Source organism: Psammomys obesus, unplaced genomic scaffold, assembly GCF_907164565.1.
Source record: "Psammomys obesus unplaced genomic scaffold, mPsaObe1.curated_primary_1811, whole genome shotgun sequence".
NCBI lineage: Eukaryota > Metazoa > Chordata > Mammalia > Rodentia > Muridae > Psammomys > Psammomys obesus.
In genome coordinates, this window is record NW_026594462.1 from 101,602 (window position 1) to 173,690 (window position 72,089).

Here is a 72,089-nt window from a genome sequence, read left to right on the forward strand (position 1 = left end):
TTTATCTGTTTAAAACGTTCATGGTTTATATAATAATCATGGGAATGTTTACGTTTTTTATGCAGGATATAAAAATAGGCATTTTGTTAGATTTTTAAAAGAAAATTTATTATCTTTATAGTCTCATGAAAGAGTCTCCAACTATTCCCTGTCTTTGTTACAACGACTGGAGAAAGAAAATGCTAGGCAGGGGAAAGGAAAAGGAAGAGAAAGAAGAAGAAGAATAAGAAGAAGAGGAGGAAGAGGAGGAGAGATAGAGGAGGAGTAGAATAAGGAAGAGAAGGAGAGACAACAAGAAGAAAGCGGCAGAAGAGACAACGAAAGGATGATGTAGGAAGAAAAGAATGAGGATAAGAAGGGAAGGATAGAATAGGAGTGAGAGGAATGATATGGAGGTGGAGATAAAAAAGATTGAAGACAACAGGACAAGAGAGAATAAAAAGAAGAAAATAATAATAATATTTAAACAGCATGAAACCTACTCAAACAGTACAGAGAATGGGAGACAGAAGAGAGATTTACATAGGATAGTCTGCATCAAAGAGAAGGGAAGAGTAAGGAACTTTTTGCCTTTATTACATGGTTCTAGCCTGAAGAAAATAATAATAATGCCATCTAGAGTGACTAAATCTCTGTTAAAAATCTCAGCATCATTAGACATTGTTAACTGAAAGTCAAAGACAAGAATGAAAATAGACTGAGAGCAAGTGCCTTATAATAGGTGTGTATGTACAACGATTTCTGAATCCATTCCTCTGTTGAGGGGCATCTAAGTTGTTTCCAGATTCTGACTATTACAAATAAAGCTGCTACGAACATAGTTGAGCAAATACCCTTGTTGAATGGTAGAACATATTTAAGGTATATGTCCAGGAGTGTGTAGCTGGATCTGGTAGCACTATTCCTGATTGTCTGAGGAAATGCCAGATTGATTTCCAGAGTGGTTGTACAAGTTTACATTTCTATCAGCAATGGAGGAGGGTTTCCCTTTCTCCACAACCTCTCCAGTATGTGCTGTCACTTGAATTTTTGATCTTTGCCATTCTGATGGGTAAAAGGTGGAATCTCAGGGTTGTTTTGATTTGCAATTCCCTGATAATTAAGGAGGTTAAGCATTTTTTTAAGTGTTACTGCAAAATTTGATCTTCTTCTGTTGAGAATTCTCTCCTTAGCTCTGTACCACATTTCTTAATTGGATTACTTGGTTTGTTGCTTCTTAACTTCTTGAGTTCTTTATATACTCTGGATATTATCCCTCTGTCAGATGTAGGGTTGGTGAAGATCTTTTCTCAGGCTGTAGGCTGTTGTTTTGTTCTGTTGACAGTGTTTTTGCTTTGCAGAAGATTTTCATTTTCAGGAGGACCCATATTGATTGTTGATCTTAGAGCCTGTGCTGTTGGTGTCCTGTTCAGCAAGTTGTCTCCTGTGCCAATGAGTTCAAGGCTCTTCCCCACTTTTTCTTTTTTTTTTCCGTATTTTATTTTTTTCTTATCAGTTACATTTTATTAACTATGTACCCCAGCCGTGTCCCAATCCCTCATTCCCTCCCAGTCCCTCCCTCCCTCCCTCCTCTCCACCTTGCCCCTTGCCAAGTCCACTGATAGGGGGGACCTCCTCCCCATTCATCTGATCCTGTTTTATCAGGTATCCTCAGGTCTGGCTGCAAAGCTCTCCTCTGTGGCCTAACAAGACTGCTCCTCCCTTGGGGGGTGGGGAGGCCAAAGAACCAGTCATTGAGTTCCTGTTAGAAATAGTCCTTGTTCCCCTCACTATAGGAAACCAATTGGTTACTGAGCTACCACAGGCTACATCTGAGCTGAGGTTCTAGGTTACATTCATACATGGTCCTTGGTTGCATGTCAGTCTCAGAGAAGAGCCTGTGCCCAGATATCTTTGGTCCTTGTGGAGCTCCTCTCCTTTCCTCATCAGTCTAACTCCCCTTCTTTCTTATGATTCCCTGCACCCTGCCAAAGGTTTGGTCACGAGTCTTTGCTTTGAAAACATCGCTAGTTAGAGTCTTTCCAATGTGCTCAGTAGACTCCTGTCAAAGTTCAATGCGTATCCCATCTGTCTTTCTAAACGAGGATTGATAATCTTACCCCATGTTCTCTCTCTTGATTATCTTTTTTAGGTGTATAGATTTCATTATGTTTATCCTATCTTATAGGTCTATATAAGTGAGTATATTCCGTGTTTGTCTTTCTCCTTCTGGGATATTTCACTCAAGATGATCTTTTCTAGATTCCACCATTTGCCTGCAAATTTCATGATTTCCTCCTTTTTGATTGCTGAGTAGTATTCCATTGTGTAAAAATACCACAATTTCTGTACCCATTCCTCCGTTGATGGACATCTGGGTTGTTTCCAGGTTCTTGCTATTACAAATAAAGCTGCTTCTGACAGGTTTAGTGTGTCTGGTTTTATGTTGAGGTCTTTGACCCACTTGGAATTTAGTTTTCTGCATGGTGATAAGTATAGATCTATTTGGGATTTTCTACATGTAGACATCCAGTTAAACTCACACCATTTACCTCATGTGAGATATTCTCTCTCCCTCTCTCTTTCTCTCTCTCTCCCTTTCATTCTATCTTGGTCTCTGTCTCTCTGTCTGTCTGCCTTTCTGTATGCCTCCAGATCTTTCTTATTTGTCCTGTGGGTTTTCCATATTCTGTGAGAGTCTGTCAGTTTCTAGGAAATGGAAGGGTCTTCTAGTGCCTCCTGTGTAAGGGAACAGAGTGTGGGTGACCTTGAGCTCTAAACCAGGGCAGCCAGGGTTGGAGGTATACTTAGCAAATAAAAACAAGGAAACTATGAAAATTTCAGGCAAATGTATGGGACCTAGAAAAGATCATCCTTAGTGATGTAACCCAAAAGGAGAAAGATACAAAATACTTACTTATAAGTGGATAGTAGATATAGGATAAACATACTAAAATCTATAGTCATACAGAATCTAAGCAAGAAGGAGGACCCTAGGGAAGACACTTAATCTTCATTCAGAAGAGCAAACAGGATAGACATCAGAAGTGAAAGAAGACAAGGAACAGGACAGGAGCCTACCACAGAGGGCCTCTGAAAGACTCTGCCCAGCAGGATATCGAATCGATGATGAGACTCAAAGATAAACTTTGGCCAGAGTTCAGGGAATCTAATGAAAGAAGGTGGAGATAGAAAGATTTGGAGATTGAGCATTTTTAGTTAGGGTCCTCTCTTTTGCTTAGTTTGTTTAGATGTACAGATTTTAGTGGGTTTATTCTATGTTGTATGTTTATATGAGTGAGTATATACCATGTGTGTCTTTTTGCTTCTGGGACAACTCACTCAGGATGATCCTTTCCATGTCCCACCATTTACCTGCTAATTTCATGATTTTCTTATTTTTCATTGCTGAATAATACCCAATTGTATACATGTACCACAGTTTCTGCATCCATTCTTCAGTTGAGGGGAATCTGGGCTGTTTCCAGCTTCTGGCTATTACAAATAAAGGTGCTACAAACATGGTTGAGCAAATGTCCTTTTTGTGTACTTGAGCCTCTTTTGGGTATATGCCTAGGAGTGGTGTGGCTGGATCTTGAGGAAGCTCTATTCCTAGTTGTCTGAGAAAGTGCCAGATTGATTTCCAGAGAGGATGGACATCAAAAGAAAAAGAAAACAGGAAACAGCCTAGGAACCTGCTACAGAGAGCCTCTGAAAGCCAGAAGAAGAAAACAGGAAACAACCTTGGAACCTGCCACACAGGGCCTCTGAATGCCTCTGCCCTGCAGACTGTCAAAGCAGATGCTGAGCCTGATGGCCAACTGGCGGGCAGAGTGAATGGAATTTTATGTAAGAAGTGGGAAATAGCAAGAGCTGGATAGGACAGAACTCCACAAGGAGAGCAACAGAACAAGAAAATTTGAACAGAGGGAACTTCCCAGAGACTCCTACTCCAACCAAGGACTATTCATGGAGATAACCTAGAACCCTGACAATGCAGCCACTTCTGATGAGAACTGATAGACTAAGATCAGAAAGAAGGAGAGGAGGACCTCCCCTATCAGTGGACTTGGGGAAGGCATGCATGAAGAAAGGGGGGAAGGGGGGATCTGGAGGGGAGGAGGGAAGAGCTTATACAAAATGAATAATAAAAAAAAGAAAGATTTGGAGGAGAGAGAGCTCCACAAGGAGATCAAGCGAGCCAAAAATTCTGGGCCCAGGGGGCGCTGCAGAGACTCCAACCAAGGACCATCCATAGAGAGGATATAAACACCCTGTTAAGATGTAGCCCATAGGCAGCTCAGTCTCTGTGGGTTCCCTAGTCATGGAAACAGGGACTTTCTCTGACATCAATTCAGTGGCTGGCTCTTTGATTACCTTTCCCTTGTGGGATGCAGCCTTGCCAGGCAACTTAGAAAGACAATGCAGCCAGTCTTGATGAGACCTGATAGGCTAGGGTCAAATGGAAAGGGAGGAGAACCTCCCCCTAGTGGACTGGGGGAGGGGCATAGGGGAGGTAGAGGAAAGGGGGAGATAAGGGAGCTGGCTAGAGCCAGAATACAAAGTGGATAAATTACGGTAAATAAAAATAATATTAAAAAATAAAAAATATGTACATATATTTGGCTGAATTTTGAGCAAGAGTGAGTTATGAAACAGCAGGACCAAGGAAAATAAAACACATTTTATTTGAAAGGCTGAGAAGGGATGGGTTTAAGCCTTAGCACCTTATCTTCTTTAATCAGCAATTAGAGAAGCAAACAAACAGTATTCTTCAAGTACTGTAACAAAACCCAAATACAGTATATCACATATAATGTGAAAACAGCAACTCAATTAACTTACGTGTGGAAACATGAAGACTTTATTATTATTGGAAAAATGTCAGTTATCAAAAGCCAATCTCGAGATGATGCAGATATCAGAATGAAAACACAAGAATTTTATGATAAACAGATGTGAAGAGAAAATGGTCATGAAAACAGAAATCTGGAAAACAGGAATCTCAGCAGGAAAAAAAACAAAATGGGTAAAACTACAAGTGAAATTTCCAGAAAAATATAGTATCTATTTTTATTAATCATAATGGCTTAGCAAAAAAAGAAATGTGAAATAAAGTTATTGACATTGGGCATATAATAATAGAAAGTATCAATTGAGGAATAAGAATTAAATTGAGGAAAACTGAAAAAAGTCCCCAGAATCTATTAGTCAATAAAACCTAATTTCAGATGAATAGAACGTGAAAAAAAGTTTCAAACAAATAACAAAATTGTAAGCAAGTTGGTGAATATAAAAGTATATAGATGAAATTATGGTAATGAAACACAAGGAGTGAATTCAAAAAAAGATTGTATACAAGAAAGAGGATGGTACTACGGCTCAGAACAGGAAATCCCATGAAAACATCAAGGAAATCAATATATTTCACTCAGGAGAAACACAGTTAGTTGAACTCCTGAAGACTAAACTTAGAGAGAAAAGAGTAAGACACTGAAAATAAAAAAAAAAAAACATGAATTTTTAAAATACTGAAAATTAAAATATGTTATTTTTATATCAACAAAACTGGACATGGCTTCTCCTATAATACTAACATTTAGAAAGCTGTGAAAGGAAGACCATGACTAACCTGGATTCATGTAATGAAAATATATCTTACATGAAAGGAGAAAGAAAAATAGAAGAAAAAAAATTAGGGAGAAAGGAAGGATGGGAGGGAGAGAAAAAAAAGTGAAGAAAGGACAAAGAAGGAAGGAGGGAGGAAAGAAAGGAAAAGAAGGGATGTAAGGAGGGAAGGAAGGAAAAATATGTAAATACAAAGTGAAAACGTGAGAATTTTTTAAATAAGAGCATTTTCATGAACAAAACTTATAAATGAGTAACTATGAAAAAAGTAACATGAATCATGCTAAAGAAAATTCCATATGAACATAACATCAAATATAAACATGGCTATCCAAAAGGAAGAGGAAAATACTAGAAATAACAAATACTATTTTCCTTTTCACATTTTAAAAAAGAAAATAGCTGTTTAAAGCTCAAGTGTACATTATTTTGTCATTTGCATAACCTTTGTCCATATAATGTAAGACAGTAACAACACAAAGGATAAAAAGTCAGAGATCATTGTGTTTCCAAAGAGTCAATATATTTGATATAACATAGCATTAAGGCAGACTAGACTGAGAGAGTTATGAGTATGCATTTCAAATATTCTAGCAAGTACAAAAATCACAAGAGCTCAATCTGGTATAATAAATATCCCAATACAATGTCCATTATTTCAATTAAATCAAAGAAAACAGGTACATTTAGTGCCCACTAAATAAACATCCTCAGTACCCTCTTATCAAAATCTGTTTTGGAACTGTATCAATATAGCCAGCATGCATTGTCATTGTATAACAGAAACTCTGATAGTTCCAGGGAGATTATATAGCACAAAATCAATCACAACTTTTGGCAGACCTTCAATTTCAATTCTGTTCATAAGAAATTATTCTGCCATCCTTTTACATAGAAACACATGCAAAATATTTCTCAAAGTTTTTTTTTTTTTCATCATTTAAATGGTTGGGAAGTGCAATATCGGAGATTGGATAGATAGAGTGGGATTTGGAAACAGCAGACTAGGATAGCATGACCACATCCATCCAAAGATGCATATTTAGATCATATATGCATATATATATGTATATATGATAAAATTATCAAGGTAAAGTAAACCATATAAAACCATTACAAAAACACATCACATACAGTTACATGAAAATCCTCATAGTTTAATAGAATCATATGGTAACACAAAAAAGTAAAGGAAGAAATATTAAGAGCAGAAATATGACAGATTTTATATATATATATGATTAGAATTTGAAAGATAAGGCCATATGATATCCATATGAGGTGAAATACATGCTTGGTTATATAGATGATAGCTAGATGAATGGACATATTAAAGGTCTACGTGAAAGATAGGTAGATTAATGACAGATATATAAAATGGGTAAATATAGAAGTAGATGGATAGACACATGATGAGAGATAGAGCACTATATCTAAAATGTGTGAGAAGTTTGCACAGAAAAAATGACGTCAATATATTGTTTTGAAATATAAAGCATGGCTAGCACTACCCCTGGGTTCCAAAAGAGATGAGGAAAAGAGAAAATCATAAGTTGTATTTTTTAGACCATCCACCCTTATGCAGTGACTTATCTATACATTTATATAATTACACAGAAAACAGTAAATTACAATTTGTTCTGAAAAATAAGCTCTTTTCTTCATTCACCATCTTCATTTTCAAGCTTAAGCTTTAACTTATAATTTTGGACTGTAATAAAAGTAAAACAGTCTTAAGATCATTTCATGAACTGTGTTGAGATTTGTCTTTGCAAGCAAAAATAGATGCAACAAAGCCTTCCATAACAGTACAAAACACTGGACTATATGTTTAAGAGGATCAAATGTTTATGCTTGAAATGGCACTGAAATAATCCACAAGATTTGATTTCTTTTTCACAAGGTCAAAGCCATGACATTTTCACAAAGCCTTTGGTCTTAACCTTGGAAATCCAGATGCTCTGGACAGAGCAGAGAAAATGAACAGGAAATCTCTAAAGGTGCTTTTCCATTATTGAATGCAAATATATTCATTAAGGAAGTGGCTAAATATAAATGTATATTCTACTTTTAATGAATTTTTTTACCACACAAATAATCAGTAAGTGTGCATTTGAATATAACCCTTGGAAGCTGAAGTGATTAGTACAAATGGGATGGATAAAAAGGTCCTATCTGGATCTTTCTTTTTTATTAATTGATTTTTTTATTAATTACAGTTTATTCACTTTGTATCCCAGCTGTAGCCCCTTCTCTTGTCCCCTTCCAATCCCACTTTCCCTTCCTCTTCTCCTCCCATGCCCCTCTCCCAGTCCACTGATAGAGGAACTCAAACTTTCCTGGTGTTTTTCAGCAGATTATTTTGATAGTTATAAAGATAGGTAGCAGGCAACAGATAAACTGTGCAAAAGAAAGGTAATAATGACACTTATTGAAAATGACTGAAAATTTAAAAACAAAAAATACCCCTACAAAACTTCTATTTTGATAACTGAGATTGAAAATCTGTTTATATTAAATTAATTAAATTATTAAACTAAGCTACTAGCAAATCCCGTTCATAAAGAGAAAAACTTTCATGATATTGGTCTTGTGTGCTTCAAAAGCATTTTTATTTTAAAGCTTATTGCTCTAAAATATAACAAAAGTCTTTATCTATATCATCATTTGTATATATTCTACAAAGTAATGGAATTCATTTTGGCAATCTTGTATAACATGTAGCTTGACCAACCCACTATCTTTTCTCATTCTTAATGATCAAATAGGCTTTCCTGTATATTAAGTGTCACATTGATGAGTTTTTCTAAGAGTCAAATGGGAAAACAAGTCACAATCCCATTGCTGCTTCCATGTAACTAACCCATTACCCTCATTCTATAGCCTACATTATTGCAAAGGATGTTTTGTTTCTTTGTGTTTCTGGAGCTTACCAGGAACTAGAGCTTGTATCCACTCTCTTCACTGCAGCAAATCAATGCCCTTTTCAGGAAGAAACCCCAATTTCTCATCTATTCCACTGACTTACAAGACACTAGTACAAAATGGCCTGCCGAAGAGGGAACATTCAAATGCCAAGCCACCCATAATGGTATTAATAATACTGCCTCTCTCAAGTAGATGACAGGTAACCTTTTATCTTCTTTTTAATCTGCAAAGAAATCTGTGACTTTCATTCTACTAATGATATAGAAGTGACAAGTAGAAAAGTTAAATGAAGATTTTTATGGCATATGCAAGACAAGACTCTTATTAGTAAAGTAACTCCCAGAGACCAAAATGAAAGATAAATCCAACACCAATTTAAATTTAAAAAAATTAAGAGCTTTTCATCTTTTATTGAAATAGCATATTAAAAACTGAATTGTTTTTCAAGTATGATTTAGAATTGCACTCATATTCCCTTTGACAGGAGCAATGTTTTCTTGCAGGCCCTGCTTGCCTCTCCTTTCATGTTGCAAACCCATTCTTGAGGCAATGGTGTTCAGTATACCTTCAAGGACACATCTTCATCTCCTCATGGAGACCTCCTATCAGACACATACAACACTCTTCAACCTATAGATAGAAGGAAAGACATATCACTGTTGAAATGTGGTTCTAATGCCAGTTTTACCAGGAACAGTAAGTTTGCCCCGTTTTTCTATCTGTAAAATATGGCATTTGATCATATTTATTCTACTGCTTCTCTGACTCATTGAACACCAAACTCTAAACCAAGTAGGATGGCTCAGAAGTTGCTCTTGAGAATGATTAGTCTTTGTGATGAAGAAAGAGACTCAAACTGTATTGTTTGGAGGAATGGGAAAAGAAAGAAAGTCAACTATCAATATCCAGGTCGAGCTAATAAAGAGGATGTAAAGAGAATTTCATGGAGGTTTCAGGGCAAAATATTGTCCATGTGTCACCAGGATGAATGTGATGCAAGGGAGAGAAGAGGAAGCAAAGTCACAGGAACATTGAGGTGTCTGCTGGGGTGTTAATATTAGAAGCTGTGAACAAGAGAGAGAGAGACAAATGATTTTCAGTAATTTCCAGCATTTTACTGCATACTCTTGCCATATCTGTCAGATGTGGGAAACTCAGAACACACGAGAGGAGAAGACACAGATTTGGGGACATGTTCACAGATACAATGATCCTGATGCTGAATAGCTGACTAAGCATTGGGTTGCACAAAAGTTAATAAAGATAATAACCCAGGAGTTTGATTCTCTCCCTCTCTCTGTCACTCTCTCTCTCCTACCTCCCTCCCTCTCTTCCACCCTTCTGTCCTTCCTTTTTTCCTTTTATGTGTGTGTTCATGGATGAAAGCAAGCAACAATGCATGGCTAAATGCCAGAAGACAACTTGCAGGAGATTAGAATTTTTACCATGTGAGTTCTGGTGAGTTGTTTCAGGGAATGAGGCTTTGTGGCAAGTGCCTTTAACAGTGTTGTTTATATCTCACCAATTGAATGACCATTGCTGACTACTAAGAGAAATAAATTAAACATATTTGTTGGTAGGGGCGGAGCCAAGATGGTGACTAGCACGCAGTTTCTGAGATGTGGAAGAGCTGAATGCCTGAGTTGGTGAATGGAAGGACCTCTGAAGCCAGGAAAACAATGGTGAGTCTTTCTAAACAACAGGGAACATCACATAAGGTGAGAACTTTGGTCTCTGGTCACCCAGGGACTTGTTTGGGGAAGGAGAGAAACGATCCTTTGATCTCCCAGCACTCCCCTTTCTTGGACATCCCTCCTCTTTGGCACAGTGGACTCACTGAGATTCTCAGCTCAGACATAACTGCCTGGGGTCTACAGCGGCTGAGGCGGAGCTCCTAGCCCCTTAGCCGCAACTACTGGTCTGAGAGTTCCAGACCTGCTCGGCACCATCCTCGCAGCGTCCTGGGTCTGCTAGCCACCATACTGGCTCCACAGGGTTGCTCAGCCACTGACTGTACGGCCTGCCCAATCCCTCAGTGACAGATAATATGCTATATACTCACCAAAGCAAGGAAGAAATGCCATACAAGCTAGGCACACTAGGCACTGGAGATCTCAAGCTTGGAGAGCACAGTGGAGAACCCCCAGGACTTCCCAGAAAGCATCTGGACTGGCAACCCAGTCTCCAGCTACAGCAAGACTTCCTAACCTGGTGGCAGAGCAGCACTGAGCTGGTGGAGCCATCAGTCCTCCAGCATAAGACCAACCAGGGCCAAACCAGAGAGCAGAGAGCCCTGATACCCCAATCCCTGCCGAAGTGACCTGCTTGAGAGTGAGTGTGCCCTTGAGTATCTTCAGAGCCCCAGATCCAGGGTCCTTCAAAAACAGAAGCCAGGAATTGGACCCCTCCCACCCACATACCCACTTTGGGAAACAGAGGGTCACTTGAGACATTGAAGCCCCTGCTCTGTGGGTCTAATTGAGGAGTTAAGGCAGTTAATGACAGAAATTGCACCATGACCATCACTAGCTCATGCTACATATACAATGCAGAGCCTCTCCCACACATTAAAGGGTTCAATATTATCTATCACTCTGTCCCTCGAGACACACTTCCACACACATACATACACACACACACACACACACACACACACACACACACACACACACACGTATGCGCCTGCATTTGCCCCTTTTGTGCATGCATACTTTTCTCCCACAGGTACAGCTAGTCCTCAGCACATGCTGAGGACAAAGGACCTCTCTCAGCTTCCTGAAGAACTCTCCAGATGCCAGAGAGAGACAGTACCAGTCTGAACTGCAGAATCCAAAAACAAACACTGAAGGTTTCAGATAAGCCAATGGCCAGTGGTAGGCAAAAGAACACATCCAACATAAATCAGGACATCATGACTTCCCCAGCAACCACAAAAATTGATGGATACTACAATTCATCAGAAGCACAAGAAAATGACTTTAAAACTATGTTTACCCAATTATTTGAGGCTCATAAAGAGGAAACAAACAATTCTTTCAGAGCAATAACCATGCAAATTCAGACAGTTAAAGAGGAAATAAACAAATCTATCATAGATTTGGCCAGTCAATTGGAGGTAAAGAAAGAGGACATGGACAGAATTCTTAAAGAAACACAGGCAAGCATAGCCAAACAAATAGAGGCACAAGTAGAGATAAAATTAGTGGCATGTAGAGAGGAAATGAACAAAAAAATAGAGACCATCTTAGAGAGACAGGAATCCACATTCAAACAGATGAAGGAAATGGTGCAAGGCATGAAAACAGAATTAGAATCAATAAAGAAAACACAAACTGAGAAAACCCTTGCACTGAAGAACTTGGAGAAAAGATCAGGAACCACAAAGGTAAGCATCACCAACAGAATACAAGAGATGGAAGAGAGAATCTATGGAGCTGAAGATACACTCGCAAAAATTGATACTTCTCTCAAAGAAAGGGTAAAATCAGAAAAGTCCCGAGCACAAATTATCCAAGAAATCAAGGATGCCATGAAAAGATGAAATCTAATAATAGAAATTGATGAAAAAGAAGACTCCAGGCTCCAAGGTCCAGAAAATATTTTCAAGAAAATCATAGAAGAAAAATTTTCCCAACTTAAAGAAAGAAATGTCCATAAATATACAAGAGGCCTACAGAACACCAAATAGACTAGACCAGAAAAGAAACACATCACGTCACATCATAGTCAAAACACTAAATCTACAGAACAAAGAAAAGATATTAACAGCAGCATGGGAAAAAGGCCAAGTAACATAGGAAGGTAGACCTATCAGAATCACACTGGACTTCTCATCAGAAACTGTGAAAACCAGAAGAGCCTGGGCCGGTATCATGCAGGGTCTAAGAGACCACAAATGTCAACCCAGACTACTATACCCTGCAAAGCTTTGAATCAACATGGATGGAGAAAACAAAATATTCCATGATAAAACTAAATTTATGCAATATCTACACAGCAAACCAACCCTACAGAAGATACTAGAAGAAAAAATCCAATCCAATGAAAACAACTTCATCCAAGAAAACATAGCATACAGATAATATCCCAACAAAAATGAAAAGAAAGCAAGCAATGTAACACAGAAAGACCACCGACTCCAATGTAAAAGGAACTAACATTCATTGCTCACTATTATCTATCAACATCAATGGACTCAACTCTCCAATAAAAAGACACAGACTAACAGAAAGAGTGCGGAAACAGGATCCAACATTCTGCTGCATCCAAGAAACGCACCTCTGCAACAAAGATATACACTACCTCAGAGTAAAGGGCTGGAAAAAATGTCTTTCAAGCAAATGGACCCAGAAAACAAGCTGAGGTAGCTCTACTAATATCTAAGGAGAATTACCAGGCCACAAAAGAAAACAATGCAGCCACTCCTGATGAGACCTAATTGACTAGGCTCAGAAGGAAGGAAAAGAAGACCTTCCCTATCAGTGGACTTAGGGAGGAGCATGCATGCAGAGGGTGGAGGAAGGGAGGGATTGGGATGGGAGGAAGGAGGGAACCACAGGGGGGATACAAAGTGAATAAAGTGTAATTAATAAAGAATAAAAACAAAACAAAAAAGACAAAAAAATACCAAAACAGAGTTCACAAAACATATAAAGTATCTTTTGCTCTGATCTTATGTGTGTTGTCACAGTCTCTATGATTTGAGGTGTATGTCAGTCTCATTGTGCCATAGAGATGCTATTTTCTTGGAGCCATCAATGTCTTCTGGCTCTTATATTCTTTCTTCCTCCTCTTCTACATAGATTTCTAAGCTTTCAGAGCAAGGGTCTGATAAAGACATTCCATTTAGGCCAAGTGCTCCAACATCTTTCAGTCTCTGTGTATTTTCCAGTTGTGGTTCTTGTTGCAGATTATCACCTGCTGCAAGAAGAAACTTCTCTGGTGAGAGCTCAGAGATGCTCTGCTTTATGGAAATACCACCATTTCTTTAGAAGTCATTTTATTGCTTTGTTCCTTTGGTAGATTAAACTTTAAAGTTTCTTAGGTACTTCATTATTGATCAGGCTTTCTTAACAAAGTCTGACTAGACTTTAATAGTTTAACGTTGCTCTAAGGTTGTTACTATGTGTGACAGATGTATAGAATCACATCTGGCTTTTAAAGAATATTTAATTATCAAAAGGCAGGATTACAGTGATCAAAAATGTCCTTATCCATATACATGTGTCCCAACTGAAACAGAAATCATCCACTTGCTTCTTGTCTTTGGAAAACCAAAGTTCTACATCTAAACAACTCAGGATGTTACACACCCCAACCTCATATACATCAGCCTTTTGTCTAAAAGCACCTAGAAGCAGAGAAGCCTTGTCTCCAAACATTGTCTAAAGAAACAGCCCATAAAATAATTCCCAGACCTTTATATAAAGTCGATCACAAGATCTTCTGTTCCAGTGAGGCCTTCTCTGCACTTCATTTGACTTCATTTGTTCTCCAATGACAGAGATATAATGGACTGAATAAACAGACCTTGCTAAGTTCACTTATATTTATTACCATTTTCTCAGACTGCTTTCTCCCCAGTTATCCTTCCACACAGCTGTCTACCCATCCTTCTACTTAAGCATAAACACACACATTTCTAGGTTCCTTTGTTTTCCCATTTCTTAAGGATGTGTGACATGTAACATTTACATTAAGTGAAGTTGCATAGTTTTCTCTTATTTGTACTTTAAGAGTCTTGACCATAAAGGTAGAGTAGACAAGGGAAGTAATCTTTCTTTCCATAAAGTTTTGTTACTTGAATGCAAGCATGAATTTGGGGTTTTGCTATGTTTATTATCTCTCTTAATAAATAAATATATTCTATATAGTTGAGCTTCTAATTTTTTGTCTTTTTCTTTTATTTTTTTCTTTTTTTAACTTCTATTAATTACACTTTATTCACTTTGTATCCCCCCATAAACTCCTCTCTCCTCCCCTCCTAATTCCACATTCCCTCCCTCTTCTTCACGCATGCCCCTCTCCAAGTCCACTGATAGGGGAGGTCTTCCTCTCCTTCTGATCCTAGTCTATCAGATCTCATCAGGAGTGGCTACATTGTCATCTTCTGTGGCCTGGTAAGGCTTCTCCCCCCTCAGGGGAAGGTGATCAAAGAGCAGGCCAATCAGTTTATGTCAGAGGCAGTCCCTATTCCCATTACTATGGAACCAACTGGACACTGAACTGCCATGGGCTACATCTGTACAGGGGTTCTAGGTTATCTCCATGCATGGTCCCTGGTTGGAGTATGAATCTCTGGAAAGAGCAACAGAACCAAAAAAATTGAACACAGGGGTCTTTCCTTTTATTTTATTTTATTTTTTTATCTTTTGTTAAATGAACTGTTTCATATTTTTACAAGTAAACTTACAATTTCTTTAAAATTCTTCTAGCTATAACCATCATTTCATAGTATAATTTGAAAACTTTCTTTTTACAAAATCTCACTTTGATTGTATCATTTGATGTCTGTTTATTAATCATAAAATCAACACAATTGTACTTCTCTTCATTTTTAATCATAGATGTACTTATTAGTCTTTTAAAGCATGATGTCAAATATTTAAAATTAGATCCACCCACAGCCAAGCTTCTGTGGTCTTCCCTCCCTCAGATTTCCTCATTACCCTGAAACTTTACTTGTCCCTCGCCATTTAAAAGATGATTTTATATATATATTACTTTCTTTTAGTCAATAGAGCTTATTATCAAGGAATTGAATCATATCTATATTTGCATTTTCTCCCAAATAACAAGGAGTTAGCTAAACAATTATCACTTTAGTTGATATCTGAATATGAAATTACGTATTACACCAGAAAGATCTGTTTCAGTGAGTAGATAAACTAGTGAGGCTACGGGCCATAGAGAACCCACCATTGGTACTTTCTTTCTTGAACTAGTGAAATTTCTAACTTCATTCTAAATCCTTATGTTCATACCCACTGAAAAGTGCAGCTCTCCTCTTTCAATAAAGAAACTTTTTTTTGCAGCAAATGAAGAACATTACAAAAAGCTGCAACTGGTCAAAATGCAGAGAATAATTGAATGTGAGACACTCAGCTGATACATTTACAACACAACACATACACTGAAGGCACAGGAAACATTGTGAAAGAAAGAGAATATTTTAAGAGCTGAAGGACCAGGATATCAGATGTGAGACCCTGTCTTCTATGTGACAGGAAAGCTGCAACCCAGGAAGTCACAAAAATAGGATTGTCTAAACATGTCATGATGACAACACCAATTTACATGCTCGTGTGGATGGAGAAAAATCTCACAAAGAACCACTTCCAGATGAAGAGAGAGAGAGGAGAGAGAGAATGAGAGAGAGAGAGAGTATGAATCAGTCTTTTTCAGAAACAACCTCCCTCTTAAGTTATTCAATCCCAAGTGGTTAATCCTAAATTCATATATAAAAGAACACTAGAAGGACTCAGTGAGGTATGTATGCGTGTGTCTATAAATATAAAACAATGGAAATTAAAGACTTTGATAATTTCGTTAAGGGCTAGGAGAGACAGAGGAGATACAGAAGTAAATAGAATTTTGAATGGATTAGCACACAGTTCAATGGAAATGGAATAGAAGGTAGATCTGGGGAAAGTTGGAGGAGAGTGATGAATGCGATCAATGTATCCACATAAAATAAATTAAAGTATCAAAGAATTAATTAAGACATTTTAAATGAGAAAATGATAATGGACATAAAACAACAAAGGAACTAAAAACTAATTAAAAATCTCAGGATGAGTGATCAGTAGGCTGGATACCAGACATTTTGTTTCAAGGTCTTGTCTTTCTTCTCAGTATAAATTAGCAGTGAAGGGAGGCAAAGGAAAGGGGTCCATACATACACTGTCTTTGAGCTGTTATAATATTGAAAGCGTTCTTTTACAACAGTGTCTTGACTTCCCAGTTGTCCTGATTCTCTCACACTGCACCCTCCTCTACCTAGGACCCCTACAAATTTTCAGTGCAGCAACAGAAGTATTATTGCCTGTAATTCTGATCCCTTAAGGACCCCGATTTTTTGCTGTAGCTTTCTGTGGTAACTGGTGGCATTAGTGCTAATTACAATATTAAGTTATAAAAGTTATGCTTGGATCTAGACAGAGGTTAGAGTTATGTTTCTCATCACATTAATGATGATAGATGAATGAGTGGCTGGTTAGTTGACTGGCTGCATAGATTGAACAGCGAATTCATTGGTCAATGGAATTCAAACAATCTATGAGCAAATGGATGAATAGAAAGATAAGTACATTATACAGATAATAGATTTCATTGACGATGATAGATAACAGGTCAAATAGACATTGCATAGGTATGTAATTGGTAATAAATAATGGACTACTTTGAAAGAGATTGATATTTAGATGATACATTGATATCTACATAGATATAGCTACATGCCTAAATAATACATAAATGCATGATAGAGAATGACACCTGTAGGAAAGTAAACAGAGTGATGGTAGAAACACATTTTTAAAAATCTATTTCCCATTGGATCAGAAATGGATATGTACACTCTGTATTACAAGTGTATATATGTAATACTGAAGACTAAAAATTTATTAACCAAGAAAATTAGCAACTTCTTCACTTTTGTTAGCATACAACAAAGAATTTCATACTCTTAACTGAAAAAAAAATCATAAAATACCATAAATCTCCAAGTGTTTATTAAATCTCTGGGCTTATTATCATTGAATATGGCACTGTTATCTATTATGAGTTAATATTATGCAAAGATATAGCTTGTTTAGAAGAAGCCCACAAAGAGCTTATAGGAGAAGCTATCAGGGAAGTCAGGACAAAATAAAGACAGCAGACAAATAAGTGGAGGAAAAAAAATTCTACAAAGTACAAGGACATTTTTGAAATAATTCCAATTTGAAATAATTTTGTTGTTTTTTTTGGGGGGGTTAGTTTGTTTTGAAAATCAAATGCCCTCAAGACTGTCAATAGACTAAGGATTTAGGTGCTGCAATCACTCTGTGTTATGAAAAGTAAGCATTGAACATGGATACATAAAAAGAAAAAAAAGGTTTAAATATTTCTGAAGCTACCCTAAATAATGAGTTGTAATTTCATATTATATTTTGACTGCCTGGAAAGAGTTCCATTTAAGAAAGTGACAGTGGTCCTTTCTTTTAGACTTTCTTTATATTATCTGGACTATTATGCTGAAAACAATGATTATTTAACTTGAACATTTAAACTAGGGTTTTTTAAACATTTATTTATTTTTATTTTACATGCATTGGTGTTTTGCTTTCATGCACTTCTGTGTGAGGGTGTCTGATCTTGTAGTTACATTCAGTTGTGAGCTGCCATGTAGGTGCTGGGATTTGAACCCAGGTCCTTTGGAAGAACAGTCGGTGCTCCTAACTGCTGAGCCATCTCTCCAGCTTCCTAGACCAAGTTTTGAAAGACAGTTGCTTAACAATTTTAAATTAAACAATGTACCCTTAACTATCACTAAGTTTATTTTGTTATCAAGTAATTAATTACAAGTATAAATTAAAATACTTATTAGATACACTTATTAAGTTTATTACGAGAATTTTAAAACAACAATTTCTTCCCCTCCTCCAGATTTTCCTTTATATTTTATAATTCACTTTTTCAGGTCATGCTTTATAAGTATGTGTTATATCAAAAAGTGAAGAATAAAAACAAAAGTATTCCAAACTATAAAACAGACAAACAAAAGAAAACATGAAATATAAGGTCTAAAGCAAACTGATCTCTTTGATAGAAATTGCCAACCCAGTGGTAACAAGAGCCATCGAAATCCAAACTGCAAGCAAATGAACTTTGAAAAATGAAAGTACACATAAGTCCATGCTCTTTAATTCCTCTCATTTAATAGTACAATTTGATAGAGAAATATCTGTAAATAGCATATGCATACATTAAGTGGAAACCAGAAACATGTAAAGCACTTACAAAAATGGAAGGATTATAAATTCTCAAATTAAATATGAGTTTGAGTGATTTAGACCTTTCATTCACAGGAAATGTAAAGCTGAGAAGTAGCAGAAGGCACACTCTAAACTTTACAGATGAATATGCCATTTTGCAGTCCAGTGAATCAATCAATGGATATAATTCACTTTTTGTCTTTCTCTGGTATCCAATAAAGTTACAACACATTTATATTTCAAGATTATGTTGTCAGTGTCCATTTTATGGCAGATTTTCTTACGCTTTAGATTCTGGAAAAGGAGAGTGTTGCACAGAATTGTATATTTTTATGTCTTGAAAATTCAGACTGTTTTGTCTGAGAGGGTATCTGAAAGCATGTATGCAGGAAAAGCCACAACCTACACTTAGATGTATTTGCAAGGTGCAGCATTTGATTCTCTAGTTTGAAACCTGACATTGAATATGCCAAGGCATAATAGGAAGAAGATTCAGGAATTTGCCGAGAAAGCAGCTCTAGATGGTAATCTTTAGTAAGATGTCTAAGTTTCCATCATAGCACAGACTTGGACAATCACTAAGGCACACATATGTGGAACTGAAAGCAAGAACAGGCTGGAGAGATGGCCCAAAAGTAAATAGAACATGGACTGGCTCTTCAAAGGACCCAAGTACATTTCCAAGTATGGAGTCTTACTCCCACATGTAACTCTAGCTGCAGGACATGCAATACCTTCTTCTGTATATTTGAACTCATACACACAGTGATCAGTGCACCCATATACTCCTGCACATGCCATGTACACACACACACACACACACACAGAGAGAGAGAGAGAGAGAGAGAGAGAGAGAGAGAGAGGAGCAAAATATTTTTTTTAAATCTCTTTAAAAGAGAGAAGGCTATTACAAATAAAGCTGCTACAAACATGGTTGAGCAAATGTCCTTTTTGTGTACTTGAGCCTCTTTTGGGTATATGCCTAGGAGTGATATGGCTGGATCTTGAGGAAGCGCTATTCCTAGTTGTCTGAGAAAGCACCAGATTGATTTCCAGAGTGGTTGTACAAGTTTACATTCCCACCAGCAGTGGAGGAGGGTTCCCCTTTCTCCACAACCTCTCCAGCATGTGTTGCTACTTGAGTTTTTTATCTTGGCCATTCTGATTGGTGTAAGGTGAAATCTCTGGGTTGTTTTGATTTGCATTTCCCTAATGGCTAATGAGGTTGAACATTTCTTTAAGTGCTTCTCTGCCATTCGATATTCCTCTACAGAGAATTCTCTCTTTGGCTCTGTTCCCCATTTTTAAGTGGTTTACTTGGTTTGCTGCTTTTCAGCTTCTTTAGTTCTTTATATATACTGGATATGAGTCCTCTGTCAGATAAAGGGTTGGTGAAGATTCTTTCCCAATCCTCCCCTATCAATGGACTTGGGGAGGGGCATGCATGTAGAAAGGGGTTGAGGGTCGGACCTGGAGGGTAGGAGGGAGGGGCTTATGGGGGGATACAAAATGAATAAAGTGTAATTAATAAAAGTTAAAAAAAAGAACACTTAACAAAAAAAAAAGAGATAGAAGGCAAATGCCCAATAAGACATGATTTTTTTTTAATTACTTCATCTGTCAGTCCATATTCAGTAAAGCCAAAACTAAAGGTCACAAGCTGCTTTAGATGAATGAATCCCCAAATTAAAGAAAGCCATCAGCAACTTCATTATTATTCACTCTAATAAATATTGTTTAGAAGAACTCTAAAAGGTGATGGAACTTTGGAGTGCATTAAAAATTTGTCACCTTGCCCTAGTGTGGTTTGGGGTCAGAACAGGCAGGCAGCTCATGAGTTCATAATAGTTCATCAAACTATATACTTCAGGTGAGTGGAGACAGGTGGTCAGAATGACTACACTTGGCCCTTGCCTCTTTGTGAACCTGTGTGCCCACACACATTAGTACACTTCGCCTTAAAAATGACTGTGCTCCTTCCCCAATTAAACTGTTAGGGATGGTGATATCTGGTTCTCCTTAGATATGAGTGCCCCTGGATGCATTGCAACTGGCATTTTTCTCTCTTCATATGTCTTCCCAGAATTCTTCAAGCAACAATCCTCCCAATACCTAGCATCATCATAAAAGACTATATACTGTCTTTGCATTTAGTCTCTCTAAGCCTCTGTTTATTAATATATGCATGAAGGATGAAAATGCTTTACATACTAAAACCAAAGGTAAAAAGATGAAACTATGTTCTACAGCCCACACTGCCCACCAGACACGTCACTATAAAGGGGCGAAATAGTATGTAAGAAAACAAAGAACATTTGAAGAGATGAGGAGTGTGAAAGGGAACAGAAAATCCTGCCTTTTCAAGCTTAAATACACACTCCTTGTTATTTAGCGTATGCTTTTTTAATCTTTTAGTTCACACAATAATCTTGAATGAAATAAATTATAAACAACAATATTTGAGGCTATTTTCTAAGTTATAAGCCATGATATATAATGTAGACTCTCTGGAGAAATAAGGGCAAATTTTAATGGAATTACCTTCTATAAGTTTTATAAATTCTCCTGCTCAAGGTCTCACCTTCAGCATTTCTCTCATTTCCTTTTGCAGTAATTAATCAAAATCCTTCATTTCTGGCCAATATGTCTTCCTGAATATGAATAAGAAATAAAATACCATTTGATGTTTAAAATTATGGGGGCAATCTTTAATGACGGAAATAGATGACTCAGGAGGGGGAAGAGGATGCCTGATTATATATATTCATCAAGATGTCAAAGGTTTATAAAGCCAGTATCTGCGATTGAGAAAGCTGTGGTTCTCGCAAGTCTTCTTTGGTGAAGTGTATTCCCAGCAGGCATCACCACCATGAACAGCCAGGGGTCATCCCAGAAAGGTATGTGCTGCAGCTCAGTGAATAATTGGCTTTCTCGGTATTCCTAGTGTGGCATGAGGGTGTCTAATGTGAAAATTTCTGTCTTCCATTTTTAAGCGTTAGAGGGAGTTGGGGAATACTGGGGATGTTTTTGTCCAGACATGGCATGACCAGAACTAACAAGTACCTAAGACAGCTGTGGCGATGTACAACATAACTTGGTCCCTTATTTATTTATAGCAAAAAAGAGGGAAAATACAGAGATACATAGGTTCAGAACAAAGGTGACAGGCTTGTTGACATTCCTCAGAAGTAGATGGGGGCATGACAGGACACTCACCTTGCACTCCACCTATGAGTCCCCACAATGCCAAGGTTAGTTTCTCAGAGGTGCAGCTGTCTTTGAGTTAACAAGGGAGTTTAGAAGAATATCCTATTCATTGATTTAGCAATTATCCCTATCTATGCATAACAGATTATTAGATCAGTGGCTCTCTAGTGGAAGAGACATCCTTCTTCAAGAGATATGATAACATCAAGAGATAATTTGTGCTGGCATAATAGAAGTAAGGAAGTTAAACGGAGGGTGCTGCTGGTAGCTAATGGATAGAAATCATGGATGCTCTGAAGCATCCTCTGCTGCAGAGTCAGCTTGAGAAAAAAGTTGGTGTTGCTGAGACAGAGAACTTGGACTGACACAGACCACAAGAACCTTGGGTCTACCTGTCACAAGTCCAGGTATCTATATAGGTAGGTCAGTTCTAATAAATTCGACAAAATCTTCAATGATGCAGGCATAATGAATCTAACGATAGCAGGTGTCTGGTTTACTCTTCTCTGACAATTTGAAACCAAAGGACACTTCAATAGAAAAGGAAAAAAAGAGGTTAGTACTAACTAATTGCCTTTACCTTCTCAGCGACATATGAAAAAAAAAAAAAACAAAAAAAAAACATAGCAACATAAAATTTGTTTTGTGACAAGTATAAGAAAGGCGCTTTTAATTTTATCTTATCTCAAACTTAAAACCCCTTAGATGATATATACTCAGATAAATGTACTCAGAGTTAGAGCATATCTATCTAGTTGTGAATTATGAGCTACTGCTACTGCACCATTATCTGCAAAGAAAATTTCTCTCACACATGTAAACTATCAAGTCTCCTTAAACAAATACACAAACATACACATAAATATATATTTTCTTTTTTATATTACATAAATACATTTGAAGCATGTTTTTGGAAAATTAGAACTATTTTACAAGAACTATACACCAATAACATTTTAAGTTTTCAGCTAATAGGCTATTTAGTAGCTCTGTATAGTAATTATTTTTGTGGTTAACATTGAATTAAAAATTATTAGAGGTTGTAATATCAAGAGACTTCCATGATATAAAATTCTCTTAAGAGAATGACTTAATACACTTGTTCAGGTTAATTTAAGCTCAAAATGTTTGCAAAGTGCACAAGCACTTCTGAGATGAATACAAAAGGACAAAAGTCACCCTCCTTAAACCATATAGCTGTGAAAACGTTAATATATGGACAAGCGTTGATGCGGAAGACGTTGACTCTTCACCACAGATCCAGTCACATATGGAAGGTGCTGGAGATGGCTATTCGGTTGAATAGATTGTCCCCCACTGGTTCCTGTGTTTATTTAGCAGGAAGACTCCTCCTGATGGTGATCTCAAACCTGCTGTTCTGCCAAAATGTGCACCCCCTGCCAATCTGTCCCAGTGGGGACTGCCAGATGTCCCTCCGTGAGCTGTTTGACCGGGTGATCATGCTTTCCCACTACATCCATAACCTGTCTACAGAAATGTTCATCGAGTATGTAAGTACCTTACTCATTTCTGTAATCTTTTCAAAGGGTGTCTTTGCAGCAACTGTGCTCTGATACAGCTTAAACAACGATCCAGACTTCAAATGTGACATCTTCTTGGGGAAAAAAAAAAATCATTATATAAAATTGCACAAGGAGGAATGGACAATTTCACAATTTCTTAAATATTTACAAAAGTGAAATGACTTTCAATAATTTGTAATTTGGGCTCTTAAGTGTTAGCTTGAGGTTTTACGCGCTCGATGTGGCTGGAGTTGGGAAGACTTCACAATCTGTATCTGTGGGTCCAGGCTCCAGTGACATTTTTCTCTTAGTGTTTTCAAGTGCCCAGTGACTAAGAACACCATGGAGTAGTAAATTCTTGGATGGGCTAGATTTAACCTAAACTGAAACCACATGGGAAGAGGGAGAGTAAAAATAATCACTGCTCCAACAGCCCCAAATGTTAAGAGCCGTTTGTTAAAACTTTCAGAGCATGGTTTCAGTTCAAGTAGGAAGCCTGGTTCAGAAGCAGAGAAAGGTCCTCTCTTGATGCAGGCCTTTCAGAGGACTTAGGTATAGAACCTGGGAGTCAGTCTACAAGGCCAAAGTCGCTGAAACTGTCAGTAACTAGTGCATGTACATGAAGTGGCTCATAATTTGCAATAAATATAAATTTATAATGGTCTCTTTACTCATTAAAATTTCTTTCAGTTATTGACTGTTCATAATTCACTTTAGAAATCTTCCTAGAAATTCTTGCAGATTTTCAGAATTTCTACTTAATTTTAGTTTATTGTAACACTTTATAAATAAATTAAAAATGAAGGAAAATATTCAAATCATTAAATATTAATTACAATGTATATGTTAAATAACTTTTCTATTTCAATTTCTCACTATTTGGCATCTTTCAAATATGTATACCTGGTGCTTCATGGCTTACTTTGTATTAGTCCACATACTTATATTCAATATTTATGAAGAATTTAGTACTTACTTCAAAATATAGATTTAGAAATACTTAAATTAAAGGCTATTTTCATAATGCCCACTAAAAAGCATCATATCAATCTAAAGGTATAATAAGCAATAAATAAATAAACATATAAAATATGTGATATAACATTTATTTTCAATATGAGAAATGACATTTAAGAAGATTTTTATATTTTAGGTATTTTTATTGTTTATTTTCCAAATAAAAATTTCTATAAAAGATCAGACAAGGAAATAAAAAAGTACAGACTAGGACAGAAGTTTAGACATTTCTGTTAAGAAAAAATATAACCAAACCTTCAGGAGAGTGCAGGAAATCATATGAAAGAAGGGAAAGTTAATATGACCTGGAGAAGACAGGAGCTCCACAAGGACCAAATATATCAGGCCACAGGGTCTTTTATGAGACTGTTTCTCCAACCAAGGACCATGTATGGATATAACCTAGTACCTGTGCTCTGGTGTAGCCCATGGTAGCTCATTATCCAAATACCCTATTAAGGGGAGCAGGGAATATTTCTGACATGAACTCAATGGCTGGCTCTTTGACCTCCCCTTCCCCCCAAAGGAGGAGGAGCCCTGCTAAGCCACAGAGGAGAACTTTGCAGCCAGTCCTGAAGAGAGCTGATAAAACAGGGTCAGATGAAAGGGGAGGAGGTCCTCCCCTATTAGTGGACTTGGAAAGAAGCAGGGAGGAGATGATGGAGGGAGGGAGGGGTTGGGAGGGAATGAGGGAGTAAAATACAGCTGGGATACAAAGTTAATAAACTGTAAGTAATATTAAAGAAATAAAAAAATTAAAAAATATAAAAACAATTGACACATAAGTAGGAAATGGGTTACTTAATTCATTAATTTCAAGTGTTAGGCTTTTAAAAATTAAATGTCCATCACGTGAATTAACATTCTTGTTCTAGGTATTTTTTTTTTTAATTCTCAAACTTTGCTAATGAAAATTTTGTGTCATTTCCAGGACAAACAGTATGCCCAGGACCGTGGGTTTATTGCCAGGGCAATGAATGAGTGCCCCACTTCTTCCCTGGCTACCCCTGAAGACAAGGAACAAGCTCAGCAGATCCCTGTGAGTCCTCACCCCAGTTTATTTGTGATATAACTGAGGCAGTATACTGGTTTTGGTGTACTTCATGTTATTAGAACACTCAGAGTTTTAGTAATCCTCTAATCAAAGAAAGGAAGAATGAAAGAAACAAACAAAAAGAGGAAGAGTGATTTGCCAAAACAAATACACATTGTAGAGTGGGTAAAAAAAAGTGAAATACTGAATAACACTGTAAGTGAGCCATGAACTCTTCATGACAATGACATTGCATATGTAGTCCTGTAGGAAACTTTGAACTCTATTTTATAATCATGGATAAGTTGACATTCATTCATACGTAAGATATGCTAAATTAGGTGCGTTTGTTCTACATTATGGAAACCCATCCATTGACAGTCTCCATTACTGATCACTGTACCTTCACTTTTTAGCTTTAAAATTCTCCTAGTCCTGCTTCTGCGAATTTACCTACATCTGCATTCTTCCCAGACTTCTTTGCCTTCTTCTCTTTCTTCAGAAAATAAGGAATAGTGCTACCTCAAGATCCAGCTATACCACTGCTAGGCATATATCTGAAATATGCTCAACTATACCACAAGGACATTTGCTCAACTATGTTTGTTGCAGCTTTATTTGTAATAGCCAGTACATGGAAACATCCCTCAACTGAGGAATAAATACAGAAACTGTTATAATTTACACAATGGAATACTGCTCAGCGTTTAAAAACAAGGAAATCATGAAATATGTAGGCAAATGGATGGAACTAAAAAAGATGATCCTAAATGAGGTAAACCAGAAGGAGAAAGACACACATGGTATATACTTATTAACAAGTGGATATTAAACACATAATACATGATGAACATACTAAAATCTATAGTTCTGAAGAAGCTCAGCAAGAAGGAGGACACTAGGGAAAATGCTTAAACCTCATTCAGAAGGGCGAGCAGGATTAATATCGGAGGTGGGAGAAAACAGGGAATAGGACAGGAGCCTTCTACAGAGGGACCCTGAAAGATTTTATCCAACAGGACATTGTAGCAGATGCTGAGACTCAGCCAAACTTTGGGCAGGTGCAGGGAATCTTATGGAAGAATGGGGAGATAGAAAGACCTAGACTGAACAGAAACTCCACAAGAAGACTAACAGAGCCGAAAAATCTGAACCCGGGAGAGGAGGGGAATGGTGCATGGAAAGGACATAGACTCCCTGCTTAGATGTAGCCCATAAGCAGCTCCATCTCCATGGGGGTTTCCTAATATTGGGGCAGGGGCTATCTCTGACATGAACTCAGTGGCCAGCTCTTTGATCACCTCCCCCTGTGGGGTGCAGCCTTGCCAGGCACAGAGGATACTATTGACTTTGAAACAATTTATCCCCACAAAAAAATTCCTTGTTGCAATGTGTTATTATTTCATTTGATGGAACCTACATTGCTATTAACATTTGCCTCCTATTACTTCTCCTCATATCCTTTATGCTTTTTCAATATAATATCCCTTGAATCTCTCTCTACTCCTCGTTTTCATTTTCATCTGTGTTCCTCGGATACATCTGTACAGTAAGTGTTTCAAATCATGGATGATTTTTATGTATGGTTTTGGGAGTGAGCAGACAGACACAGGTGGGTCAACCCTCCACTGGGACATTCATGCATGCTTGTATTTACACATGATGCGGTGTCATTTTTCTTCACTTGTTCTTACCAACCAATGGGACACTCTTCTAGAAGTGATAGAAATGAAGTCATGGAGACTGTGGAAAGTACCATCTTGAGCCACATACTCTTTTTTTTTTTTTTGTATTATCTTTAAGTTTTCTAAAATAAGATGAAAATATATTCATGCAATGATCAATCTTATTCTTTAGTGTGAACATGATTTGGGTCAATAGTCATTGATAGTGGTGGCACCTATCTTTCCTGACACCCTCTTGGAACCTACTAAGTCAATACCCACTGAGTGCCACCAGAGTTTTGGTTTGTTATGGACCTGAAAACTAATGAAGTAGAAAAAGACTCACAACGAGGGAAGATGGTAGAATTTCAGAGGGAAACCAAAACACCAAAAATTTGATATCTTAGTATAAAAAGTGTCATTTAAAGGTTAAGAAGATTTAAGTCAGTTAAGTTTTTCTATATAAGTATGAGGATCTGACTTTAACTCCCAAAACTTACTTTTAAAAAATAAGCATGGATGTAGACAGACATGGTGGTGCCTGCCTTTTGTCCTAACACTCAAAAACAATTTCTGTTTTCGATCAGAAAAGCAACAAAACAGACAAACAAACAGAACAAAAACCCTTGGGGGTGCATACTTGTAAGCTCAGCACAGGAAAAGTGAACACTGTAGGGCAATCAGCCTATGCTACTAGGAAAGTTCCTGGCTAGAAAGATACCATAAGAGGTGCTCAGAACAATAGCACCCAACTTGGTTCTCTCACCTCCAAAAACATTTGTATGCATACTTGAGTACATGTGCAAGCACACACTAAAATACACACACTAACACACATGTACAGAGAGACATGGATACAGGATGAAAAGTAGTCCTTTAAATAAGTATTTTTTTTTTTTTTACTTTTGCAAAGTATATATGAATAGTTGTTTTATGTTTTACAGCATTTGTCCTCTAAAACCACACTCATATGCACATTGTTACAAGAGTGAATGTTTTAGTTCGGCCGCTATGAACAAAAACCTGTGTAACCATCTCTGCTGTATTTCACTTACTTAAATTATTGTTCAACTTGATCGCTTAGCCGGAAGTCCTTCTGAATCTGATACTCAGTTTGGTGCACTCCTGGAATGACCCCCTGTACCAACTAGCAACTGAAGTAGGTGGCATCCATGAAGCCCCAGATGCTATCATATCAAGAGCCAAAGAGATTGAGTCACAAAATAGGCGTCTTCTAGAGGGAATTGAGAAGATTCTTAGCCAGGTAAGCAGTCCCTTGAACCTACAGTACTTTTCTTATTCACAGAAAAGCTTATCTCTACAATGAGAAACAAATTTTGAAATACTTTCCTTTGCAAGAACAAAGTTTAGGCATTCTACGTTGTAGACTTCTAGTAAAGCAAGTGCAAATTTTTTATTACGGTAGATTCTAATGTCTCTGAATTTTGGAATTCATTTGTGGTATTTGACAGGTGTGGCTTTCTCGAGGTTTAATCCTCATTCAGAGGGGCAAATGGGATAAACATCGAAAGTGGGAGAATACAGAGAACAGGAGAGGAGCCTTCCGTAGAGGGCCTCTGAAAGACTGTACCTGATAGGGTATCAAAGAAGATGCTGAGAATCATAGCCAAAGGGCAGAGTGCAGGAAATCTTATGGAAGAACAGGGAGATAGAAAGACCTGGAGGGGACAAGAGTTCCACAAAGAGACCAACAGAGCCAAAACATCTGGACCCAGGGGGTCCTGTAGAGACTAACGAATCAACCAAGAAACATGATTGGAGAGGACCTGGATCCCTGCTCAGATGTAGTCCATGGGCAGCTCAGTCTCCATGGAGGTTCCCTATTAAGGGGAGCAGGGGTAGTCATAGGGATGAACTTGGTTGCCTGTTCTTTGACAACTCCCCCTGATGAAATGGTCTTACTAGGCCACAGAGAAAGAGGATCCAGACAGTCCTGATGAGACCTGATAAGCTAGGGTCAGATAGTAGGGGAAGAGGACCTCCCTATTAATGGACTAGGGGAGGGGCATAGTGGGGAAAGGAGGGAAGGAGGATGGGATTGGGAGGAGATGAGGGAGGAGGCTACAGCCTGGATACAAAGTGATAAAATTGTGAAGAAGGAGGAGGAGGAGGAGGAGGAGGAGGAGGAGGAGGAGGAGGAGGAGGAGGAGGAGGAGAAGGCGGCAAGGCAGGAGGAATGTGAACTCAATACCAGCCCAGAATATACAAGAAAAGAAAACATAAAATAAATAAATAAATAAATAACCGATTGCTGAAGATTTTGTGCTTACTACCAACACAACCAAGAAATCAAGCTGGGTCTGACCTGGAAGGCTCTTACTTCTTTGTGGCTTTCATGGTCCTGGAAGCTGTCATTCAAACTTCTAGAAGAGAATTGTCACCAACACCTACCTGTGAGCACTGTGCTCTGCACTATCAACATGTCCCTTAAGATAAGCCTGGTGGCATAGTAGTGATATGGCTATTTTATGTGCAACTAAGGCCTGCAAAAACAAAACAAAACAAAACCCAAAAAACCAAAAAGCAGAAAACAAAAACAACAACAAAAAAAATGACAACAAAAACAATAAAAAAAAAATCCACCAAGGGTTTGCTGTTTTCTGGGCACTGATGGTTAAATTTTCCACAATAACAAGAAAGCAGACTATAAAACTGGCATTATTATATACTGACAAAATTGCATATAATTTCTTAGAAAATATATATATTGAAATCCTGGTTAGATTCTCTACTGCTAAAACACTAGAGAATTAAAGTGTAAAGAGAGAAAAAAGAATATCAAAATCAGATTAGAATTCCTCTTGCTGACATTGGCCCTCATACATAGGAGACTGAAAAGATGACGGTGGGGGCATCAGAATTGTTTCAGCAGGTCCCAAGGGGTACATTTAAAAAAATGTTCCTTATTTTATCATGTATAGATAAAATACATAAAATAGTAGTTAATTCTATGTATTGTTTCACTTGATTCTCTTTCATTAAGACTCATTTTATTGCATTTGATATACTGAAATAATTTATTCTGAATCAGTATTTTGAATTTCTTCATTCAAATATTTGTCATTGCTAGTGAGCAACTTTCTGAAAATCAAGTAAATAAAATATCATCTGATAAAAAAGTAGGAACATTGACATAATTATTTTACATTTCTTTATAGCCATTTTGTCTAAATGTTATCTTTCTAATTATCGTGAAAGAATATACATCTGATCAAAGCACGTGAGAAATGCAAATACAACTAAAACAATTAACCAGTGTTCCTTGCAGCAAATATTCTGATTTCGAGGTATTATATTTATTCCAGAAGAGTCTACATTCTAACTTAGTGGTTATTTTATAATAAAGGAGCATGTATATTCCTCTTCATTGTTAGCATTCCAAATAGTCACCATTTATTTCGGAACAGTTAGACCAGGGATGCACTACCAGAAGCGACGCTGTACAAAGTTGTTGTTCACACAGATAAACATCCTAAGTAAGAAAGCAGACGCTCCTGTCACCTTACCTTGTTAAAACCCGAGACCTGGTTATCCATCCCTTTACACTGACAAGAACAACCTTCAACTCAGATCTCTTGCACAATACAAGTCATATCTTCATACCCTTGTTCAAACTATTTGATGGCTGAAAGACTTGTGCCCTGCCTATATATGCCCTGTATCCATGAGTTTGGCCAAAATGTTGCATTGTTCTTTCGCCAAATTATGAATTCCATAATTAGAAGGATATAAAATACTAATACATGAATTTGAATTATCTGTTTGTTTGTTTGTTTGAATTAGGCATTTCCTGAAGCCAAAGAAAATGAGATCTACACTGTTTGGTCACAACTCCCATCCCTGCAGGGAGTGGACAAAGAATCCAGGGACCTGGCTGTTTACAACAACATGCGCTGCTTCCGCAGGGATTCCCACAAGGTTGACAACTACCTTAAGCTCCTGAGGTGCCGGATTGTCCATAACAACAACTGCTAAGCCTACATTCATTCTGCCTACTTCCTAGATGGTCCTCAAATGCCTATTTCTTCAGAACCTTCTATTTGCCTTACAGCTTTCAGTGCGTGCTCGGGTGCAGTGGGTGTCTTCTTAAGAAATAAAAACTAACTTTTAAAAAACATCAATGTCTGAAAAGCAATCTGTCAGTGTTTCCTCTGTTATTTGATAGGAAATCTTTCGCCTGCCACATCACGTTATCAAATTCGGTCACTAATCCCAGGAGTCATTCTGATCTTATAACTAATGCATATGGCAAAAGTAGTTTACAATCATAGAAAGTTAATGGAGGACCAAGATTTTTAGAATTGAAGAAGGAAACCACTATTAACAAGTTCATCCAGGGTACCAAAAAAATGTAGAAAGCCAGATCATTTCTATGAGGCAATTTTCTAATATAGGATTGGATAGCTCAAGTGCTATGGAACTGACTTGCCTGTACAGAGTTTACAACAGTCTAAATGTGGTAGAGTAGAGCCATGTAGCATCCCTGGGTATTTCCAAAAATTGGCTTTAGCAATTCTCCTTGGGACTCTCAAGTCTTTACATTAATCATTTTACTCACTGTGACAGGGTGAAGAAACTGAGGTTTAGGCAGAATGATAGCAGATAACAGAAAATTAAGTAGACAGTGATATACTGTTTCCATTCATACTGAACTAATCAACTCATTCTTGGGAGAAAAGAATTCATTCATGATTGAGGACGAACCATACTGTAGGAGACTTTATTAAAAATATTCTTATTATTCCTACAGAATCAAAATCAAATGACAGATTTTTTTTCACTCTCTTGAACTTGGTCTCTGTGTGTAACTTTCCGTGACATCCTTTGCTTATTGGTGGGAAAAGGCATCTGGAAAAGCAATACATCTAATAGTTAATTTTTTTTTGCAAAGGTACCCATAAGACATAGGAGAAGATGTGCCTGGCATTTATAAATTAATTAAATTAATGTTGGATTAATTAAATTAATGTTGGTGCATGGGGTTAGTTTCTTACCTATGAGATTTTGGAGAAGGGTGCACATGATGTCCTTAATTTGCAAATGCTTCTAGAACTATTGCTGATTTCACAGCAGAACTAACTGCTTAGACCACATTACTGAAGCTACTGAAAAAAACTTTGCTGCAAAACAAAAACAACAACAAAAAACAAAGTTTTTAATAATATAGAAGTTTTCAACCCTTAAAATGGCTTCCATGGTACCATAAGCCATTATGCAGAATATTTTAGGATAAGCGCCAGCAATTGTTATAACTCAGCAACATGATGAGGCCATCAGCAAGCCTGGCCAAGATTGTCTACTAATGAAAGAGATGCACAATAGTTACAACTGCTCTCAACAGGTATCTGATTTCACTTAAGGCTCTCCCCACGTAAGAAAATTCAGATGTTGTATCCAAAGGCAATAACAAAAACAGATGGAAACAAAACAAAACAATAAAAAACAGTGCTTAAGGAGGTCATGGTCTCCACCAATAAGACTATGATCAGATTTTTCTGATAAAGGAATATGATGTTCCTGTAAAAGTGCCTTCTAAACATTTGTCTTCATATCTGTTCATTACTGGAACCGTTACCTAGTCTGTTGAGAGAAACATTTTACAGTGTTGATGGTTAAGGAAAGAAACTTGTGCTCTGTTAAAAATGCCTAGGATTATTGACTGTTGATGAGATGGAATGGTTCAGTGCTAGTAAAAGCACTGAAAGCACTTATCATCACCTGATGCACTTAAGAAGTGTTGGAGAAAACATGACAGGCATGAGATCTTGAACTAAGGCAAAGTATTGAGGAATAAGTCTGTTACTCCTGTCAACTTGGAAATGAGTAACCATGGAACTCAGACAGATTTGGAGAGTTACAGAATGACTTGAAGCCTAAAAGTAGCATTGGGGGAAGCAAGGAGACACATAGCAGTAGGACTGTGTTAAAGGTAAATCAGATGTCAATATTCCCTTAGGGGAGAGTGTCACTGATCTATAGACATTGATCCAATCTGCCCCCTAGTTCTACTTGACTCTGAGTATATCTGTTTGTATTTATTGGAGGTTGAAAGCTGACTGAAAGCAGTATTGAGGTGAAGCAGCTTTCCTGAGTTGGGGACCTCAACTGTGGTGTTAGTGCAAAGAGATGCATCTGACTTTGACTCAACCATGCTCCTGTAAGTAGCCTCCTGCCATGTTCCACTAAAGTTTATCATCATATTATTTTATTGAGGTGTGTTTGGACAGTATTTTTTTATGGTGTTATCAGTGCTGTCTCTTTTAAGAACCAGTGTTTGATCATGTATCACCTGTAGACAAGGCAATGGAGAGAAGAGGAAAGAACTTTTTAGAATGTAATAACTCAATCAACTTTGAGATCCTTGATTTTCATCTGCATTGTCTTTATTGACAGACTGGTAAAAGGGGACAGTGTTACTAGTATTTAAGGGGTACCTTGTAGGAAGCATTTTCCATTGCATGATCTTCTCTCAAAACAAGAAATACTACAACTCAAATGACTAATTTAAATATCTGAGAAATTGTTCTTTATGGAGAATTCAAAATTCAACGGTCTAATTGTTTTAGCTTCAGAAAGAAGCAATTGTAATTATTTTTGGTCCCCAGAGCTTGGATATATATTTGCTCACTTAATACATCTACCTGAATAAAATTCTTTTTCTGAAGCTTAACGTAGATGATGTTTACAAGTTTGTGTCTTCAACAATTTGGAATATGTCAAATGACTTATAAAAGGAAAAACACTCATGAGCTAATGAATAATCTCAACATTTATGGGTATTTACAAGAAAATGAATTAGTTCCAGCCATCAACTTTATTTACTGGAATGAAAAATGAACTTAAACTCCCAAGACTTTCAGACATGTGCAGACAGTGACTTGAGACTCTAGCTTAGGGTTCATCAAAGCTTCATGTGTTTGCAAAGTTGAGAAGCCCTCCTTTAGCAAGGCCAAACTGTGGGAAGACTTTTCTTGCTTCAAACTATGTATGGAGAAATGTATAATTTCTCCTATAATTACCAATTATAAAACCATATTTGTTCCCCAGCCTTATCAAACCAAATCATGTAGCAGAGGGCCCACAGTACAGACAATATTCTCAGATAATTTAACTGCTGTAATCTCAATTGAATGGATTATCTCATTTCGTTTCTTTTAAAGTAGGGATGATTCTGTTGCTGCTGTTGTCAAATACGCTCCTTGGGGAGCATGTGTCCTCCAAACTAACTGTCTTACCCAGAGAACACCTGTATCATTGTGTGGTCGAGCGATCTCACACAAACTCTGTCATGTCCGCAGACATATACAATGAGTTGGTAAGTTCCTTGGTTGCTTCTTGTTTTGTTTATTTATTTATTTTTTGTCTCTAATGAGGCTTCAGAAATTGACACTAATTAACCAATGTTTACTGACTTTTGACATGATAAAATTTTGTAGGTAATAGAAATAATCAGATATAAAAATGGAAATCAGAGAATCTGGGAGGTTTAAAAAAAACCTTAAAAGATTATAATAATGAAATACGTTTTTTACAACAAACTTTTAAAATAACAACTTAAATTAAACTTCCAATTTTGACTTTAGGCCCCAAAAGAATCGTAAGGAGGAACTGAAATGTCTTGGTCTTTTGTGGTAGGATCCAGGCTTTGTGGAAATCATGTCAAAGCTCTGCAGATATTCAGTGTAAAAAAATTATACTGCGATAAATTTTACGGACAGAAGAAAACTAGAATAACCTGAAAAATATGTAGATGAGCGGGGTGGGGAGGCACATACCAAGATGGCTTCCAACTCAGATACCTGCCTTTCTCTGCATCTTGAGTGCTGGGATTAAAGGCGTGGCCGACTGCTATCACGACCTTGTTTAGCATTTCTACTGGAGAGCCTCTCATGGCGAAAGAAAGCTGGTTTAGGAAGAAAATATGTCATAAAATATAGGATAAACATACTAAAATCTATAGCCCCAAAGAAGGTAAACAACAAGGAGGACCCTAAGGAAGATGCTTAATCTTCATTCAGAAGGGCAAACAGGATAGCATCAGAAGTAGGAGAAAACAGGGAACAGGACAGGAGCCTTCCACAGAGGACCTCTGAAAGACTCTACCTACCAGAGTATCAAAGAAGATGCTGAGATTCATAGCCAAACATTGGGCAGAGTGCTGAAATCCTTATGGAAGAAGGGGGAGATATAAAGACCTGGAGGGGACAGGAACTCCACAAGGACAGCAACAGAGGTAAAATACCTGAGCCCAGGAGTCTTCAGACACTGATACTCCAACTGAGGACTATGCATGGAGAGGACCTAGATCCACTGCCCAGAGGAAGCCCACAGGCTGCTCAGTTTCCAAGCGGGTTTCCTAGTAAGGGGTACAGGGGCTGTCTCTGACAAGAACTTAGTAGTCGGATCTTTGATCACTTCCCCCTGTGGGGTGCTGCCTGGCCAGGCCACAGAGGAAGATGATGCAGCTAGCCTTGATGAGGCCTGATAAGCTAAGGTCAGGTAGAAGGGGAGGAGGTCCTCTCTTATCAGGGGATTGGGGAAAGAGCATAGGGAGAGAAGAAGGAGAGTTAGTGGGACTGGGAGGAGACAAAGGAGGGGGCTGCAGCAGGGATACAAAGTGAATAAATTGTGGTAAATATATAAATATATATTTAAATTAAAAAAGAAAAAAATACATCCTCTGACAGAGACATGTGATCTCTGAGTTCTGTCAAGGAGAAAAATAAAAGATAAAGAATCCAGAGAATTTGTCTTTAGAGTTGTAGTGAGTATACAACCCTAATGTGTTTTTCACTCACTAGTGTTTCAGTCTGTTATCCATTCACTAACTTTCAACTGCAAGGCATTACCAGAAATCTTTTAACCACGTAGAAATGCTCTGATTGAGGGTCTTAAATTATTTGCATTTTAGAAAATAAATACCTTGAGAAAATACAATCCACAAGTGATAACTACATAAATTTCAAGTAATATTTTGTGAATTCTACCTACAGGCATAGATAAATATATCCTTAAAATAAGCCTAGGTTACATATTTTACTCTATCAGTATTACTCCATTCCATTTTCATCATGAATATTGTGTTAGAAACATAATGATGTCGCAGAATATTAGAAAAAAATTACAATTAGAGAAATTTACAATTCCTAATTAAAGCAAACACATCAATTTCAGTCAAAGAAAACCAAGATATTCATAAATTTGTAGAAATCATCACTATTCAATGACACATAGCTCAAATCCTAGGGAAAGCTATACATAAAAATGTAAATGATTTCGTGTTTGTGTAATTTTAGTGCTTTTTTTCTTCCAAACAAGAACATTTATAAAGAATAAACTGTAAGAGAATATTACAGAAAGGTTGAATGTTGGGAAGTCAGTAAACTGGATTGAATATTTAAAGGGAAAAAATGAACAAATGTATTTGATTTGTTTCTCTGTTTTAATTTCTATGTAGTTTTCAAAAAAGATTTTTAAAAGATTTATCGTGCATTGATGCTATGATCATATATGTTTTCATTCAATTCTGAAATATTGAATCGTATCATTTCCTCCAGAATTTAATGTTTGCGAATGCAAGTTGGTTAACAGACAGGGTGCCCAACGTGTGCGCCATACTACTTCCATCCATGCTCCTGAGAACATTCAGGAAGTCCATGAGACAAAAGTAGGTTTCTTTCCTGATTTTTCACTCTACCAAATAAAGCTGTACATCGTGTAGTTATATTATGTGTAATTCCAGGAGCTAAATGTGTGTTTTTATCTCTGATCCAAAGACTTGAGGAAGAAGAAACAGTAAGCAAATGATTTATCCAGTCAAAGCTATACATTAAGCCAAAGACAAAGTACGTTAAAGCAGAATCACAAGTTCCCCAGGACAATTTTAGCATCAGCACGGTTGGATTGTTCTTATTACTCTCCGGGATACTTTGGTGTGAATTTGAACTGGGCATATTCCTGACTGTGCATGAAGTGCAGATACTAAGTATTTGTGGTATAGCCGTCAAGGCTCCTCCTCTGGTAGCCTGCTACTTAAGTGACACTTGTGTCATTTCTTTTCCATTTTCAAGACTTTTGTGGTCCCACTTCAGCCTTTTCATTATGCGTGCAGCCTTCTCCGACTGTTCTGCCTTCTCTTATGCCATGAGTGAAATCAGTTGTATGAGTAGCTCCTGTACAGCCTGTGTCTTGTTTCTCAGGCTGACGTCTGCTTGGTGGGGTCTATAGGTGCTCATAACTTTAATGAGTAAATGTCATGACCTCTTTCCCAGGATGCTCTATGTTAAGCAGAGTTGGATTTACCCTAAAAATTACACGTGTACACATCTCCACGAATATAATCTGGTCTTTGTTCATGCTTTAAATGTAACAAAAACAACTTTTACAAAAGATAGGCTCATTAATAATGTATGATGCTAATAAAAAATGAAGAGACAGAACTGATACATCATAAAATATCCAGTCAAGAAAATAATGAAACATACAAAACAGAAATAATTAGACAAAAATTCTTTCAGACACAAGAGTCTAATCAGTTACTTTCAGTAAATGAACTTGAAAAAAATAAAATAAAATGTCTGATTTCCTGGAAAAAAAATGAAGAGGAGAGGGAAAAGACATTATCACAGACATATTTTCTTAGATACTTCAAAATGTGATCAGTTGGCACTGATGTTTATGTTCACAAAATTCTCCAATATAATGGGTTATTAAGAAGATTAACTGAGGTAAAACAAGGCTATATGGAACTTTGCATAGCAAGAATGACTGTGGCCTAGGCTTATTCACCTCAGGGAATCCTTATTAATTATCGTTGCACATTGCTCTTGAGAACCCGTTTTCCTATCATCATTTCCCTTTTCTTTTCCTTCACACTCTTTATTTTACATTTTCTGAAAGTCTGATTACATTCTTCTCCAGTTTGCATTTTTATAATCTGTAAAGTAGCTTACAGACATCACACCAACCCTTAATAATTATCAATATCTTCACGTATTTATTCTAGCATTAAACACACACAGAAAGGTCAAAGGTCAAAGGATTTGGAGTCACACAGATGTAAAGAAATGTAGTTTGGAAACTGTTTTCATCATTGTGTTATTGTTTTAACACTACGATAATATATAAGCTCCAAGTGAGTATATGAGAGACGAACTTGATTCATTAGTGTGGAAATTGTTTGGACCACCTGTCCCTGACAATTTTACAGTGTTGTATCTATGTTATCTGAATCAGGTCCTAAGGACACTTACTGAGTTCCAGTAAGTCTTGCTTTCTCATGCAGAGGGTTAGAAATTAAAAAAAAACACACAAGCAAGCAGGCAGGCAAACAAACAAATGAATGAGATTTCTAACCAGTAGGAGAGATAGTAAAATGCAGAGTGAAAAGAAAATACAATTAATTTGATCTGTCAGTAGAGAAAAAAAAAATTGTTCAGCCCTAACTAGTTTTATTTAGAACACCATAGTACAATGATTAAAATTTTACATTTCTACAATGTGTATATAGGATAAAATATGTGTTAATAACACATTTATGCTCTAGTAAACCCTCTGTGGTCAAAACCCACGGTATCTAGCCACTTGTATTACCCTTAGTTTAATGTGTTGTTTAATATTGTTTTCCTAGACAGAAGACCTACTGAAAGCAGTTCTTAACGTTTCACTTGCCTGGGACTATCCTCTGGTACACTTCATGCTGTCCACACTTGCGCTTCCAAGGGCTTCTGATAACATTTTCCCAAGAAACAATATTGTGAAGAATGGAATTGTAAGAGTTCTGGAGGGACTCGAGATCATATTCAGCAGGGTGAGCTGTCTCTTCACGGTTCATCATTTGCTTCACATATGAAAGTGCTGTTTTTTTAACACAAGAAGAGAGAGGATGGGCTTGGGAGGGAATGAGGGAGGGGCCTACAGCTGCAATACAAAGTAAATAAACTGTAATTAATATAGAAAAATAAAAATTAAAAAAAGCAAGAAATCCACAACCTGAAACAAATAACCTCTTGCAAACAAGGAATGCTGAGTGGGAAAAAAACAGTTTTCCATAGGGAAAGGCAAACCAATTTGTTCTCCAATACTAAATGGTCAGCCCTGAAAATATACATACAAGTAACAGTATATGGACTGAGAAGGTTGTTTTTATATGTGTATGTATGTATGGACATATATGTATACCAATATAAGTGCATAACAACTAAAGAAAAAGAAACCATGAATTCAAAAGAGAGCAGAAGTAGCAAGTATATGGGAAGTTTTGGAGAGAGGAAGGGGAAAATGGTGTAATTTCATAATAATTATATATTATATGTTATAAATAATCACAAAAAGAAAAATTATAATAAAAAGAAATGAGCCGCAAAAAAAAAAAAAATCCCCTGCACTCATGGTCAAAGTTTGACTAGGAGTCTTAGCACCTGCTTTGCTACCCTGCTGGGTGGAGTCTTTCAGAGGTCCTCTGTGGTAGACACCTGTCCTGTTATATGTTTTCCCTCTTTTCCAATGTGCATCCCATTTGCCTGAGAAGAGACTTTTTAAATAACTCATTTGCAGGAATGAAATTTTATTGTCATATTTGTTGGCAGTTGAGCAAATATGGGATGACTTGTAAAATAAAATCTGAGGTGCTTACTGGGAACCACAGGTCTTTTCCACAGAAAACCACTGATTATAAAAATTTGGAAAGTAATTTTTTTTTTTGGTAGGGTGGACATCCCTGGCTTATGTAGAAGATCTCATGACAGGCATTGCCTGGTGATCCTCTTTTTTCTCTTTTTTTTATTCTTCCCTCATATATTACATCCTGATTATAGTTTTCCCTCTCTCTCCTCACTCAGCCTCTCCCCCCACCACCTTTACTCTCCCTGAAATCCATCCCCCTTCTGCCTCCCTCAGAAAAAAAAAAAATTAGAATTTCCAGGGACATCATCTAAACATGACATAACAAGCTGCATTAAGACCAGGCACATAGACTTTCATGTCAAGTTTGGAAAAAGCAACCCAGTAGGAAGAAAGGTTCCACATGTAGGCAAAAGAGGCAGAGACAGCCTCAACACTTACTCTAAGAATCCCCACAAAAACATCAACCTAATCAACCATAATATATATGCAGAGGACCTATGACAGACATCTACAGGTTCCCTGATCTCGCAAGCCCCCATGAGTCCTGGTCAGGTGATTCTGTGAGCCATATTCTTGTGTTATCCTTGACCCCTCTAGCTCCTCTCATCATTCTTCCCTGTCCTCTTCAGGACTCCCTTGGCTACACATACTGTTTGGATGTGGTACTCTGGATTTGTTCCCATCCTTGCTAGATGAAGTCTCTCTGGTCTCTTTGATGGTGATTCTGCTAGTGTCTGGTCCCAGAACACTCTGCAGGCAGAACAAACTGTAGGTCAAAGGTTTTGTGGCTTGACTGGTGATTCAGTCCTTCCACTTTATCTGTTGTCTGTTTACAGAAAATGAGAGGTTCAGGCTTTGTGTTTTCCATTACATGGAATCTTTGCTGTGCTTGCTTCCATAGATTCCATGGACTTTCCACTGCAGAAGGTTTACACCTCATCCCTGAAATAACATCCCCCCATTTCCAGTTGTTTCTCCCAATATTTTAAAACACTAAATGAAATACGCTCACTGTGTCTAATAATTCAGAAAAAAATGTGTAGTGTGAAGAATAGATTTAGTTGAAATTTAAAAGATGAGGACACTATGAAAACCATGAGATATGAAAGACACATCAAGGGAAGTACTGACAACATGTAAAATTCCCTGAACTGAAAAAAATTCACACTAGCCCCTCTATTTTCCTGTGATTTAAATCTATTTATTCAGTCAAGAACAACTTTCTGGCTCTCCATCTGCCTACATGTATATTGATAGAGTTTATCTGGGATCAATGCTTACTTGAAATATGTACATTTATCATACTTCTAGGCTTGGGTGACTAATGCCTTTATGGTACTTTGCTCAAGTACCTGAAAATCCATGATTTATATCTTCTTTTCGATTCTTCTATTTTCTACCAAACATAATTCAAAATTTAGAAGGAAAATCTTCTGGGCATGAAAAGATGTCTCCTGTCTATAAATATTTTTTTGCATGTGTTAGGAGGAGATTTAATTTTATCATTCGTGTTCATAAGGGGTATAGTACCTTCTCGATATAAGGGCAGCATTAGGGAGGAAAGCATATGGAGATATAAGGTGGATTTCAACTAAAATAAATAGAAGCTATCTCAAAACACAAGGTAGAAATCAATGGAGGATATTAACCGAAGACTGACCTCTGACCAGCAAATGCATGTACAAAGATACCCGCACATGTGCACACGTTCATACACACAAACACTCAGAAAGTCTAAGGAGAAACTCATGCTAATATACCACTAATCCATGTCTATTTGATCTGTCGAGCCAGTATAGATATGTGAAAGATGAATATACTGATTGGTCGGAATGGAGCAAACTTCTGGCCTGTGATGAAGACACTCGCCTTTTCGCTATGTATAAACTGTGCCACCGCCTGAAAATAGACACACACACAAAATTGAAGCTTACCTTACAGTCCTGAAGAACCGAGTCCTCTTTAAGAATAACTAGTCTAACCAAAGACGCTTCCTCCTACCACAGATTGGGAAAAAATTATAGAGGCCCCCAGCCGGACATGCAGACAATGAGAGATCAAATGCCTCTCCTCAGGGCTCACAGAATCCTGCATCAGACGAGGAAGAAAGAGTGTACTATCCAGAGGAAATGCAGAACGCCAACAAAACAATAAATTAACATGATCAAAACTCATATTAACTCACAGAGACAGAGGCACCCTGTACAGGAAGTGCTCTGGCTGCAGACAATCCTCTGAGTTTACACTCCAGCTCCAAGTTTAGTGTTTATATAGGATTTCTGAGTGTAGGGATGAGACAGCTGACACCCTGCTTTGTAGTCACAGTAAATAAAGATGATCACATTATTTATGACGGAAGCAAGAAATTTTTATTACTAAGTAGATTGTTTGAATCAAGAAGATGAAAACCAGCTGGGTGAGGTGGCACACACCTGTAATCTGTCACTTGGGTTTTTGATCTTAGCCATTCTGATGGGTGTAAGGTGAAATATCAGGGTCATTTTGATTTGCATTTACCTGATGACTAAGGACATCGTGCATTTCTTTAAGTGTTTCTCTGCCATTCTATATTCCTTTACAGAGAATTCTCTGTTTAGCTCTGTAGCCCATTTCTTAATTGGATTACTTCATTTGTTGCTTTTTAACTTCTTTAGTTCTTTATATATTCTGGATATTATCCCTCTGTCAGATATAAGGTTGGTGAAGAGCCTTTGCCAATATGTACGCGGCCATTTTGTTCTAATGACAGTGTCATTTGCTTTACAGAAACTTTTCAGTTTCACGAGGTCCCATTTATTTATTGTTGGTCTTAGAGACTGTGCTATTGGAGTTCTGTCTGGGAAGTTGTCTCCTGAGCCAATAAGTTGAAGACTCTTCCCCACTTTTTCTTCTAACAGATTTAATGTTTCTGGTTTTATACTGAGGTCTTTGGTCCAGTTGGACTTTAGTTTTGAGCAGGGTGATAAGTATGGGTCTATTTGCATTTTTCTACATGAGATATTCATTTAGACCAACACCATTTTTTGAAGATGCTATCTTTTTTCCTTGGTTAGTTTTGGTTTCTTTTTCAAAAATGAAGTACCCATAGTTGTGTGGGTTTATTTCTGGCTATTCTATTTGATTTCCTTGATTTACTACTCTGTTTCTCTTCTCGTACCATGCAGTTTCAATTACTATTGCTCTGTATTACATCTTGAGATCTGGGATGGAGATACTCCCAGATGATCTGTTGTTGTACAGGATTGTTTTAGCAATTCTGGGTTTTTGTTTTTCCATATTAATTGAGAATTGTTCTTTCAAGTTCTGTAAGAATTGTGTTGGTATTTTGATGGGAATTGCATTGAATTTGTAGATTGCGTTTGACAGGATGGCCATTTTCAGTATTTTAATTCTACCTATCCATGAGCATAGGAAAACTTTCCATCTTCTGATATCTTCTTTAATTTCTTTCTCCAGAGACTTAAATTTTTTTTCAAATTGATCTTTCACTTGCATGGTTATAGTCACAAGAAGCTACTTTATGTTATTATTGGCTACTGTAAAGGGTGTAGTTTCCCTGCTTTCATTCTTAGCCCATTTGTCTTTCATATACAGGAGGGCTACTGATATTTATAGTTAATTTTGTATCCAGCCAATGTGCTGAAGGTGTTTTTCAGCTGAAGGAGTTCTCTAGTAAGATTTTGGGGTCACTCATGTATGCTATCATATCATCTGTGAGTAGAGATACTTTGACTTCCTCCTTTCCAATTTTATCCCCTTGGTCTCCTTTAGTTGTCTTATTGTTCTAGCTAAGACTTCAAGTACAATAACAGAAATGGCAAAAAGCCTATTTGGTCATGGTGGATGATAACTTTTACCTATCCTTGGGTTCAGTTTTCAAGTGTTTTATTGAAAACTTTGCATCAATGTTCATAAGAGAGATAGGTCCTTGTGAGGTTTATGTATCAAGGTGACTGTGGCATCATAGAATGAGTTTGGTAATGTTCCTTCTGTTTCCCTTTTGTGGAATAGTTTGAAAAGAATTGGAGTTAGCTCTTCTTTGAAGGTCTGGTAGAATTCTGCACTGAAACCATCTGAACCTGGATATATATATATATTTTTTGGAATGGAGCCTTTTAGATATATATTAATATTAATTACAGTTTATTCACTTTGTGTCCCAGCTGTAGCCCCCTTTCATTCACTCCTAATCCCACTCTCCTTCCTCTCCTCCCATACTCCTCTCCAAATCACTGGAAGGGGAGGACATTCTTCCCTTCCATCTGAACCCAGGCTTAATAGGTCTCATCAGGACTGGCTGCATTGTCTTCCTCTGTGGCCTGGTAAGGCTGCCCCCTCCTTAGGGGGGTGGTCAAAGAGGAAGCTGCTGAGTTCAAGACAGAGACACTGCCTGTTCCCCTTACTAGGGTGCCCACTTGGATACTGAGCTGCCATGGGCTACATATGAATAGGGGTTCTAGGTTATATCCATGAATGGTCCTTGGTTGGAGTATCAAACTCCGAAAAGACCCCTGAGCCCAGATATTTTTGTTCTATTGCTCTCCTTGAAGAGCTCCTGTTCTCTCCATGACTTACTATCTCCCCCATCTTTCTTAAGATTCCCTGCACTCGGCCCAAAATTTGTTTATGAGTCTCAGTATCTGCTTTGATACAATGCTGGGTAGAGCCTTTCAGAGGCCCTCTGTGGTAGGCTCCTGTCCTGTTTCCTGTATTCTCCTTCTTCCAACATCTGTCACATTTGCCTTTCTGAGTGAGGAATGATCATCTTACCCCATGTTAATGGCATACAGAGCTAAACAGAGAATTCTCTATAAAAGAATATAGAATGGAAGAGAAACATTTAAAGAAATGTTCAACATCCTTAGTCATCAGGGAGATGCAAATCAAAATGACCCTGATTTTCACCTTAAACCACTCAGAGTGTCTAAGATCAAAAACTCAAGTGACAATATATGCTGGAGAGGATGTGGAGAAAGGGGAACCCTACTCCATTGCTGGTGGGAATGTAAACTTGTACAATCACTTTTGAAATCTATCTGGCGCTTTCTCAGACAAGTAGGAACAGTGCTTCCTCAAGATCCAGCTATTCCACTTCTAAGCATATATCCAAAATATACGCAAGTATACGAGGACATTTGTTCAACCATGTTTGTAGCAGCTTTATTTGTAATAGCCAGAACCTGGAAACAACCCAGATGTCCCTCAAAAGAGGAATGGATACAGAAACTGTGGTACATTTACACAATGAAATGCTACTCAGCAATTTAAAACAAGGAAATCATGAAATTTGCAGACAAATGGCGGGAGTAGAAATGATCATCCTGAATGAGGTATCCCAGAAAGAGACACATGTGTCTAGTAAGTGGATACTAGACATATGATATAGGATAAATCTAAAAAATCTGTACACCTAACAATGCTGAGCTAGAAGCATTCATTCTTAAAGACAACTCTGCACCTCAAGACCTTGAGGTAACTGTCCACCTTGTGTGTATCCCTCCTCAGGCAGCGGCACAGGTTATAAATGGTGAAAAGGCGAGTGTCTTCATCAGATGATTTCAGGTCTTCCAGTCCAGTCCAGGCAGGGTAATCATTTCCATCAAATCCAGGCTCAGTCTCAGTCTAAACATCAAATAGACAGCATTGGCATTATTACCAGCAGGATTTCCTGAACACTTTCTGTATCAGCGCAGGTTTGTAAGTTTGTATAAGTACATGGATGTATATGTGTGTGTATTTATGACATGATTATTGATTTCAGAAGCCAACTTTGAGTAAAGTCCCTCCAATGACTTCTCTCTTGATTTTTTTGGTATAGCTTCTCTTACTTCTACCTGGAACTCACAGTGGATCTTCTTGTTTGCTTTTCTACTGCTAGTTTTACAAAGATTATAACCACATCATTTTTTGACACAAATTTTGAAAGTGGACTTGGGTTCCTCACACATACAAGAGATGCACTTACATACATAAGACATCTCCACAGGTTCAGTACAGATTGCTTCTCCTTTCTGCATCTCTTTCTCTGTCTGTATATCTGTCTTTCTCTCTCTCTTTGTGTGTATGTGTGTGTGTGTGTACTCAATTGAATTTTTATGTAGTTTTAAATGGACATGATTTGGATGTAAGTATTCACTTTGGGTCAAAGTTCCACTAGTGACTTCAACCTTAATTTTTGAGAGAGATGCTCTTACTTTTTTCTGGAACTCATTGCAGATATCTTTAAGTCTGATTCCTGGTCTGAAGGTTTCAAAGAGAAAGTATCACATCGTTTTTTTGACACAAGTTTTTGAACTGGATTTGGGTCTGCACACATGCCCAAAAGGACACTTACACACATGAGATAGCTTCTAGAGCATTATATTATTAATTTTTAATGAAGTTTGAAAAAAAATAGTGAGAAACCCTGAAATTCACTTAAAAGACCTTAGCCACAAAAATATAAATTTTAGGCAGGCATACATATTTTCTGATTTGCCACTGAACTCAGATGGTGTATCCATACACAAGTAGAGAGATGTTATATAAGCAAGGTGCTATTTGGGTATATATTGGAACTGACTAAAGACAATAGAAGGCTATATGAAGTCTTTCATGTTGTGGAGTTTTACATATTTTCATCATGTCCCCTAATGAGTCCTTCATACCACACTAGATCTGGTAGAATGTCCTGATTCTTTTCTTCTTTTCAAGTAGATCTGTTCTATAATTATGGAATTTATCTAATCCTTTCACAAGAGAAGTATATTTCACCTAACATATTAAGGTACAGACAATCCTAGCACTGGTTGCCATAAAACATTCTGAATTAGTCAAGATTGTTCATCCCATCCAGGAAAGCTACTGTCCAAATTACTGTGAGGCATAGCTATTTTCCATGGAGATCACAGTTCTGTGGGTTTCTCATTAAATAATCCTGGATTTTGGTGTCTCAGCATTCTTATTTTATTTCACATTGACTAATTGCATGCATAGGATCAACCAAAACATTTGTAGAGACAGCTTACCCTGTTGAGTATGGTCTCAATTCCCTCTGCAAGAATATGAATTTTGCCCTTCACATCGATGGCTCTTTTCATCATATTCTCAGAAACTCCTGGAAGAGCAGTCACTGCAGGCAGCAGGTGTTTCACCGGTTCTTCCCAGGCATATGTAACATTCAGGATTGCTTTCAGAAGGTCTACAGTCTAGGAAAACATCATTGGACATTGTCTTAAACTAAGTGATATAGGGCTGTATAGCCAGACACCTGTGATTTTTTTAGAAAGGAGGCAAACTACAGTATCTTTTCATTATTCTTAAAATATATTAATAATTTCATGTTGTATAATTATTGTTTCAATGTAAAGATTCACCTCCTCCATTACATTTTGCCAAACAAAACTTATTATATCTTAATAATTCTTGCAAAATGAAGATTTTTGTCTTTTTCCATATCCTACCATTTGTCCTAAGTAAACCTGTTCTTTTTCATTAGTTGTCCTGACAGTGAGAAAACAAGGTGTTGTTTGTTTGTTTTGTTTTTTTGTTTTTTCAGAGCTGAGGATGGAACCCAGAGCCTTGCATTTGCTAGGCAAGCGCTCTACCACTTAGTTTAATCCCCAGCCACTGAGAAAACAAGGTTTAAAGGGCTTGTTAGGTGTCAAGAGACTTGACTCTCAACACATAGAAGCCAACACTGCCAGGAACAAATGGATAAAATAATTTCTACACTAGTGAAATAAATTGGTCTTTCATAAAATTATGTGAGACATGGTGATAGAATAGTAAAACAGATGCATTGAAGAAAAATGTTTTTAAAATGTTACTTTTCATCCATATGCATGATAACCACCCTTTGGCTATAGAGGTACTGTGTCTTTATTGATATGTGCAGAACAAAACTAGTACAGACGATAATTTTAATTCCAGTCATCAGTAGAAATGAGAATGAAGTATTGCCCTCATAAGGGTTATCTTAATGCCAGAGTCACACCAAATACAGTTTTTAGTTAGATGTTTACTCTGACATCCTTGAGGAACCTATGAAAATCAAGCCTAGAGCTACATCCAATAAGAATTTCATAAGTGGATACATCTGAAGAAACTAATCAAGAAGGAGGACTCTGGCTACGATGCTCAATGCCCATTCAGAAAGGCAAAGAGGATGGACATCAGAAGAGACAGAAAACAGGGAATGAGACAGGAGCCTACCACAGAGAGCATCTGAAAGGCTCTACCCTGCAGGGTATTAAAGCAGATGCTGAGACTTATAGCCAAACTTTGGGCAGAGTAAAGGGAATCTTATGAAAGAAGTGGGGAATAGTAAGACCTGGAGAGGACAGGAACACCACAAGGAGAGCAACAGAACCAAAAACAATAGATAAATCTGGGCACTGGGGCCTTTTCTGAGACTAATACTCTAACCTAGGACCATGCATGGAGATAACCTACAACCCCTGCACAGATGTAGCCCATGGCAGCTCAGTCTTCAATTGACTTCCATAGTAATGGGAACAGGGACTGTCTCTGACATGAACTGATTGGCCTGCTCTTTGATCACCTCACCATGAGGGAGAAGCAGCCTTACCAGGCCACAGAGAAAGACAATACAGCCATTGCTGATGAGACCTGATAGACTAAAATCAGAAAGAAAGGGAGGAGGACGTCCCATATCAGTGGACTAGGGGAGGGACATGGGTAGAGAAGGGGGAGGAAGGTAGGTTTGGGAGGGGAGGAAGGAGGAGACTACAGGGGGATACAAAGTGATTAAACTGTACTTAGTAAAAATAAAAAATAAAATAAATAGATTATAAAAACACAAAAATGATTTCAAATAATGTTTAAATTAATGAAATGGAGAGCCACATGCTGATGGCCAACATTTTGCTAAGAGCACTGGATGATCATGACAGGTAGTCAAAGGGAAGATATCATGACGGTAGATATACATTTGATATTGCTCAGAGTCATGATAACCTCATCAAAACCAAAGTCATCCTGACCAACATGATGTAGTCTACAGAGGAGCTGAATTTTATAATGCTTATAAAGATTATAATTCAGCATTATAATCTTATAATGCTTAATTTATTTTAAGATATAGGAGAATGCAGACCCTAATAGAGGACTGTACAAATAATTAAGGAACATAAGTAAGTCCTAAAGATTTTAGACACTTAGGAAGAAATAAGACACTGCCTAGTTTAGTAAAATACTGCCAGAGGAAGATCATCTAATGTTATTCTACTAACACAACTGGATGTGCATTTACTCTATATGTGTATGAATATTTTCAGCACTGACTGTCCAGTTGAAATGAAAACATCCCAGGGCTAAGTAAGGTGTTGGGGAAAATCGTCTTCTATATGGACAATTACACCCAAGGGCAAATGTGAATTGGCAGGCATTTGACTTAGCGCTAAAGTTATCAACTGTATGATTGTTCTCCAACAGGCTGCAAGTTCTTTGAATCTGAAATTACCACACCTCTTATGGGCCTAGTAAACACATACAGCCCCACTAGCCCATGAATAGCATCACTTGCTTGGTAACCAATAGGGAAGAAACCTACTGTGGTTTCGTGGACTTGCTTTCGGTCCTCTGGAGTATGGATGGAAGAAGTGTGGCACATGGGAGGGATCCTGTCTCTTAACCAACTCCTCTTGGCAAAGTTCAAGTCCTGGAGGAAAGTAAAAGTTTTAATTCATTTGGGCTTTCAGACCTGAATAGAAAGATAAACAAGCATAAGATGATTGCATTTGATAAACCCTTACTGTTTATTATTTAAGGGCTACAGAAATTTTGAAACAGTGAATGATGGAAACAAGAGCTGCTAACCTTTTCTTTGCTTTACATCTGCAATCCATAATAGTGTCTCCCTAATCCCTCCCCCTCTTTACTGTTACATTTTTTATTTTGTTGTGCATGCTAATGTAATTGTTTGAAAAGAAAGCACAAAAATGCCCCCAAACTCATAATTACTATGTTTTCAAGTACCCATTTCATAGGATATTTGCTTAGTGTCACAGAATTATTATTATTTATCGAGTTTATAAATATCTCATTTTTCACTGGTACAAGCTGATATGATTTTTTAAAAGAGAAATTACCCCTTTATATCTTTGCTTTCAAATATCAAGTGTCTGTACCACTCAAAGATTGTGATAAAGGTAGGATTTACTAATGTTGACACAGTCAACAATTAATCATTTACTATGAGGCACCTTACTACTAGGAAATATTCAACAATGAGTGGAACAGGAATTCACAAAAATATTTATTGTTTCTATATTTGTAGTATGAAGAATGTACTAAGATTAATTATTTATTACAAAAACACAAATTACTTAATTCTAACTCTCAGAGAATTTACAAATGTTAAAGAAGTCTTAGATATGTTGTGCTCCTGAAAGGAGAGAAAAATAAGGGATATAAGAAAAAATAGTGAAGAAAAATAACATTGAGAATATATATTCCCTAGAAATACAGAGAAATGTAATCCATATGTACAACTTTCAATGGAAACTTTCTTTGTTATTTCCTCACTGTCAGATCCTGAACATTTACAACCTTGAAGAAGAGAGAAAGCATAAATTAACCCTTCAATTGCACTAAAACCCTCTTTCCTGAAACTGATAAGCCACAACTTATAACATTTGTGATCTTATAAGACACTGTTTTATTTTGGTTTTGGCTGTTAATATGGTTTTTCTTTTCTTTTTATTCTTCCATGTAGCTAACTTCACTGTAATGCTCGTGCAATGATTATCTTTAGATAAACAAATGAGGAATGCCTGTGAAGACAGAACCCATGACCAGGAAATAAACTTTCCAGTGACAAAGTTGAAAACAAGTGGTTACCCTGAGTTATTATGGAAAACCTGAAAATATCATTTACTTCTTTACAATTTTTGAGATATTTATAGAACTTCAAATTTTTCCCATTCCACATTTTTTACATGATTCTTTCTATTACCTATGAAAGTGAAATTATTTGGACTTGGATACACAATATATTCTAAACTGAATTACTGTTTAGCTATCTGAAGGCCCTTTCAGATAAGAATCTAGAAGGACGTTACTTACAAATTCACGGTATATATCTGCAGCCACGATATATGTGTTATGGGACTGTTCAACCACACGGTGATACAGGTCTTCAATGGAAACAAGGCCAGTTGGGTTGGAGGCTACATTCTCCCAAAGGAGCACAGTTGACACCAGTAGCAACAGGTACATCCCTGCTGTCAGAGAAACAAACTCAGATGATCTATTCACACAAAGTTACAACAGTTGAACTATCTTGGAATGCTGTCTGCTCTGAGGGTATTACACCGTGTGATTGAATGTGATATCACTTAATATATCATTCGTTTTTTATTACTGGGAAAATACAGAGAAACGGTTACAGTTCTTTAGTATAGAACTTGAAATGCAAGAGACTTGTCACAGTTTGCATTAGTTCCAAAACAGTTTCTCCAGTTTGCAATCACATGGAGCTTTGACTAATCATGAGCCAGAGACTTCAAGTCATTATCTGCACCTATTTGAAGTTCTCAAGAATTTGTAGTTATCTTTCATTTTCTTAAATACATTATTATTCTAACTAATTGATTTTCCTTGTATATATCACATAAGACTTAGAGATTTGATAGTTTATTTGTGTGGATTTAGGTGAGCAGATATTCACCCTTGACAGACAAATAAACTATAACTTCCTATATCTGTGCTTGAAGCAATTGGACCATTCATTTAATCTATGTGTTCTCACTAAAGTTTAATTTCTCAATAATGTAAATTGGCCATTTTAATTTGTATTCTTTCTCTTTTCTGGAACATGAGCTTTGAAGTTTACAGGGTCATAGAAATGGTGCTCCTTACATACCAGGAACATTGCCCACTTATTCCTCTCCTGTTGATGAAGACTATGTAAAATAACTCTGAGAAATGTCATGTGTCTACAGCACATGGAGAGAAATCCTTTGGAAAACCACTGAACTCAAAATTAATTGAGCAAATATAATATAGAAAGTTCTTTCAGATGTGTGTTACCTCTTCTATAGAGAGAACATGATCAAATATCAGTTCTTTAAGGATGCAGAACAGATGGCACCAGTGAAAATATACACTCCAAACACATTTTGAACATGTATGCAGGTACAGGTACATGAATGAATTGCAACTTACCGGAGCCTGGGAGATTCAATGTCACCTGCATCTCTGAGAAGATCCACCGCAGTTTCTTCTCCACTACAGGAAAGCTGCTCACCTGAATGCTGTGTTCATTCAACTTTCCTCCTCCTATATGTACTACCAGACTGCACCCAAGGCCAAGCAGAGCTGGGCGGGGGGCAGATTGAATCAGTGTCTATAGATCAGTGACGTTCTTCCCTCAGGATTTATTAACATCCTCTTTACATTTGCCACAGTTATGTCTCAATAATGTGTCACACTGCATTTCCTCCATATAATCTATAGAATTCAAGCCATTCTTCAAATCAGCAAGGCCATCTCTCTTCATTGATTACTCATTTTCAGGTCAACAGGAGGAAAAAACTCATTCCCAGTACTTAACCTTAGTTTAATATCTTAGGTCTGTTTTATCTTCTGCCATAGTCCCTTGAATATTCTGGTTATAAAAAATGTATTCAATAACAATATGGGCAGTGACCCTCTCTATCTCTACAATAGTCAGTGATTCTAGACTGTTTTTAATAATCCCAAATCTCTTTCAACAACCATCAGCACCTTAAAATATTACCCCATTAGACTAGGAGGAACAGTTCTAGTAATCAACAGGTCTAAACACAAATGCTTATAAGGCACTTTGGCAAGCACATCATGTGCATTTATCAAAAGCCTACTTTTAGATGAAGATCATAATATTTGTAGACACCTTATTTGCACAACTTATAATAACATATTGATTGTTTCTTGAGACTTAAAGCAAATAAGATAATTGTTGGTTGCAATGGTAGCTGCTGTTCCATGGATTTCTCCACTTGTCACACTTTGCCAGGCATGCTGATGGCCTTATCGTATCACCAAATTTTAACTATTTTATGCAATTAACCTGAAATCTTTTATGTATTGACTGATGGAATCATGAAACACATTTCACGCTGTAGTAGATTCTCTAACAGTAGAAACCCAATATTTTCGTGTTGCTTGTCCTAAATATTTAACACTTCAGCAATTGGTATAACCATTTAGTTCTGCTTTCCAATTATGAACAATGGTCACAGCATGTATAAATTGTTGGGATTATGTGCTTCCTATGAAAAAATTATAGAGAAGAAACTGATCTTGGACACTGGGATTTCAATTAACTTATAAATATCTGGCCTTTCTCTTTTCATGCCTGATGAGTCCCTTGTATAATTTTATTTTCACTACTGTGTTTATTGCTTTTCAATATGATTTACCAAATAAGTAAGACATTTAGAGCATAGTTCAATTTCATGGAACAATTAGAAAAGATGGACAGCTTTGACATAATGCAAAATGTTATTGATATTGAGAATCTGTAAAAATACAAATAAAATTTTAATATGGATTACAGAGTATGAAGAAACATAAAGTCTTATCAAGTATTTTTCACTTTATTTACTTTATATTCTGATCATAACCACCTCCATCTTCTCCTCTCAGTACTACCCTCTCTTTCTTCCTTCCTATTCCCCTTCTAATTTTCAGAAAGCTGGACCCTTCCTCCCTTACCAACTGTTCACAGACTCTCAAGAATCTTCATGACTACCCACAACCTCTTCCTCAGTGGCCTGGCAATGTCACCCCTCATGGGGAAGAGATCCAGGCGCATGCACCAGAGTCCTTTTCAGAGATAGACCCTGATTTCATTCATGTTGGCTACATCTGAGCCAGGGTTTGATCCTCTCAATTTATAGGCCTTGGATGGTGCATCAGTTTCCACAGGGACCCTGGGCCCAGATTTGTTGTCTCTGTCAGTCTTCATGTGGAGTTCCTGTTTCCTCTGGGTCCTTCAGTTCCCATACTGTTTCACAAGTCCTCCTGCTCTGTGCTTGTAGTTTGACTGTGACTCTAAACCGTCTGCTTCAATCTCCTACTGGATTGAGTCTTTCAGAGAATATCTATGGTAGGCTCCAGTCTTGTTCCCTCTCTTCAGCTGCTTCCTCTGTCTAATCTATTTGCCCATCTGAATGAGGGTAAGCATACTTCCTAGGATATTCCTTCTTAGTTTCTATCAGTCTGTGGATTGCAGTATGTTTATCCTGTATTGTATGGCTACCATCAGTTTATGAGTGCCTCTATACCACACATGTCTTTGTGGGTAGGGGTTTCCTCACTCTGGATGATCTTTTCTAGTTCCATCCATATGTGTGTAAATTTCTTGATATCCTTGTTTTTAACAGCTGAGTATTTCTTTCCTAGTGCAGATTTACCATATATTTCTTTATTCATTTATTGATCGGGAGACATCTTGGTTGTTTTCAGTTTCTGGCTATTATGAATAAAGCCACTATGAACATAGTTGAGTAAAAATGTCTTTGTTGAATGGTGCAGTATCTTTTGGGTATATGTTCAAGTGGGATCTTGAGGTAGAGCTCTTCCCAGTTTTCTGAGAAAGCACCAGAATGATTCCCAAAGTATGTGCAAGTTTGCAGTCCCACCATCAGTGGAGGAGTGTTCCCCTTGCTCCACATCCTTACCAGAATGTGCTGTCACTGAGTTGTTTTTTTTTTTCTTAGTCATTATGGAGGTTATTATATTGAATCTCAGAATAATTTTGATTTGCATTTCCCTGATTACTAAGGACATTGGGCTTTTTAAAAGTGGTTCTCAGCCACATAATACTCCTCTGTTGAGAATTACCTGTTTAGCTCTGTATCTCATTTTTTAAATTGGATTACTTGATTTGTTTGTGTCTAATTTCTTGATTTCTGTATATATTTTGGATATTAACCTTCTGCCAGATGTAGGGTTGCAAATATCTTTTTCTAGTCCATAGGCTGCAATTTTGTTCTATTGACAGTGTCCTATGTATTACAGAAGCTTTTTGGTTTCATGAGGTCCCAATTATTAATTGTTGATCTTAGAGCCTGAGATGTTGGTGATCTGTTCAGGAAACTGTCTCCTGAGCCAATGAGTTCAAGGTTCTTTCTCACCTTTTTTTCTAATAGAAATAGTGTGTCTGCTTTAACGTTGATGTATTTAATGCACTCAGAGTTTAATTTTGTGCAAGGTGATAAATATGGATCTATTTGCATTTTTTCATGTAGACATCCAGTTAAACCACTACCATTAGTTGAAGAGGCTGTCTTTTTTTCCGTTATATGATTTTGGCTTCTTTGTCAAAAAGCAAGTATTCATAGGTGTGTGGATTTACTTCTGGGTCTTCTATTCAATTCCATTGATCTACCAGTCTCTTTCTACGCAAGTCCCATACAGTTTTTGTTTTGTTTTGTTTTGTTTTGTTTTAATTACTGTTGCTCTATAGTACAGCTGGAAATCAGGAGTGGATATATCTCTGGAAAAATCTTTATTTTATAGTATTGTTTCAACTATTCTGTTTTTTGTTGTTCGCTTGTTTGCTATTCCATATGAAGTTGAGAATTATTATTTCAAGGTCTGTAAAGAACTGTGTTGATATTTTGATGAGAATTTCACTGAATCTGTAAATTGCTTTTGCTATGATAGCCATTTTTACTATGTTAATCCTGCTGATCCATGAGTATGGGAGATCTTTCCATCTACTGATATTTTTTTTTCAATTTCTTTCTTCACAGACTTGAGGTGTTTATTCATACACATATTCCACTTGCCTAGTTAGAGTTACATGATATGATTTTGGTGTCTATAGTGAAGAGTGTTGTTTCCCTAATTTCTTTCTCAGCCCATTTATCACATGTATACAGGAGGGCTGTTGATTTTTTTTTTGAGTTAATTTTGTATCCAGCCACTTTGCTGAAAGTGTTTATCAGATGTAGTCTTTGAAAAAATCAACAAGATAGACAAACCCTTATCCAAACTAACTAAAATGCAGAGAGACACTATCCAAGTCAACAAAATCAAAAAAGAAAAGGGGAACATAACAACAGACATAAGGAAATAGAATCAGGCATCAACAATAAATAACTAAATAAATAAATAAATAAATATCCCAGGGCTAAATGGTTCTGGAGCAGAATTTTACCAGACCTTCAAAGAAGAGCTAATATCAATACTTTTGAAACTATTCCATAAAATGGAAACAGAAGGAGCATTACCAAACTCATGTTATGATGCCACAATCACCTTGATACCTAAACCACAAAAAGACATAACAAAGAAAGGGTTTTATAACAATTTCCCTTATGACCACTGAGGCAAAAATACTCAATAAAATACTTGCAAACCGAATCCAAGAACATGGCAAAATACCATCCGCCATGACCAAGTGGGTTTCATTCAAAACATGTAGAAGTGGTTCAATATATGGAATCCATCAATGTAATCCACCATATAAACAAACTGAAAGGTAAAAAAGAAAACATCATCTCCTTAGATGTTAAAAAATGCATTTGACAAAATCTAATGCCTTTAACTGTTTAAAGTCTTGGAGAGATAAGGGATACAAGGCACATAGCAAAGGCAACATACAGAAAGCCTGTAGCCAACATCAAACTAAACAGAGAGAAACTTGAATCATTTCCACTGAAATCAGGGATAAGTTAAGGCTGGCCACTCTCTCCATATCTCTTCAACACAGTACTTGAAGTCTTAGCTAATGCAATAAGACAACTAAAGATCAAAGGGATACAAACTGGAAAGGAAGAAGTGAAAGCATCACTATTCACATGTGATATGAGTGGCCTCAGTGCTTATCAACTATTAAGAGAGCATGTTGAGCATGTGAGAATGGACAGGAAAAACTACTCTAGTTACCTATAATGTGCCATCTTTCTGATTGAACCTTATTTGTCACATCTTGGTATGTTGCATTGTACTGTCCTTCTAGATGAAATCATTTCAGGGGATACCTAGGTACATTGTTGCATCTGAAAGGGCTGCATTCTGTTAGTTTCTGCTACTCTCAATCTTCACTGTACCTAGATTAAAGGGCTGTGAAATGTACTAGAGGAATCTGGTGCATACAGGTTGTTTATTGACCAAATCTTTTAGAATCCCAAGAATACGCCTAAGATTGCTATCCTAACATCTCCAATTACTTACAATAACATGAATTTGCCTATACTTCACACGGAAGCAACCCTCTATAAATGTATATAACTCATTCTTTTTCAAATTCCTAGTAGAGATATATTCATGGTATACATTAACATCTTAGCACTTGAGTGACCTCAAACCAATATCATGTCATTTAGCTTTGTACACATACTTTTTTTTTCCACATTCCACCTTGATTTTTAAATACTTTGATCATCTAAAGCCTCTTTTATGGTAACCATCCTGTGATTTGGTTCTGACTTCTAATTATACATTCTTACTAATATGACTGTGGTCTGCTCTTTGTCAATTAAATAGTTACTATTTCTTCACTGACACATTGTAATGTAACCATCAGTTATGTAGCAGTTCAGTTCAGTAGCAATCTACAAAAGGAGATTTCTATGTTCTGTATATACAGGTTAGAACTCTGCAAATTCATGATACTAAAATTTTTACATCACTTAAATATTTGTCTGCAGCAGTCAGCAGGGGCCATGTGGGTCACACCCTTAAGATATGGATAAATTCTTGGCATCATAGTCATACATAGATATGATCTAAACTCTAAACTGTGTCAAACACACTTTCAGAAATTTTAAGATCTCCCTGGGCATGTGCAGAAGGAAAAATTTATACTTTACACCCTCTGCTAGTTCAGTCCATAAATAAAGAACAAAATCAAGCTCATTTACATGTTTCACTTGATTTCTGGTGAAATCATAGAAATATATTATTGGTTTGAGAATCCACCTGTTCATAAATAGCTTTCCTGTGAAACCACTGTTGGGAAAATTCATGACCAACTGTTGCTGTGTTTATTTTCAGGAAATTCCTTTAAGTTGGTAATTTTTCTTTGCTGTTCTCATATAAGAGTGGGCCATAACTATTACATTAATGCACATTTGATGGATATTTTTTATTGAGTTTCACTTTTTTGACTTTATTTTTAAATTTATTATCTATTAAAATTTATTCACTTTGTATTTTGATTATGGCCCCTGCATACTGAGATGAAGCCTACTTGCTCATGGTGGATGATATCCTTTTTTCAAATTTTTTATTTAACTTTTATTAATTACACTTTATTCACTTTGTTTCCCCCCATAAGCCCCTCCCTCCTCCCCTCCAGGTCCCACCCTCCCCCCCTTTCTGCATGCATGCCCATCCCCAAGTCTACTGATAGAAGAGGTCCTCCTCTCCTTCTTTCTGATCTTAGTCTATCAGTTCTCATTAGAAGTGGCTGCATTGTCAGGGTTCTAGGTTATCTCCATGAATAGTCCTTGGTTGGAGTATGAGTCTCTGGGAAGTTCCCTGTGTTCAAATTATCTTGTTCCTTCGCTCTCCTTGTGGAGTTCCTGTCCTCTCCAGCTCTTACTATTTCCCACTTCTTACATAAAATTCCATTCACTCTGCCCGATAGTTGGCCATCAGGCTCAGCAACTGCTTTGACAGTCTGCAGGGCAGAAGTTTTCAGAGGCCCTCTGTGGCAGGCTCCTAGGTTGTTTCCTGTTTTCTTCTTCTGGCTTTCAGAGGCCCTCTGTAGAAGGTTCCTAGATTGTTTCCTGTTTTCGTCTTTTTCTGATGTCCACCCTCTTTGCCTTTCAGGATGGTGATTGAACATTTTACTTAGGGTCCTCTCTTTTGCTTAGTTTGTTTAGATGTACAGATTTTAGTGGGTTTATCCTATGTTGTATGTTTATATGAGTGAGTATATACCGTGTGTGTCTTTTTGCTTCTGGGACAACTCACTCAGGATGATCCTTTCCAGGTCCCACCATTTACCTGCAAATTTCATGATTTCCTTATTTTTCATTGCTGAGTAATACTCCATTGTATAGATGTACCACAGTTTCTGCATCCATTCTTCAGTTGAGGGGCATCTGGGCTGGTTCCAGCTTCTGGCTATCTTTTATGTGATCTTGCAATTAGTTTGTATTTCATTGAGTATTTTTGCATCAATGTTCATAAGAGATAGGTCTGAAGTGCTTTTTTTTTTGGTTATGTCTTTGTGTGGTTTAGGTGCAAAGGTGACTGTGGCTTCATAGAATGAGTTTGGCAATGTTCCTTCTGTTTCTATTTTGTGGAATACTTCAAAAAATATTGGCATTAGCTCTTCTTCAAAGGTCTGGGAGAATTCTGAGCAGAAACCATCAGCCCATGGGCTTCTTTTGGCAGGCAAACTTTTGATGGCTGCTTCTATTTCCTTGGGATATATAGGACTATTTAATCTATTTACCTAATTTTGGTTTAGCTTTGGTAAGTGTAATCTATCAAGAAAATTGTCCATTTCATTTAGATTTTCGAATTTTGTAGCATAAAGGCTTTTGAAATAAGACTTAATGATTCTTTGAATTTCCTCTATCTCTATTTTTATTACAACTTTTTGTTTCTGATTTTGCTGATTTGGACATTTTCTCTGTCCTTTTTCTTAAATTCAATTTTTATTTTTTATATTGGTTACATCTACTTTTATATTGGTTTTATCTACTTTGTATCCCAGCTGTAGTCCCCTTCCTCACTGCCTCCCAATCCCACCCTCCCTCCCTCATCTCCTCCCTGCCCTTCCCTAAGTCCACTGAAAGGGAAGGTCCTCCTCCCCTTCCATCTGACCCTAGTTTATCAGGTCTCATCAGGACTGGCTGCAATGTCCTCCTTTGTGGCCTAACAAGGCTGCTTCTCCCTCAGGGTGGTGGGGGAGGTAAAAAAAAAAAGCCAGTCTCTGAGTTCATGTCAGAGACAGTTCCTGTTCCCCTTACTAGAGAACCCACTTGGATTCTGAGCTGCCATGGGCTATCTCCGAGCAGGGGTTTTAGTTAGTTTGGCTGAGGGTTTGTCTATCTTGTTGATTTTCTCAAAGAACCAGTTCTCAGTTTCATTGATTCTTTGAATCATTTTGTTTCTTATTTATTGATTTCAGTCTTGAGTTTGATAATTTCCAACTATCTACTCCTCTTGGGTGTTTCTGCTTCTTTTCCCTGCCCCCAGGGCTTCCAGGTGTGCCTTTAAGTTACTCATATGAGATGTCTCAAATTTCTTCCTGAAGGCTCTTACTGCTATGAACTTTTCCTCTTAGTACTGTTTTCATTGTGTTTCATAAGTTTGGACAAGTTGTGTCTTCCTTTTCATTGAATTTTAGGAAGTCTCTAATTTCATTGTTTATTTCTTCCCTGATTTATCTGTTGTTGAGTAGAGAATTGTTTATTTTCTAAACATGTGTTGGCTTTTTCTTATTTTTGTTGTTGTTGAGGTCTTGTTTTAGGCTATGGTGGTCTGATAGGATGAAAGGGATTATTTCAATCTTCTTGTATCTGTTGAGGCTTGCTTTGTGTCTGACAACATGATCCATTTTGTAGAAGGTTCCATAGGGTGCTAAAAAGAAAGTATACTATTTTGAGTTTGGGTGAAAAGTCTTGTAGATTTCTTTTAGGTCCATTTGGTTGAGGAAGAAAATTCTCCCAGATTAAGGAAAGAGATACCCTTAAACATACAAGAGGCCTGCAGAACACCAAATAGACTAGACAAGAAAAGAAACTCCTCATGTCACATAATAGTCAAAACACTAAATCTATAGAACAAAGAAAAAATATTAAAAGCAAAAGAGGAAAAAGGCCAAGTAATGTAAAAAGGTAGACATATCAAAATTACACCAGACTTCTCAACAGAACTATGAAAATCAGAATGTCTTAGGCAGATGTCATGTAGAATCTAAGAGAACACATATCAAGCCAGACTACTATACCCAGAAAAACTTCAATCTACATAGATGGGAAAAACAAAAATTTCATGACAAATCTAAACTTAAACAATATCTATACAGCAATATCTATATATCTCAGGACTACAGAAAATACTATAAGGAAAACTCCAATCTAACAAAACCAACTACACCTAAGAAAACACTGGATAAAGATAATTTCACAACAACAACAACAACAAAAAAAAACCAGAAAATAAGCACACAAACACAGTATCACCACCAACTCAACAATAAAAGAAACTAACATCCATTGGTCACTATTATCTACCAACATCAATAGACACAACTCTACAATAAAAAGACAAAGACTAACAGAATGGTTGAGGACACAAAATCCAACATTCTGCTGGATCCAAGAAACACATATATGCAACAAAGACAGACAATACCTTATAGGAATGGTCTGGAAAATGTTTTTCAAGTAAATGGTCTCAGAAAACAAGCTGGAGTAGTTATTCTCATACCTAATAAAATAGACTTTAACCAAAATTAATCAAAAAAGATGAGGAGGTACACTTCATTCTCATCAAAGGAAAATAATCCACCATGAGGATATATTCACTTTCTTAATATAAATAAAAACTGTATTTGTAATTATAGTTTACAACCGCATCAAAAATACAAAAAAAAAAGTTTGCTTAATAGGACTAATTTTTTTTTCTGGTTTTTATAATAACATTTTATTTAAATAATAAGAAAATTCTTAAAAGATGTTATATGAAATACATTAAATATGGCCACAGAAAATAGTCTTTATAGAATGTGTTTCTCCACCAATTTCCCCACTAAATTCTCAAACATTTTATTTTTGGTAAAATACAATTATGATTCTACCTGCTACCTTATTTTATAAATTGTTCAATATACTTTTCTCTCTCTCTCTCTCTTTCTATTCTTCTTTTATATGATACATCCTGACCATTGGGTCCCTTTCCCTCTACTCCTCACAGTTGTCCCCAAACTTCGGATCCACTGTTCATCTGTTCTCCTTTATGAAGAAGCAGACCTCACAGGGATATCAACCATGAAGAGCATAACAAGATGCAATAAGACAAGATATAATACAACCATCATATCAAGTTTGGAAGAGTCAACCAAATAGGAAGAAAGGGGTCTGAGAGCAGGCCAAAGAATCAGAGACATCCCCACTTCTACTGTTATCAGCTGAACAAAAGCTCTAAGCTAAACAAACAACCACAAAACACTGGAGCTAGCTTAGATCCTTACCTGATCTGTGATTGCCTCTTCAGTCTCTGTGAGCTTGTATGAGCCCTGCTTAGTTGATTCTGTGGGCTGTGTTTTCTTGATATCCTCAACCCCTCTGGCTCCTAAAATCCTTACTCCCCCTCTTCTGCAGATCTCCTTGAGCTCTGCATAGTATTTGTTGTTGTTCTCTGTATCTTCACCCATCGGTGGCAGGAGGAAACCACTGTGACGAAAATTGGGCTAGGCTCCCATCTCTGAGTACAGCAAAATATTTCAAGGAATAATTTTATTGACATTTTTTCTTTTTGTTTTTTGCCCAATCATTTTTATTTCTACCCTAGGTCTCTAGGTTATCCAGTTTCTAGCTTCTTGCTCTCGGGTTAGTGTTGGGCATGGGCTCCTTCTCATGGTTTGGGCCTCAATTTAGACCAGCCATTGGTGGGCCACCATTGTCCCAGTACATGTTGCAGGCAGGACAGGTATGGTTCAAAGGTTATGAAGTTAGATGTCCCAGTCCCAACCTGAGAGCCTTGTTCAATTAAAGAAGGCATAGAAATCAATATGGAGGTTCCCCAGCAAACTCAGAGTCAAATTTCCTAAAGTCACAAGTATACTGTTTTTGTGCATATACACAAAGAACATTCCATTCTACCTTAAGGGCATTTATTCATCTATATTTATAGTGGCTTTATTAATAGCCAGAAGCTGGAAACAATCTAGATGTATTTCAACCAAAGAATGGATGAAGGAAATTTGGTATATTTTCACAACGAAGAATTATTCTGCTTTAGGGAAAAAAATAGACTTCATAAAATTTGCAGGCAACGGGGGTCTTTGCAAAGACCAATTTTCCAACCAAGAACCAAGGATGGAGACAAACTGGAACCATTGTTCTGATGTAGCTCATCGCAGCTTAGCCTCCAAATGTGTTCCCTAGTAAGGAGGGTAAGGGCTATCTCAGACATGAATTCAGTGGCTGGCTTTTTGATCACCACCTCTCTGGGGAGTGCAGCTGTACAAGGTGACAGAAGAAGACAATGCAGTCATTTCTGATGAGACCTGATAGGCTAGGATCAGATGGAAAGGGAGGAAGGACCTCCCCTGTCAGAGCACTGGGGGAGGGTTATGGGAGGAGAAAAGAGAGGGAAGGTGGAATTGAGAGGCGATGAGGGAGAGGGCTACAGCTGGTGTACAAAGGGAATAAATTGCAATAATAAAAAAAATAAAAATTTGCAGTCAAATAGAAGGGACTAGGGGAAAAAAATCAGCCCAAGTGAGGCAATTCAGTTCCAGAAAGACAAACATGATATACAATCAGTTAAAATGAATATTTATTGTTAAGTAGAGTATAATCACACTATAATCAGTAGACCCAGAGAAGATAAGTCTACACTAGACTCAGGATATCTGTAAGAAGCAGAAATATAATAGATTTATGGGTAGACTCTCTCTTCCCCATATCACTGTTGTTCAGCAACTCAGAGCTGCTCTGATGGAACGAAAGCTTTGAATAACACTTGGGCAAAAGAATATTACAACACCATATCCTACTGAAGTCAGGGCCACTATTATAACAGCTTTCGTTTCTTCATTTTATAGCACATTGATGGCTGTCGTTGCTTATGTTATATAGTCTTTTGTGTGTTACATTGTGTGTGTGTTTGTATGCGTATTCTTTTACAATGCTTATAAAATTACGAATAAATAAATTTTAAAAATCTTGGTTTATTGGACTGGCAAATTTAAACCAACAAAATAATTAAAAATGTTATCTATGTGTGTTAATTTTCAACATAAATTCTGAAAATTTTACCTCATTTGGGAATCATATTTTTTGCCTTCTGAGATAATGGAAGAAAATAGCATAAGAAAAAAGAAAATAATATGATTAATTAGCATACAGGAGTTTCTAAGAATTTTTAATTTTTTTCCTTATCCATTAAATTGTGCACATGGAATTTTTATATACTTATGGATTTTGTGTAAGTAATCAGTTTTTTTTGACACTTACATGCACCTTTATAAGGTACTTTGAGCTATTTACTTTCTTGTTACCCATTCTTTAATGTTTATTCCTTCTCCAGTAGTTTCTCTATCTACACATAAATGTTCTTCCCCTAGAGTCTGTGTATGAAAGAAACTATGTGGTAATGTCTCCACAGTTTGGTTTATTTTGCTCAACCTGATGGTCTCATGTTCCATTTGTTTTCCTACAAATGAGATGATCTAATTCTTCTTTGTGGCTGAAAATGCCATAAAGAATTGTGAATGTAGCCATTTTCTTTATCATCTGTTTCCTGGCACAAGGATGAGTCAATAATGCAATAATGCTAATGAGTATGAGGGATCTTAAGTTTCTGCTTCTACAAGTATTTTGTCATTCCAATGAGAGAGGCCATTGGTAAATGAATGGGCAAAGAGAATTTGTCATGTAAACACAGTGGAAACTATTAAGACTTTTAAAAGAAGAAAACTTGGACATTGCTACAACATGGGTAAACATTGAGAACACCATGCTAAGTGAAATAAACCAGACACAAAATAACGTGCTGCATGATCACTGTTCTGTGAGGTAACTAGCAGTTAGGTTCATATAGGCAGAAAGGAGAATGGCACCTAGACTTGGAGGAGAGGAAACTGGATAGCTATGGCAATGCGTAGAGAGTTTGGTTTTGCTGAATGGAGTTTTATGGATGAGTGATGTAACAACTGGCAATGATTTGACAATATAATGTGAATATGGGGCTGGAGAGATGGTTCAGCCATTAAGAGCACTGGCTGCTCTTCTAGAGATATGAGGTCAATTCCCAGCAACCACATGGTGGCTCACAACTATCTATAATGTGATCTGAAGCCCTCTACTGTCATGCAGATTACTAATATTCATTAAATAAAAAATAAATCTTTTAAAAATTAAAAAATGGATATTGGCTGTTAAGTAGAGGATAATCACACTGTAATCAGTAGACACAGAGAAGTTAAGTATCAACGAGGGCTCTAGATTGGACTCAGGATATCAATGACGAGCAGAAATATCATAGATTTTGTGGGTAGGCTTGGGGTCTATGAGTATGGAAACAAGAGGGATCAGAAAGGAGAGGAAGGGTCAGCAGCAGAGAGTTCAGGGAGAAGTGAATAGAGTATGTGTAACTTAGGGGATGGTTTGGAAACTTAGTGCAGTAGAAACTTCCTGGAACCTATGTGGGTGACACTATTGAGAACACCTCATAAATGAGGATATGGAGCCTAGACCAACCATCTTTTTTTCTTATTTAAATCAGCTCCTTTTAAAAACTTAACACTGTTAAGTGACATGACATGATTGATATTTGAATCATAGAGTAAAAAAAAAAATAAAACTTTTACTTGCATGTATTCGTATAGGCACACAGATGTTTTGTGACATGCATGTAGACACACACATGTTGCTTGCTTTCCTATGCAGGTCAGGGGACCTCATGCCAGAGTTGATTATCTTCTCCAATATTAGGTGTCTCAGGGATTGTGATCAATTTGTAAGGCTTAGAAGCAAATGCCTTTATGTGCTGAGCTATGTTTCTAATCCCACAAAATTATTGTCAAACAGCTGAGCAAACTAAACTTTCAATGTGATTGCCACACTGCTGCTATTGAAGATGCCACTCCCAAGTAGGCTCATGTACCTTCAATCACTGACAGACAAACTGTGCTCCTGCTTTTGTACAAGTGTTTTACCACTTTCTTATAAACCAGCTTTCAACTCCAATTGTTTCACCATGGCTTTATATCCTCTCTGTCTAAGTCTGTTTTGGCTGTAAATAATTTTCACGTAGAAAGAGCACATTTGGCTATTATTAGGTATTTTGGGAAATTGTGGAGAATGAGACAGTTCTGTAGTGAGGTAACATTTAGAAGAGCTTAGAAAGATTTTAGGTTTCAGTGGTGACAACAATGGAATATTATTTTAGAAGCAAATATCTAAAATTATTTAACTTTGATAATGTTTCCAGTTGTTCTTTTAGAAATGCATACAATTTATTTGATTATAATTTTCCCTTGTCAAAGTCTTCACAATCTCCTTCCATGTTCTACCTGCCAATTCCTGTCCTGTCTCCCTCTAAAAATGGTAAAGAAAATAAAAAAATGACAATATAATATTCAGTATTTCTAGAGTGAGTAGTCCTAAGAGTCCTAAAATTTTGTAGATATATCCAATGTCACAAAAAATTTAAAATTATTGATTTTTCTCCTCATGGAACAGTCATTCTCAATCTGTTTGTTGATTGCAACCCCTTTGGGATCAAACAACCCTTTCATAGGGTTGTTTCATATCATATATTCTGCATATAATATATCACATCACATTTCATAATAGCAGCAAAATTACAGTTATGAGTTAGCAATGTAATAATTTTATGTTTGGGAGGTTACCACAACATGAGAAGCTGTATTAAAGGGTTATATTATTAGGAAGGTTGAAAACCAGTGCCGTGGAAAAAGTCCCCTGGCAATGGGTGATATGTTGTGACAGTTTACTCTCCAAGTCTACCTTGATCTTACATGGGGCTTACGTACTCTGTTACTATCACTGTGAATTTATATGTATATCTGCCCTCTTTTCTGGGAATTGATGTTTCCTTTAAATTATCCACCACTTCTCTAGCTCTTATAATCTTTCAGATATATGTGGTGTTTAAGCACTTGAGGATAAAGGGCAGGGGTGTGGTAATGATATCCCATTTATGGATGAGCTTTCCAACATCTCTTACACCTTATCTATTTTCTAGCTGCCTGTCTCTATGTTAATTACCATGTACTGTTACAATAAGCTTCTCAGGTATGAGATGACTAATGCACTGATCTAGACCATAACAACATGACATCGGTGTCATCTTATTATTATGCTTATTTAACAAAATATTGGTCTTATGTTTTTCCCCCTAGAGCATATGAAGTGCTTATTTTTATGATCTTGTCTTCATAAAACATATCAATATGAGGTCCACCTCATGGAGCAGTCCATGAGTCCAAACAAAAATGGTTGGCCATTCCCACAATATTTGTTCACAAAAAAAGAGTAGAAATATCTTTCAGGCAGATCTTTATCATGGGCTGAGGTTTATAATTACTTTTCTACTGTGGAAGCACCTATAGAAAATCCAGTTTGTACACAGTCAGTAGTGGTGAAACTATCTGCTAGATTTCTTTCATGTTCTTTTACAAAAGAAAACGATGTCTTCATCAGTAGACTTTGTGAAGATTAACCTATAGTATTGGGTGTATCTGTTGTATTTGGGGTTTTCTATGTCAACCAGTGGCCAATTACTCCAGCAATGTAATCTGTCCCTCATACTAACATCTTATATGGTAACATATTATGTCTAGTAGTGTTGTACCAACATTATAGGATAAATATTTAATTTTTAAATTAAGGTTCATATTCAGAAAGCTTCTTCAGTGGTGACTATTGTAGGTAGTAGAATTAATTTTATACAATGATTAACTCACTGAGAGGCTACTTGTTTTAAATAACAAAATCCCGAGCATTGCATTTTACCAATAAAGATTCAGGAGCCAGATGCTCTACTAGCTCAACGAGGCAGAGAATTCACCCAGCTAATCTTTCTATTCAGCTGACTTCCTAGAAGGAAAAAAGCCTTCCTACTGAGCTCTGTCCCATAAAGAAAAAAGCCAAAGGTCCCTTCTCCCCCACACTGACTTAACTATCCTTCAATTCAATGTCCCTCCTTTCTGTTTACTTCTTGTCCGCTGGTTTCTTGCTCAGCCTCTTGATCTAACCTATGGTTGACTTTATTTAATCCTATGTACAGGAAACTCTTTAATTAAAGATGTGTGCTAGAGCTGAGCCACACATAGAGACCTGTTAACAATAAACAGAAAGTTCTTGGATTAAAGGTGTATATTAGGGCTGACCCACACCAAACCAAAAACAGGTTTTTTCCGTTCACAGTCCTTGACTTCACAATGAGATCAAATATCCTACTACCATGCTCCAGCAGATGATGCTAACTCTTACTAAGTGAATTCTGCAAAATAAATCAGAAGGTGTGAAGTTGGAAGAAAATGGTAGGAATTACACAGGTCAGGGATTAAAGAGCAAAAATGGAAAGTGAATTTGAAGAAAACGTATTAAATGCATAAAAAATTCTTTTTTATTATTTTTATTTTTTATATTAATTACATTTTATTTACTTTGTATCCCAGCTGTAGCTCCTTCCCTTATTCTCTCCCAATCCCACCCTCCCTCACTCTTCTCCCATGCCCCTCTCCAAGTCCACTGATAGGGGAGGTCTTCCTCCCCTTCCTTTGGACCATAGCCTATCAGGTATCATCAGGACTGGCTGCATTGTCCTCTTCTGTGACCTGGCAAGGCTATTCCCCCATCGGTGGAGGTGGTCAAAGAGCCAGCCACAGAGTTCATGTTAGAGACAGTCCCTGTTCCCATTACTGAGGAACTCACTTGGATACTGAGCTGCCATGTGGTACATCTGAGCAGGGGTCCTAGGTAATATCCATGAATGGACATTGGTTGGAGTATCAGTCTCAGAAAAGACCCCTGTGCTCAGATACTTTGGTACTGTTACTCATTTGTGGAGCTCTGTCCTCTCCAGTTCTTCCTAAACTCCCCCTTCTTTCATAAGATTCCTGGCACTCTCCCCAAAGTTTGGTTATGCATCTCAGCATGTGCTTTGATACACTGCTGGGTAGTCTTTCAAAGGCTTTTTGCAGTAGGCTTCTGTTCTGTTTTCTATTTTCTCCTTCTTCTAATGTCCGGCCTGTTTGTCCTTTTGAGTGAGGACTGATTGTCCTCCCAGGGTCCTCCTTCTTGCTTGGTTTATCCTATATTAAATTTTCTTTTTTAAATTTATTTTTATGTTAATTACAATTTATTCAATTTGTATCCCCACTATAATTCCTTCCTCATTCCCTCCCAATCCCACATTCCCTCCCTCTTCTCCTCCTATTTTCCTCTCCAACTCCATTGATAAGGTTGGTCCTCTTCCCATTCCTTGTGATTTTCTCCTATCAAGTCGCATCAGGACTGTCTGCACTGTCTTCCTCTGTGGCCTATTAAGGCTGCTCCCCACCTCAGGAGGAAGTGGTCAAACAGCCAGCCACGATTTCATGACAGAGACAGTCCCTGTTCCCCTTACTTAGGAAACCCACTTGGAGACTGAGCTGCCTTGGGCTACATCTGAGCAGGGGTTCTAGGTTATCTCCATGCATGGTCCTTGGTTGGAGCATCAGTCTATGGAAAATAAATTTTCCAACAATTGAAAACTATGTATTTGCTCAATGATGTTTCATTTTTGCCATGAAATTATTAAATTTCTGTAACAGTTTCTCTGCATCTGGGTTTTGAATAAATATAATTAATTTGATTTTCTTCAACAAATAAGTACATAAAATATTCATCTTCACTCTTGTCAGAGCCCACCAGCAGAGTCTAACAGTTACTGAATAGGGAGTGAAGACTGAAAGAAAATTTAAAAAACAAAAACAAACACACAAACAAACAAAATACAAGACATTACACATGGGATCTGTTCAAGAGGACTTCCATTAGAAACTAGTCACCCTGGTTTATTTCATAGTCCTTTTTTATAGTCAGAGCAAAGCACCTTGATATAACAAAGTTCAAACTTGTTTACCTCAAACTCCTTTCTGTTTGATCCTCACACAAACAAAAGGAAGTGAACTTGGCAAAAAACATCCTGCCTATCCCTGACTCTAGGTGAAGTCCAGGGTGAAAACATGTTTTTTTTTTGTTTGTTTGTTTGTTTTTTGTTTTTTTAATTTTTTATGTTTTACATGTTTTTTGCTGACAGCTCAATAACCAAGCAGCCTGAAAAACAAGCAGCTCTCCTCACACTCTTTTGGTGTATACAAAAACTATATTTGAGGATAAGTCTAACAAATATTCTTTCACTAGAATAAAAGTTTAATAATTACAATTAACTACCTTTTTTCCTGATATGAAATATAAGTCACTCTAGGCTCATATGACATTGATCATTTCTCCCATTGTTTCCTTTGACTTCCTGTCCTTTCTATCCAAATCTGCTGTGGCTGTGAAAGATTTTCAAGGAGAAAGAAAATATCTGGCCATTATTGGGAATTTTAGAAAGTTGCTTGTAAAGGAATCAGATCTCTAAGAAGTTTCATTTTTAAAAGTTTAAAAAGCTTTCAGCTTTCAGCAGTGACTTAAATGGCATAATATTTTGGATTCAGATGTCTAAAATCCTTTACCATTTATGTTTTTATGCTCTGAAAATTACATACAAGTTATTTGGCCAAATAATGTCTCTTTTTTTTCATCACTTTCAAGCTATTCTCCCATGTTCTACATACCCAGCTTCACGTTCTGCCTCTCACTAAATAGGTTACAGAGAAATAATAAAAGCCACACCATAAAATTAAATTTGTCTAGAGTAATTTCCTCTAAGAGTAGGACCTGTCCTAGTTTAGTAGATATATCCAGTGACACAACACTTAAAAAATCTGATTTTTTTTTCACCTGGAAGCTATCTGTTGCAAAGAGTTTTCTGGTAATGTGTGAGACATTGTGCAAATATCCCTTCCTCCCTTCCTCTGTGACGAGATATTTGTCTGGTTTTATCTTATGAAGGGATTACATATGCTGTCACAATGTCTGAGTTCATATGTGTGTCTGTCTTGTTATTCTTGGAATTTCTATTTCCTTTAAGTCATCCAACACTTCTGGTTCTTACAATCCCTTTGCTTCATCTTCTAATAAGAACTTTCAGGCTTTTTGCAAGGGGTGTGATTGTGACACCCGCTTATTGGTGAGCATCGCAAAGCCAATCACACACTACACAATGTCTGTATATATGTCTCAATATTAATTATAATCTACATAATGACTAGTTTTTTTTTGATGTGGGATGCCCAAAGCACTAATATTTGACCTTAACAATATGTTATAGCTTTGTTTAATTGCTATGTTCACATAGCATGCCTATATGCTTTCCATCTCATGGAGCAGTCCTTGAATATTATCAAAACCTGGTTTGTTATTCACATAACATTTGTGACACATGCAACAGTGGGCATATCTTGCAGGCATGTTATTGTTGCTGTTCTTAGGGTCAATAGCTGTTTGAGAGAGATGACTTATTTTCTAATCTGGTAGGACTTAGAGCATGAAAAACCTAATCAGGAGTGGTGAAGCTTCCAGTTGAGTATTATATAGGTTTCTCCATGTTCTTTTATAAATATATATGATATATTCAACAATAGGGTCTGACCATCTTTATCAAATACACTTGACAGAGGTTTAGTATATAGAAAATACAAATCACAAAATTTAACTGAACTGTGAAGCAAGAAAGTAGCACCTTCAAAACTATGGGACATGGAACTACATAGATATTTCTCAAAAATAAAATACAATTGGTTGAGAGACATGTAAAAAGGTTCAGTATATAACCAGTGTAAATTAGAACTACTTGGCTATTTCACACTTCAGTAAGAATAGAAAAAAATTAGTAAAGCAAATGACAGCAGATGGTGGTAAGGATGTGGAGAAGAGATTACTAATGGGAGTGCAAAGTAGTATAATAATTAAGAAAATCAGCATGAAGGCTACTGAAAAAGCTAAAACTAAATCTGTTACAAGAGCTACATGTTGCAGGATATTTGATTCCATTGTGGACCCTGAGATTGTGGCTTTTAAAAACCTGTTTATTGTTTGGTGTGGTTCAGCCCTAACACACACTTAAAATGTTTTACTAATTTAAGACATTTTGATAGTGAGACATGTCAGCTCCTGGTAGCATCAACATGCTACTTCAAAGAAGAGGACACATATTAAAGAACCTCCTTATGAAGTTTGTTTTATAAGTGACAGTCTAGCCACTGGGAAAGAAAATGCAGCAGAAGTGTGAACATACTGGGTGCAGGAATGTAGATTGGTAAGCTTTGCAAGGGCAAGATTGGAAAGTCCTTCATAATTCCTGCTTCATAGAGATGTTTGTGAGCTATTCTGAACCAAAAGGAGATAATGATATGTCAGTGTTATAGAGAAATTTGTGAGAACTATCCAGGCAAACGACTGTCTCTGTAATTTCTGGAGTTTTGGAAGCTGCTTGCTCTCCACTTTCTTTATTCAGATAATATTTATCCTCAGGTTTCTGATGGAATTGAAGACTAGGTAGCTGTAGGCTTACAATTAAGCATAATTGTTTAGGATTTTAAAAGATATTTTAGGTTGTAAAAGGTGTTTTATGATTTTTAATGCAAGTCATGATAGAAATTGAGTTAGGTAGAGAACTTGGAACACAACAAGATAAGATAGATAGTAGAGTATTTTTTTTCAGGGTTGATAAATACATA

The 72,089-nt window shown here is 37.0% G+C and overlaps 2 protein-coding genes across 3 annotated transcripts; one reads left to right on the forward strand and one right to left on the reverse strand.

Annotated features, from left to right (window-relative positions):
* The first annotated feature begins 21,316 nt into the window (after positions 1-21,316).
* Positions 21,317-31,094, forward strand: LOC129685568 (prolactin-like). 2 transcript variants are annotated; one of them, XM_055619083.1, is made up of 5 exons: positions 21,317-21,409; positions 23,058-23,230; positions 25,191-25,298; positions 28,041-28,220; positions 30,761-31,094. In XM_055619083.1, the coding sequence occupies exons 1-5, from the start codon at positions 21,382-21,384 to the stop codon at positions 30,950-30,952; spliced, it is 681 nt and encodes a 226-aa protein (XP_055475058.1). In that variant the 5' UTR covers positions 21,317-21,381; the 3' UTR covers positions 30,953-31,094. The 2 variants fall into 2 exon arrangements, with proteins under 2 accessions (XP_055475058.1, XP_055475059.1); XM_055619084.1 differs by having other exon boundaries at positions 23,061-23,230.
* Positions 31,095-45,025: 13,931 nt separating this feature from the next.
* On the reverse strand, positions 45,026-51,800 carry LOC129685542 (prolactin-3D4-like). Its single transcript, XM_055619059.1, has 5 exons — positions 51,770-51,800; positions 50,669-50,823; positions 49,155-49,262; positions 46,609-46,788; positions 45,026-45,223 (listed from the first exon to the last, which is right to left on the reverse strand). Exons 1-5 carry the CDS (start codon positions 51,798-51,800, stop codon positions 45,026-45,028), a joined length of 672 nt encoding a protein of 223 aa, XP_055475034.1.
* Positions 51,801-72,089: the final 20,289 nt, after the last annotated feature.

Bases quoted from the DNA above. Each gene is read 5' to 3' on its own strand.
- LOC129685568 (XM_055619083.1), top strand. From the start codon at position 21,382: ATGAACAGCCAGGGGTCATCCCAGAAAG. The intron at 21,410-23,057 runs GTATGTGCTGCA...GTGTTTATTTAG, and splicing joins CCAGGGGTCATCCCAGAAAG to CAGGAAGACTCCTCCTGATG. The intron at 23,231-25,190 runs GTAAGTACCTTA...TGTCATTTCCAG, and splicing joins CAGAAATGTTCATCGAGTAT to GACAAACAGTATGCCCAGGA.
- LOC129685542 (XM_055619059.1), bottom strand. From the start codon at position 51,800: ATGCAGGTGACATTGAATCTCCCAGGCTCCG. The intron at 46,789-49,154 runs GTAGGTTTCTTC...ATGTTTTCCTAG, and splicing joins AGCAAGTCCACGAAACCACA to ACTGTAGACCTTCTGAAAGC. The intron at 45,224-46,608 runs GTAAGCTGTCTC...TTTGATGTTTAG, and splicing joins TTGAGACCATACTCAACAGG to ACTGAGACTGAGCCTGGATT.